General features: G+C 30.5%; 3 protein-coding genes, 1 long non-coding RNA gene and 1 other non-coding gene across 5 annotated transcripts; all 5 read left to right on the top strand.

Moving 5' to 3' along the window:
- The first annotated feature begins 467 nt into the window (after window positions 1-467).
- LOC117932832 lies at window positions 468-600 on the top strand. The gene has a single exon (XR_004654239.1). It is a non-coding gene; the product is annotated as a small nucleolar RNA Z247 (small nucleolar RNA).
- Window positions 601-8981: 8381 nt separating this feature from the next.
- LOC117931837 (hydroquinone glucosyltransferase-like) lies at window positions 8982-10445 on the top strand. The gene has a single exon (XM_034852909.1). It carries the CDS (start codon window positions 9007-9009, stop codon window positions 10411-10413), a length of 1407 nt encoding a protein of 468 aa, XP_034708800.1. The 5' UTR covers window positions 8982-9006; the 3' UTR covers window positions 10414-10445.
- A 28706-nt stretch (window positions 10446-39151) lies between these two features.
- LOC117932644 lies at window positions 39152-40999 on the top strand. The gene is made up of 5 exons (XR_004654197.1): window positions 39152-39428; window positions 39537-39634; window positions 39767-39859; window positions 40256-40358; window positions 40953-40999. It is a non-coding gene; the product is annotated as an uncharacterized LOC117932644 (long non-coding RNA).
- Window positions 41000-44119: 3120 nt separating this feature from the next.
- LOC117932573 (protein BIC1-like) lies at window positions 44120-44931 on the top strand. Its single transcript, XM_034853850.1, has one exon. The coding sequence runs from the start codon at window positions 44184-44186 to the stop codon at window positions 44700-44702; it is 519 nt and encodes a 172-aa protein (XP_034709741.1). The 5' UTR covers window positions 44120-44183; the 3' UTR covers window positions 44703-44931.
- Window positions 44932-59747: 14816 nt separating this feature from the next.
- LOC117932165 (dnaJ protein homolog 2-like) lies at window positions 59748-68156 on the top strand. The gene is made up of 8 exons (XM_034853264.1): window positions 59748-59848; window positions 62036-62266; window positions 63042-63207; window positions 63335-63476; window positions 66530-66663; window positions 66769-66911; window positions 67292-67490; window positions 67589-68156. Exons 2-8 carry the CDS (start codon window positions 62117-62119, stop codon window positions 67912-67914), a joined length of 1260 nt encoding a protein of 419 aa, XP_034709155.1. The 5' UTR covers window positions 59748-59848; window positions 62036-62116; the 3' UTR covers window positions 67915-68156.
- The last annotated feature ends 3933 nt before the right edge of the window (window positions 68157-72089 follow it).

Here is a 72089-nt window from a genome sequence, read left to right as displayed (position 1 = left end):
GAACCCAATAAACCTTTCACCTGGCCCTCATTCATCTCTCTAATCAAAACATTATCAAACTTACCTCCACCAATTACCTTTTATGGAAACTCCAAATTAAAGTACTTCTCATTGGTTATGATCTCCAAAATTTTTTTGATGAATTTCATCCATGCCTACCAGCCACTATCTCCGCCATTAACACTACTGCACCCAATCCAGAATACCACACTTGGACGTTTCAGGATAAATTAATTTTTGGTGCATTAGTTGGTTCTCTCACTCTGTCTATTATTCCACTCATTCAACAAGCTAAAACGTCTTGTGAAGCTTGGACCACTCTTGCCAATACCTATGCACGTCCTCCTTGAGGCCACATTAAACAAATTAAGGGACAACTCAAGCAAGCTACCAAAGGTTCTCAAACGATCACTAAATACATGTGATTTATAAAGACATGTGTCGATAAACTTACTCTTCTAGGCAAACCCATGGATGATGAAGACCTTATCGAAAAGATTCTCGATGGACTTGATGATGAATACAAATTTATTGTTGATGCTATTGAAGGATGTGAGACTCTAATTTCCTTTGATGAACTTCATGAAAAAATGATTAATAAGGAGCTTTTATTATGCGCGAATCAATCCACTTCTTCATCATTGCCTACTTCTGAAAACCCAACACACACCACCCTAATTCTGGAAACAACCAATCAAGTCTCCCTTGGCCATCATGGGTGCCATCCACTTCACTCGCTTTCGTGCCCCATGGCCCCTCGGCCACCCCTCAAGATGATCACCCTCCTCATCGTCCTTATTTGGGTAAATGTCAAAGTTGCAAAGCACAAGGACATACAACTCAACAATATCCTCTTTATTGGTCATTGTCATTAACTCCAAATTGTACTCTGATTTCTCAACCATAACAACAGTGGCAACCTCATTCTTCCCAACAATGGCAACCCCGACCCCCGCAACATTGGCAACCACAGGCACATCTTGTTACTACCATTGCTCCTAAAAACTCTAGTTGGCTTCTCGATAATGGTGTATCACACCATGTCACCACTGACTTTAGCAATCTATCTATTTATACTATGTATAACAATTTTGATGACATTATGATTGGCGATAGCTCAAGCCTTCCTATTACCCACACTGGTTTCACTTCTCTTTTTACTCCTCATACTTTCTCTTTATAAAACGTGCTTTGTATCCTTAACATGCATAAGAATCTTATCAAAAAATCTCTCAGTTTTGTAAATATAATAACACCTCTGTTGAATTCTTGCCTTTTTTTTGTGAAGGATCTACACGGAGGCAATCATTTTGCAGGGGTCGACTAAATATGGTGTGTATGAGTGGGTGGTCTCCTCCAGGTCATTTTCTAGTGTCAAGACCACTTCATTTGAGTGGCATCATAAAGTAGGACATCCATCATCTTCAATACTTCGGCATCTTGTTCCTAGTTTCAATTTAGAATTATCGAGTCCATTATCTTTATCTTTCAATTGTAATGCATGTCAATGCAATAAGAGTCATAAGTACTAGCGGAGCCAGCCAAGGCCGAAGAGGGGCACATACCCCCTAAACAATAAAATCACAATAAGGGTTTTGAACCCATGACCCTTTATTTAAAGGGAAAACATACTTTCCATTACATTATATACCATTGTCTCTCCTTATTTTTGTCATCCCTGAAATAATTCTTTTATTTATGCCCCGTCTAGAGCACATTCCTAGCTCCGCCATTGGTCATAAGTTACCATTTTCAATCTATACTCTTACATCTTCTTTTTTGCTGTAAATTATTTTCTCTGATGTGTGGACCTTGCCAATTTATTCCATTGATAATTTCAAATATTATGTTGTTTTTGTATCCACTTTAATATATATTTGGTTTTATCCTCTTAAACGTAAATCTCATATTCATGATGTTTTCATTTGATTTCAATCAATTGTCAAAAAATTCTTTAATCGGAAAATTATCACATTATATTATGATAATGGAGGGGGAAGAATATCAAGCACTTTCATCCTATCTTGTTTCTCAAGGAATCTCACATCTCACTTCACTTACACATACTTGATAACACAATGGGTATTTTGAATGTCATCATTATCATATCATTGAAATTGGTTTATCTCTTCTCTCCCATTCCTCCATGCCTTTGTTATATTAGTCTAATGTTTTTGCCACTACGGTCTATCTTACCAATCGTATGGCAACTCCCACACCCCAATTTTCCTCTCTTTATCTTAGAATTTTTCCTAATTATTCAAAACTTCATGTTTTTAGATGTCTATGTTATCCTTTGTTACATTCATATTCTTCTCATAAAAATGTTCCTTGCTCTGCTCCATGTGTTTTTCTTGGTTACTCTCTCACTCAAAGTGTTTACTTGTGTCTTGAACCTTCTTCTAAAATCTGTATATCCTGTCATAATAAGTTTGTTGAAAAAATGCTTTATTAAGCATGTGTTGAAGTTATCAAGAAGTTTTGACCTATATATGGGTGAGACCCTAAGGTGGTAACATATTTCCTACAAATTGGTCACTATTGATAAAGGTTGGTGACAATAAATATTCTCAATAAAGATACCATAATATCCCATAAGATAAAGAATTGTTTATTTTATCTTATTAAAATCATACTAATTTGCATTGATCCATGCACAAGGCAACTCAATTTATTGAATTTTATCATTGTAAGGTGTCTTAACAGCTTTATGTGATTTTTGTGAGGAAACAACGTGAAAAACGATACGATTGGAGCAATCCGAATCACTTTGCTACCCCCTTCTTCTGCTGGCTTGCAACCCCTGTTTGCTATTTAAAGGACAGTAAAATAGAGGAGCAAAAATTGTAAAAAAGGAAAAAATAAATAAACCCAACGAGATTTTTTCCATCACCACTTCATAACCTAGGTTCACTAACCTTTGAGTAGTGAACTCTAGCTGCCTGCATTCTTTTGCAAAATCCACCCGCTATTTTCATTTCCTTGTTTCATTGAAGACACCTTGCAGCCCTTTGAGCTTATACTCTCTCTCTCACACACACACACACACACTCATTAAGATCTCCGTTACCCAGCAAAGTTAAAGCCTTGAGAAAGAGCATAATCCAGCTCTTGGGGGCATGCATGAGCACCTAAACTTATGGAAGCATGATGACCAACCATCTCCCTCTAATAGCTATGTACGGTTGGTAAGAAAGGCGACAACACAAATCCCTCTAAAGATGACATCTGTAGCAATAACCCATGGTCCTCCCTATAAAGAACCTTCATGGAGACAAAGAGAAATAAGAATACGAAGGGAAAAGAGAATATATTTTGTTTCATTTTAGTTTTAGTTAGCAATAAGGGAATCATTTCTAGTTACATTTACTTGGGATTACCACTTAGATTTTTAGATGTGAATTTGACTTGCAACATTTCAAAATTCTCATTTCCGCTTTCATTTCAAACTTTTGTTTAAATGCATTTCAGTTGACTTGTCTTCAAGTTCCATTTTCATGAATTAAAATTTTCAAATTTCACATTTCAAAGCATCCACTATTTGTGTGCTTAGATTGAATCACTGGAAAAGGGAATTGTTCAGTTCACTATTACCAATCAATGTTTCTTTCATGACATTAAAACACTTCATTAATTTTTCCTCTTAATTTCCTCAACACACTACACATTTTCCTTTTTAGTAGTAACTACTGGTTGTTCGACACCTTTATGAAAAATTACTACTCGCAGTCCCTCACCGTGTACATGCAAACGTAATTAGGAGCATGAAGGAGTGTTTGATAAAACTTAATACTTGTTATTTAATAATTTAAGCTGATTTTAAATTAAATTATATTTAAGTTATTAAATTAAAATTTATTACTTAATTCTTACTTTAACCATTAAAGTTGTTTGATAAAATTAACTTAAAATTTATCTAAATCATTAAATTGATATATTTATCCCGATGAATTATAATTAATACATAAGATGTCGAATAACAATAGAAGTTGTAGAGTAGGTCGAATAATAATGGAAGTTGTGAAGTAGCAAAAAAAAAATTGATCATGAAGATAATTAGGAAAAAAATTATAAAAAAGTAAAATAAAGATGTGAATTTAAAAATAAGTTAATTATTTTTATTCATTACTAAAAGTTATTTTTAACTTTAAATCATATTATTAAATTATTTTATCGAACATACTTAATTTATTTAACAATTTAAATTAAATTATTAAGTCAATTCAACTATTAAATTAGTTTTCCAAACACCCACCTAGAGTTTCTTGTTTTTTCCTAAAGTGTTTATCTTCTTCCTGTACTCAAAAGAATATTAAATACCATATGATTCTTCTAAATGTTAGCATGCCTTTGGAGAAATGATGATCACGGTATCATTGTTATTCAACTATCGCATTTCTCCTTGACATGATAAAAAGGAATGATATAAGGATCTATAAATCATCCAGAAAGAAAAAAAAAAAAAAACCACCTTTTTTCTAAGCCTAAATCCATATTTTATGAGGAAATCAGCCAAATTAAGAGGAAATTGTCCACATGCATTAACCCCCATTTCACAATAGCTTATCAAATATATATACACAAAACATTGAATTGAAAGTCAAAAACCTTATTCATGTTAAACAACAATTTCACACTACTCCAAATCACCTTTCTCAATAAACCAAACCAGCCAACACAAAAACTCCACATCATATATGTGAAATCAAACCCCCCAACACAGTCCATAAACAACCTAACTTTAAGGTAGTTCATAAACAACCTTCGTTGAGCAAGGATAGCATCAATTCTTTCATCACCTTCGTTGATTCTTCCTTGCTTGGTATTTCTTGCACCACAATGTTCTTCCATTAATAGTAAATTTCGAATCATTTCTACCTCTAAGTATCATACCAGGCATAGCAGATGACTTAAAGACCATTGTACCAAACAATGGAGGCCCCTTATTTAGTGCCTTGGACTGCACAGCTACCCTTTCAATACAATCTCCATATTTCCTGTCATATACCATCATCAAGTTAGCCACTGGAACTACTTGTATTAGTAGAATAATTTGAATTGATGCTATGATTTAATGCCAAAACTAGCTATATTATAACAAATCGGATGTTTTTTTATGAATGAGCACTTCCATAATATGCCTCCTATATACAACTCTTTTTTCTAATAGAACTAAGGATTTGAATACTTAGAAAAAAATTTAGAAATTTGCGGTTTGGAGATCCGAAGCCCATGAGCGAAGGTGAAGAATAGCATATTTTGGTCCTTTGGCACTCGCTTAATCCAATTAGGGTACCGCTCTTCAGCAAAAGGGTTCAACTTTGACTCAACCCTAGGTGCACCTGATGATGAAACTTGAGAAGAAGAATTTTGGGCCATATTTCTTGAGAAGAAGAGTTGATATGTTTGGAAAGAAAGAAAATGTGCCACTCTTCTTAGAGAAAAGAGTGTTTGAAGAGGGAATTTGTTTTTTTTTTTTTGAAGAATGAAAATGTATATATCACTAAAGATAGAAAGTTAATATGTTGAAGAAGAAATTAGGGTTGATAAGATGCTAGTAAACGGTTTTGGAGTCCTTTTCTATCAATACTAAAATATTTTACTGACATTTTAAAAGTTTTGTCTCTACAAATGTGCAATTGTATTCAGTTGGTATAATACCTTAATATGATGAACACAATCCACTATTTTTATAAATATGACTCTATTAATTTTATCATGATGAAATATTCACTGATTTAACGTTCTCTTACCTACTTGATAATATTTGAAAATAACCGATTATACAATTAGATTTACAAAATCTGAAAGGATGCACTCCTACAATCTAATTTATGAATCATCAATGAATAGAGAATAAAACCCAATGATTTTGTATCTCATAATCATGATAGATTGCTCATGATCAAATCGTGCATCCAATATGCTATAAGAGTGGTTTACCATATGAAGTTGCCTACTTTTATATTGGATCAATACCTTTCACACAATTTCCCAACCCCAACACCCCCATCCCTCCCTTTTTCTGGTCTAAGTAGTCATGGTAAGACAATTAATGTTTCACCCCATATGATGCATTGTTATGAAACATTAACACATCAAAAATATTATTCAATTTTCCATTAATTAGCTATCTAATTATTCTATAAGTTATAAGTTTCTGAATTTAAGGTACTAAGGACACATTTGAAAAAAAAAACATTCAACGATACTAAGTAAGAATACATTTGAAGAAATTTGAGTGTAAAATACCAAGGAGAAGTAAGGGGGTTGTAGTAGAAATTCCAACAATTTAATATATATGTTAAAAGGGAATTCCAATTTAATGCGATTGTCAATTATTAATAGTAGAATAAATTACCAAGGATATTTATCTTACTTTTTTTTTCTTAATACATTTTGACAATTTGAACTTCCATATTATGCAATTACCTGAAAATATTGGATAATAAAAAGAGAATTTGTCGTATCGGTTGCATAGTTAACAACATAACACCATCCATATGTCTCCAACATAAACCTAAATAATATTAAGATTACAATCTTGTAGAGTAACAATTTGCTTTTGTTTTATTTCTCACTTGTTATGTTTTATTTTCTTTACAATTCTAAAGGGTAAATCTTTACATATTTTCTTTAAAAAAAAAAAAGAAAGAAAGAAAAAAGCCCAAAATAAATATATCTTTTTCTATATAGGATTTACGAAAATTTACTCAAATGTTTTAGAGGTAAATATTATTATTTTAATAATTAACTTATAACTATTCAAGAATAAAATTGGCAATTAAAAATTAAAAATTTAACAATTAAAAAAATAATTTTAAGTTAATAAATTAGTTTTATATGTTACCTCAATTTCATTTCATTTATTTTTCCTCTTCTACATAAAGGTTAAATAATATAAAATTTTCTAATTTCATATTTTTCACAATTAATGAAACCAAACATAAAAAAATTCATTTTCCTTAATATGTTTTTCTTTTCCTTAGTACTTTAAAGAAACCAAACATAACATAAGGGTTCAATATGAGAAACCTAATATCAAAGTAAGCGCTTGAAACCCCCAAAAGCGATGCTTAAACCTTAATTTTCAAGGGGAAAGACATGGTTTTCTTACCTAAAAATGAGACCCCAAGCTAAAACTTGATCGATGTTTTAAAATCAACCCAACATAGGTACATTCAACGCCCTAGGAGAGTGTCTCATGGTCTCCTCTGCTCATAAAGCTACTCGCATTACTACCATTAATGCAAAAGTCCACAAATACAAAACTAGAACTTAAAATGTCATTAATAACCTTGAAATTGTATTAGATGCATGTGCACAAAATTTATTTACTTAAAAAAGAAAAACTAAACCATGCAAAATACTTAGAGTTAATATAAGCACAAGAAATGAAAGAAAAACTAGACAAAATAGCAAAGAAAATAATGAATTAATGTAGCTAAAAACACAAAACCTAGAGCTTAAAATAGGAAGACACCTCCCCAACACACCAAAACTTCCTCTCTCAACTACAAAATGCACTTATATAGCCCTCAAATGTCGCCTTGAGTGATTTTGGTCATGTGGAAGCATCCTAAAAACAGTTGGAGATGAAAGCATAATGTAAGAAATAGTCAAAACATGTGGGCTTGTAAGATTCAGTTGAATTGTGAAGCTTGAATTAATTTTGTTACGTTTTTGTTCAGGATGCCGAGGGTTGAACTCCCTACTGAGTTTGTCAATTAGGATCAAGTTGCCTAGTTAGCTTATGGGGGTTAAAGGAGGCAATGCCCCTTGGAATTTGTGTTTTATTATTATTTTTATGTGATGAATAGTGAGTTGACTTCCATTCTATATTCAGGCTTGTTGTAATTTAGGGTTTTTTCTTGTTAGAGTGTGTGACCGTAATGGATAGATGTGTGAGAGGTTCATCATTTTAATCTCTTTTTTTCTTTTTTCTTTAATTAGTGAATTCTTAAATATTGATACACTATGTGGACGTAGAAATCACATTGATTAAACTCATATTTTTCCTTATTTTCTACTTGTGTATATCCGTGGTTTTGGTTAACAGATCCATGGTTGCCAAAGGAAATGGCAGCACACTAAGAGTAGCACCATCTGAGGTGGTGTTTCTGGTAGTTACCCTGGAGGGAATGGAGGCAACTGAAGTGGTGCCTTTTGTCCCATCATTTCCGGTAGTGCACTCCCCATGTTGGTGGCAGGAATGGCGGAAGTCTTGAAGTGGCATTATTATGCACTCATCCATCTACTTTAATCTGTACTTTTTGCCTCGGTGCCTTCCAAATTCATGATAGGTATCCCCCTAAGTTTCTATTTTACTCTTAAATTAAACCACAAAAATGTGATGTAATACGTGTGGAACGTGAGATAACAAAGTCTAATAAATAAGTTTATTAAGGGAAGCACAAAATTGACCCTTCACGCAGATCATATCTAATTTACTCTTAAAATGTGATTTCAGCTTAAAGGTCATCAATATATGGGTTTAATTAATCAGTGTCGACTATTAACTAATTGGTTTAGGGCACTATGGTTTAAGAACCCTTTTCGAACCTATACCTAAGTTTCAAGCTAGTATTGGAGATGACAGTAAGTTTTCACACACCTTTCCTCTATATTGATTTTGATTTTTTTCTATACAATGAGGATAATATTGTAAAATTTCTAAATGATCTTTCCTCACAACTCAAAATATGATCTAAATAAACTTCTTCTATTTTATTTTCTGTATTATGAGTCACTTCGCGAGGCTGACATAAGAGCATATGTCACACAACGGAGTGCCACCAATCACTATCTAGGATCTTCTATGTCCCCAATTTTTCCACACTAGCATCTTTCTTGGAGAACAAGATAAACCTAACTCCATAGTGAAGTTTTATTTTGGTAGAAACACAAAGGAAGCCTATATAATACATTGAACCATACTCAAGAATTCATCCATTCGCTTGTCTTCTACCTTCATCACTTCAAACACCACTAGTCGGGCTAGTTACCATGGAAGAAACACCCCATATAGCCATTCTTACAAATCCAGGGATGGGTCACCTCATCCCATTTGTGGAGTTAGCCAAGAGATTAGTTCTTTCTCATAATTTTTCCGTCACTTGTCTTGTTCCTACCATTGGTTCTCCTTCCAAAGCTCAAGAAACAGTCTTGAAATGCCTTCCTCAAGGTATAAGCTATGTATTTCTTCCTGCAGTGAGCTTTGATGACCTCAAAGAGGATGTTAGAGCCGAAATCAAAGTTTCACTCACTATGTCCCGCTCTCTTTCTCCACTTCGAGAAGTACTCAAGTCAATAATGATTAGAACCCGGTTAGTCGCCTTGATTGTTGATCCTTATGGCACCGGTGCCTTCGATCTTGCAGAGGAATTTGGGGTCCCTTGCTACATTTTCTTCATGTCCAATGCTATGGCCTTATCATTTTGTCTTCACTTGCCAAAGTTGGATGAGATGATCTCCTGTGAGTATAGAGACCTACCTGAACCAGTCAACATTCCTGGGTGCATCCCGGTTCAGGGGAGAGATCTCATGGACCCGGTCCGGGACAGAAAGAATGAGGCGTACAAAATGTTTCTTCACCATGTAAAGCGCTTCACCTTAGCTGAAGGTATTATAGTAAATAGCTGCATGGACTTGGAAGCAGGAGCTGTAAGGGCTTTGCAAGATGGAGGATTGGTTAAACCACCAGTCTACCCCGTTGGACCGCTGGTGCGGACCTGGTCAAGGATTGGGGACGATGATGATTCTGAATGCTTAAGATGGTTGGATGGTCAGCCAGATGGGTCTGTTCTATACGTTTCATTTGGAAGTGGTGGAACCCTCTCTTATGATCAGGTCAATGAACTAGCCTTAGGGTTGGAGATGAGTGAACAGAGATTCTTATGGGTGCTAAGAACCCCAAATGATAGATCTTCCAATGCAGCATACTTAACCAACCAAAGCCAAAACGACGCTTTTGATTACTTACCAAAAGGGTTTAGGGATAGGACAAGAGGGCAAGGTCTAATACTGCCCTCTTGGGCACCACAGATCAAGGTCCTGAGCCACAGCTCAGTGAGTGGATTTTTAACACACTGTGGTTGGAATTCAACTCTGGAGAGCATCATGTGTGGTGTGCCTTTGATTGCTTGGCCGCTCTATTCTGAGCAAAAGATGAATGCTGTAATGCTAACTGAGGGTCTGCAAGTGGCATTGAGACCAGAAGTCAACAAAAGTGGCTTAGTTCAGAGGGAGGAAATTGTGAGAGTCGTGAAGGGTTTAATGACAGGAGGACATGGGGTTCGGATAAGAGCGAAAGAATTGAAGGAAGCTGCTACGAAAGCATTATGCGACGATGGGTCTTCTTCTAAGGCACTGTTGGAGTTTGTACTCGCGTGTAAGAATAAAATAGGCAGATAAAATCACTCAAGCATTATCTTCACTTTTCTTTATTGTAGTAGGTGTGGGCCGATGGCTACGTGCATGGCAAGACTTTCCTTTTTTTTTTTTTTTTTTTTTTGAGTCAACACAGCTCCTCTCCGGACCTGTTAAAATAAAAAATTTGTGGAGGTTGGGTTTTAAACCAGAGCACAGGTCGAGATACTCTTGCCTAACCACTAGGCCATCTGTATAATTTGTTGTACGTATTAAGGCACAAACACATATTCATATCCATGAGAAAATCAAAATATTAATTAATAAATAAATAAATTTTAATTTTATTTATTTACTTTTAAAATATAAAAACTATTATGATCATTCTTTATATCTTTTTCATTATTTCTTTTATATCCTTAAATAATTAACATCATTATTTTAGTATTAAATATATTTTAAAACTTAATAATATTTATGTGTTTTGATCATTGATGTTTTTGATAAAATTTTTGTCCATGTTTTTTTATATATTCATAAAATTTAAGTATCAATATATTTGTAAAATCCAATATTTTTATATTTCATCCAAATTAAAATATTTAATTTTATATAAATTATAATTGATTTATGGATTTTTAAATATATATTTTATATGTTATAAAATATAATAATATTTTGATCTTATAAATGATAAATACAATCAAATATTTTCTATTAAATGATAATATTTTGAAAAATAAAATAATTTATTAATAATAATAATTTAAAGTAAGTAATAATATATTAAATCTATAATTTATGCCACAAAAATATTTCTTTTTTATTTTTACTCTCATTACTTATTTAAAATGTAACGTTTTTTTTTTTTTTAGAATTACAATGGAAAGTCTAGGCATAAGGAATATAATTTTAAAAAATATCAATACAATCATAACATAAATTTTATATTATATTAAAATGGACCTTCAATGTGTCAGGGGGTAATTTTGAGCCATTGTTCTTTAAAAAGGGTCCATTGGATGTGTGGGTAATTTGAATCCTTGATCGGTAGGTAATTCTAAGCCATTGGATGCATGTTCATTAATGATGGACCATAATATCATTTTAGTCCTTTTTAACACAATCTTTAATTATTAATATTATTTATTAGTACTATTATTTGACGTATTGTCGAAATTAATTACTTATTATTGAAAACTTATGAATAATATTTATCTTATAAGTATTATTAATATGTATTGCATATTAATATTATTATAATTATTATTGCAACTAATTATTTGTTATTAACTATAAGACAAATAATATTTTTATTAATATTTTAATATTAAAATTATTAAAAAGAAAGTAAATAATAAAAATAATAAAAAGATAAAAGGAAAGATCAGAAAAAGAAAATTACAAAGAGCAAAGGTGAAATTGTAGAAAAAGACAAAAGGGTAATTTTGATATTTTTTGAAAATCAAATATTCAAACATCGTTCAAAACAATTTAAGTAGATCTTAGGGACTTAGGAGTGTTTGGTACATGGAAATAGGGAATGAGAATGGATATTTTGTTTCAATTTTTATTTTTATTTAGTGAAATGAATTTGATAATTTTATTTATAGTATTTAGATAAACTTCGGAATCTAATATTAAAATGATTAATTTTTATTCCAATGCATGTTTGGTATTAATAGAAATAGGAATGAAAAAGAAATAAATTGACAAGAATATCTTTACATACAATTTAAAATAAATTTTTATTATTTTAAAAGAATAAATTTTGAGAGTTTTTTTTGTTAATAAATTAAAGAATATCCCTCAAAATATTAGGCCACAAGAATCTTTCTTAGCCAAAGAAACTGTTAAAATGCAATGACTTAGCTATAAAGAAATGAAATATTCCAATGATAAAATAATAATTTTAGACTTTTTATATTATCACATGAGATGAATAAATTAGAATATCACATACTTGTGATGAATCGAAATCCTAGTTAGAATTAAAATTTGATGGTTGTTCAATCATTTTTTATTTCATTTCTATCTTCATAAAAGTGATCCAAAAATGGAAATAAGTGAGATAATGAATGAGATGTCCATGAAGTTTAAGGCAATAACCATGTAGATCATGGATGAAATGTAATGACAAATGAACCCATTATTTAAAAATGATATTTTTCCATTGATTTCTAAGTGTTTTGGGGATATGATTTACATATAAGAGATAAGAGAAAAAGTAATTACTATCTCAATTATTGAATCTTATTTTTGGAATCTATATTTTAAAAGTACTTTTATTTAAAATTTTAATTAAATAAAAATTTATTTTATGCTTCCTTTTTTAGTAAAAATATGCTTCCCTCCTTAGGATACAAACAAATCATACGTCCTGAAACTTCAAGACAATGTGTAAGAGTTATGGGCTTTATGGCTATCACTGTGTATTTCATGGATGGAATGCTTAAATAGGAAAATTATCCACTGTTTTGCATATCGGATTGCTCCCGCCTTTTAATTTCTAATGACAGATGAGCCTGTTGTTTTCAGATGATCTTTTTCATTTTTTTGATGTGCAAGTATTTTGGGTATAGGATTCAAATATAGTAGATAGTAGTAAAAGTAATTACTACCTCAAATAATCTTAAATTTTTTAAAATATTATTATTTAAAATTTTAAATAAATAAAAATTTATTTATAGGAAAAGTGAAATTTGATTCACTAATATGAAAATATTTATAAAACCTCAAATATTTTAAATTAATATTATTTTCATCTATTTAAAAATAATTTGAAATACAAACACTTTTTAACGAGTCATTCAATTATTTTCAAAAATGTCCCTTTACTTATCATGTCATCCAAATCAATTAACAACTAGATTCCTCCATGTAAATATTTCCCTTTATTTTAGATATTTTATTATTATTATTACTATTATTATTTTATTTTTAGGGATTTTTTTCCTCTAGAAACATTATAAAGTAAGAATTTGAAAAACAAATTAGTTCATTATAGTATTAATAAGTTAAAAATAAATTCATATTCTTGATAATAAATAAACCAATAATAAATTTTTATTTATTTTATAATATTAATAATTATTTAATATAATAGCGAATAAAATTTGTTATAAGAATTTTTCAAATATAAAATGTTTTAAAATATAATTATACTTCCATATATAGTATAAAAATAAATAAATAATAAAATAATTATTTTATATTAAATAAATTAATCATAATTAAAATAATTATATATTATTAAATTTATTAATTATTTATTTAATAAACAATCTTATTAATTTTTGAATTGGTAATTATGATTAAATAGGATTTGTTTGACAATATTTCCACTTAAAATTCTAGGAAATAAAAAAATATTAAACTTATTTAAATAGGATTTTTTTTGCACAATATTTCCTAAACTTTTAAAATATTAAAATAAGAATCCTACCAAGTGTTTGTTTGGAAACATTTATATGGAGAAATTTAGTTATCAATTGATTTAAATGACATAGCAAGTAAAAGGGTATTTTTGGGAAAAATTGGATGACTCATTAAAAATTATATATATTTCAAATTATTTTTAAATAAATGAAGATAATACTAATTTAAAATATTTGGGTTCTTTTTACCATATATTTTCATATCAGGGAATCAAATCCCACTTTTCCCATTTATCAAGCTTGTTTATGTAAAAAATATGTTTACCTCCTAAATACAAATAAATTATTACATAATAACAAGAATAGGCAATAAAAATAATTTAAAAAAAATAAAATAAAGAATACAGAGATTTATATGAAAAACCTTAGGCGTAAAAAACTTTAGAGGAGAAAAACCATGAGTATAAAAGAAGAAAATCCACTATATCAAAATATTGGTACAAAAAGAAAGAGTTATGAGTGGTTACAATAGAAGAATAATCATTATAACCCTAAAATTATACCTCATAATCCTAACAATCTTAAAAATTGTTTTTAATCTTCGAACTGTTCTTTTGTTTTCAAAACAAGGAACTATCTTGGTTTTTTATGTATCTTGATATATGACCGCCCTTGTTTCAATTTCTCTCTAAGCATTTGAATTATAATCCATTGTTTAGTTAGTGGGATTGGTATTTGACTGATAATGTATGAGATAAGAAGAAATATATATGTAAGAACAAGTCTTGAGATCCTTAGGTTTGACACTTAGTGGTGTAGTGCTCCACTTTGTTCTTATTTAAGTTAGGAGAAGCACATAATCCCACATCATAAACTTACACGAAGAAAATGGTGTACTAAACATGTCTATGCCATTATTTAAATGCTTTAAAATTTCTTTGGATAGGAAAAGAGGGGAATAGGCTAGGATTGGAAAAGAGGATGGACAGGATTGACATGGGTCCAAAAACATTGGTTGGTGCACGAATAATCACCAAAATATTGATATATTTGCATTGTGATATCCCATATTAGATGGAAGAAAAATTTTTAGCAATATATATGTTTCAATTCATCTTAATTATGTAGATACATTTTAAAGTTGTGAAAATCTAAATATGCATATGGGTGTATATCAAACCCAACCCTAGTACGAGAGTTTGTTTTACCCCACAAGGGTAGTATATTTGTTTAACCCCACAACCCTATGAGGTCCTCATCCTATTTACATAAAGGTTGATTGTTATATCTCATATTAGATAAGGGAAAAAGTTATTGGCATTATATCCGTATCAACTCTTTTTAACCATATAGATACGTTTTAAAATTGTAAGGGTCTTAATATCTACATGGGAGGTAGTCAAACCACAATGCTGATGTTAGAGTCTGTTTAGCCCCATAGGAGTTGTTGATCCATTTGGCCCCACAATCATGTGGGATCTTTGTCATGCCTACATGGGGTTGATTATCTTATCCTACATTAAATTGGGAAAAAAATTGTAATATATATGTATGAATCTTTTTTAACTATATAGATATGTTTTAAAATTTGAGGTCTCTTGTACTTATAATAAATAATATCTATATGGGAGGGAACGAATTGTTATAAATATTTCAAAGTTGATCCCCAATTCTAATATAGGTCTTTGTTTGTCTGACCTTGTAAGGAGTGTTATCTATTTAACCCTGCAATTATGTGGAACACTCTAAGGACATGATGTTAATGGGAAGAAAGGTGAAGGGAGTGATTATGATATACTACATTGGATATTTGAACTCTTTTTAACTATGCGTTGACATGTTTTAAAACCGAGAGGGATCATTAGACCCAAAATGAATAATATCTATATAAAAATGAGTAAGTTATTACAATCAAGATATCTATACCGTTAATCATATCGAATGTTTGCAACACAATTTTTTCAGCAAAATATCATTGATATTTCTTCGTGTATAAACCTTGCTTAAGGGAACTCTTTCTATGATCTCCAATTGAAGCATATACAAGAAAAAAAGGGTTTTTTGTAAGATAGTTGAAAAAAAATTAGAAAATAAAAACTCACTTATTTAAACCTAATTTATTTTATCAATTTTAAAATATTTAGAAATTTACACATTATTCTAATATTTTTTACCAATACGGCTACCAAATGCCTTTGTCGTTGAGCAGTAATAAGTGTACTGAACATGAATTTTCTTTCTTTGTCTCATTTTTCAAACACACTCCATCGGCAAAATCTTCTGTTTCAACTCTGATTCTAGAGACAGAAACTATAATTCTCAGAAGAATAATGAGTCAGAAAAAGAGATGGAAGGAGAAAGAGCCAGAGGGGGCTGGGATCCTTTCTCATGGGTGGTTGGAGAATTGGAGTTATCCTATTCTTCTTCTAACACTATCGTATGTAATAAATTCATAAATTTATTATTTTAACCAATATTATTCTTTTTTTTTTTCAAAAACATTACGTCATCTTTTACTATTTACAATTCAATTAACAAAGAAAATTTTGAATTTTCGTCTACTTTTTTTTAACTAAATTAGTAAATAAAATGACTAAATTTTAAGAAATAATAGGATTAAATTTTAAGATAAATAACAAACAAGTTTTTTATTTTAAAGTATATTTCTTAAAACAAAAAATTAGATTTCAAAGAAAATTAAAAAATTTGTATATTTAACAAATAATTCTATACATTTATTTTTTTAAAAAAATAGAAGAAATTAATATTTCAGTTTCTTTTCATGCAAGAAAAAAAATTAACTAATTATTTATGGATTACGAAAAAAGAATGAAGATATGTAAATTCAAGTTAATAAAGCTTAATTTTTTTTGCTACATTCAAACAAAGTATCTTCAAAACTTAAATTTAATTAGTATTAAAACATTTAGGATATGTTTAGTTCTCAAAAAATATTAAAGACAAAAAAAGGTTAAGAAGAATAATTTTTTCATATTTTGTTTTAATATAGAAAACAGTAAAGAAAATCAAATATAATTTTAATTAAATAAAAAAATTTTACATCTTTAAATTATTTAATCTTTCCGTATAAGATGGAAAATAAGTGAAATGACTTCGAAATAATATATAAAATAATTTATTAATTTTAAATTTTTATTTTATTTTTTTTTATTTTTTCTTTCCTTTTATTTTTTTTTTTCTATTTTTTTTTCCTCTATTTTCCACCAACAAAGTCCTAAAGTCTCAATTATTCGGACAAAAGGGCCTACGTTAGATAAAAAAATAACATTTGTTTTTTGCTTTCTTCTCTGCCTTTTTTTATATGTCCCAATGCAAAAAAACTACATAAGAAATAAATAAACTAACGTAACGGTTTAGATGTAAGGAATTATGATTGTTTTAATTAATACGACACTAGTTGGATCCTTGACCACGTGGATTTGCAGATTATGATTTTGGCTTTTGATAATTTCTAGAGCTAAAAATAAGTTCTAAATTTTGACACGAAATCATCAATTTTATCAAATTTTGTGAACGGTAGAAGATTTCCTTAAACTAATCAAATCATGCCTAATCTATATTTAACGGTTAACGTCCAACTGCTTTAGTTTTTTTTTTTTTTTTTTTTTTAGGTTTTTTCACGAGCTGATGGAACTTTCGTCATTCTTCTCCTTAAGAGTTATGTCTAACACCGTTCATGACAAAAAGCAAAACAGCCATTGATTCCACTACACAAATACAGGAGACAACCAAACAAACTTCATTCATTTAAAAGAGAAGGAAAAAAAAAAAAAGCAAAGAGAGAGAAAGAAAACCCACAATTAGCAAACCTCCATATCAACTTGATACTAAGCCATACGAAAAAGGGTTCCAAAGTCTATCCCATTATCAAAATATAGATACTCAGTCCTATATATCAGACCACAATTTCATCATACTTCATGTTGTTACTTCTCGTCTACAGAAATAAGCTGGACTGCATCAATGCTGCCCCCCATTTGCATGCCGACTCTTCCTCGGTTGGTACTTTTTGCACCAAAGGGATCTTTCATTGACCAAAAATTTAACCTCATCTTTTCCGTTCAAAATCAAGACCGGAACAGTCGATATCTTGAACACCACCTTTCCAAACAATGGAGTCCCTTTCTGAGCTTTCGATCGCAAAACTATTCTCTCCACACAGTCTCCATATTTCCTGTTCATATATCATCTCAGCTAATTAACACACAGCAAGTAAATGATAAGAGGTAGAAAAAGAAGTGAAAAAAAAAATGAAGAAAAGCTACTTTACTCTGGTTAGATGTTTTTTAGATTCAAGCTTTACTCCAAAGGATAAGAAAAGGGAAGAAAAACCAAGAAGAATGAAGGAGTTTTGCTAACTTTATGCCCATGGATCTTGAAAATTAGAAGGAAATGATTTCAAAGAAAATGAAAAAAAAAAACCCTTCATTTTTCCCTAATCTATTTTTTTGTAAGGGAAAAAAATAGAACCAAGAATTGAAATTTGCGTCAATTTACTTGAAAACAATTTGTTCTTGGGCCCCCAATTTTTGACATCAAAATGAGTGTCTTTTTACTTTCTGAGATCAAAAAAAAAATTAAAACATAGCAAATAGAAAATGAACTGTGCATGCAGTGGCATATATTGTGGGTGCAACATAGCAAAGCCTCTGACTTGAACTGATCTGATGAGATTGCAGGAAACTTTGTGGTGTCCACTCGATCTATGAATGTGCTTGGGTAGCATATCATTCTGTATGTGAACTGATCTCCTTTTGTTCTCTCCTAAAAAGTAGCTTAGGGTTTTGATACTTACTCAGAGAAAAACCTCCAAATTTGGGAACGTCTAAGAGGATGCCCACTGGAGAAGGTAAAGAACAGGCTCCTCTCTTCTTCCGACCCTCGCTCAACCGAGGGATTCCATTCCTTAGCAAAAGGGTTCAGTTTAGATTGAACCCTAGCTTCACTTGACGATGGGACCACGCCACACACTTGAGCAGAAGAAGTTTTTGCCATTTTCTTAGAGAGAAGGGTGAAGTGTTTGGAGAAAAAGAAGATGGACCTGCTCTCTCTAGAGAAAGATGTGTTTGGAGAAAGAGAAAATTTGGAATCTATAGAGGAAGAAAATGTGAGTTTCTGTGTGTACAAAGAAAGCAGATGTATATAGAGAGAAACTAGGGGTTGGTGGGATGCTAAGAGGGGTTTTATGGTCCTTTGCAAAAAGGTTGTGGACCCTTTTAGAATACTCCAAAAATGTTCTGATTGAAAATAATCTACCAATGATGGGTCATTGGATTGTGTATCCTAGATATTAAGAGGGTGGCTTATTGTATGGGACTATTTAGTCCTACACCAAATCAAAACTTTTTCCTAAATATTTTCTTTTAAATTTGATTTGGCTAAAAAAGGAAAATCCAATGTGTATTGTGGGGCCTACAAACACTAATATGAATAATAATCAAATAATTTTCTACTAATATGCATGATTTTAATTATTGGTCTATAAAATATTAATTCTTTAAATTTTAAATTTAAGATGCAAGGTAAGACAGAGGAAAATGATTTGGCATATTACTCAAAAAAAAAAAAAAAATGTGACACAAAGTATATATATAAAGATTAGAATAATTATTTCTATTAATATACACATTTATTCTATAAATATTAATTTTTAAAATTTTTTAATTTAAGATGCAAGGTAAGCATAAAAAATTATTTAATGTATTATTGAAAGTATGAGATATTACATTTGAATGGTTAGAATATTTAATTTTTATTATATGCATTAAATATTTATTTAAAATATCCTGAAAAATATTAGGGAAAGAAAAAAAATGTTAAAACAATAGTTTTCTCATATTTGATTTTATTATAGAAATATAAAAAAAATCAAATATAATTAAAATTAATTTAAATTTTATATATTTTAAAATTATTTAATCTTGTTGTAATAGAGACAAATAAATAAAATGAGTTTGAATAAATATATAAAAATAATATATTAAATTTAAACTTATTCTTTATTTTCCTTCACTTTTTCTTTTCTTCTACTTTTCCTCTTTATAAATTTTCTTTCTTCTCTATTTTCTCTGAAATTGTCCATGAACCAACATATTCTCTTAAAATATCAACTCTTTAAATTTTAAATTCAAGATAAATGTATAGTTAATCTCTCCCGCCTTGAAGAAAGAATAGTATGTAAATACATAAATATCATTGTGGACCTTGCATTTTTGCACGAAGCGTTCTCATTCGATGGCAAAATTCACTTTTTTTATTTATTTGGTGAAAAATATGATTTTTAGAAAAAGACTTAGAATCGTCATTTATTTTAATTTTTTTAAAAGAGAAAACAAAATAAGAAAGAAAACCCTAAATAAAGATTTGAAATGTTTGTGGGTATTTCTAAGCTTTGTCGAGGAATCTGTGGAAAGCCACTAGATTTGGGATTGCACTGTAAAGGGTATACCGATTATCCATGTCCTCCTATTTGTTTTTATTTTATTTTATATTTATTTTTGTATATGATTCATTTCGTTTCATATCCTCGTAAATATTTTAATTCAATTATTGTTGTGTATGCAGTAATTTATTTATTCATTTATTTATTTAGTCATTCATTTATTTTGTATTGTTTCTAATTTTCAAATTATTGTGAAAATCTAATGAAAACTGAATAATGATGTTTCTGCTTGTAGATTTTTTTTTTTATCTATCTATTTATTTATTTGTTCATTTTACAATACTAATAATAACAAAACTAAAGCTCTCTTTCTAGATTTAATCATTTGTAAACAATTTTTTTAGTTCTAATAAACCACAATCCCTTTTCAATTTTTATTTTTATTTTTTTTTTGTCTTAAAAATAAATAAATATGAATGGGATCTAGGTGATTTTATTTTATTTTCAATGGATAAACTCAATTCTACAAAACTAACTTTCTTTCTTTAATAAAAAAAAAATTCATTTTTAATAAAAGACAATTTTCTCCCAAGCAAGTAAAAATTCCTCATAAAATTTTAAATAAATTTGTAGATAAAAAAATTGTAAATAGTTTCTTTTAAATAAAATTGAATTGATTTTTTTTAATACAAAATCTTAAAAATCCTTTTGTTATGATGAAAGTCAAATAAAATTCATCCCTTTTAAATAAAATTGTGAAAATGCAAAATTCTCTTTTTAAACAAAATATAAAATTTTAAAGTTCATTTTTTTTTTAAATAAACAATCAAATTGTATTACTCTTATGAATAAAACTTGAAAAAATCATTTTTTTAATAAAATTAGATAAACTTTCTTTTTAGTTTTTTTTATTTTTATTTATTTACTTTTAGTCCTAATAAAATTGAATAAACCATTTTTTTAATAATTTAATTTTTTTTTTAATGAAATCATACAATAAATAATTTCTAGTAGATAAAAAAAAAGATTGAAACATTTTTGTAATTGATTTTGGAAAAATTTGTGTTTTTTTTCTTTCTTTTATATATATATATTATTTTTAATAAATTCTTTTAATACAATAAGTGCAAATAACTTTTTTTTTAATTTCTTTTTTTTTAATATATACAAAAATAAATATAAAATAAAATAAAAACAAAGAGGAAGACAGGGATAATCGGTGTACCCTTTACACTGCAATCCCAAATCTAGTGGCTTTCCACAGCCTCAACAAAACTTAGAAATACCCACAAACACCTCAATAAAAAACGAGTTTCGCCATCGAGTGAGAATGTACGCATTGAGCAAATTACGGGGTCCACAAGCATATTTTGTCAAAAGAAAGCAACAATGTGAAGGAATTCAAAACAACTGCAAAGCCTTCCTTCTGAGCACTCCTTTGTAAGATGAGTGAATACTCTATAGCATGTTTCAGTTCCCTGAGCTTCCTTTTGATATTGGCCTATATATGAAATGGTGAAATCTATTATGGTTCCCGACGATAATCTTTCTTCCAACAACTTTAGAAATAAACTTGAATGTAGAAATGCAATCCAAACACATCCTTATATTCCTTCACAATGATAGACTTCCCAATTGACATGCTTATTCCTACTGCAAGTGCAACTTCTCCTTCATGCTATTATCTATATCAAGCGGAATAGAATCCAAATGAGGAACATATCCAGCTACCTTGATCTGGTCCACAGACTGTCAAGCTTCTCATAAATTTCTCTTTTTCTTAGGTGAGGCCAATCTGGAGCTCCCACAAACATAGATTTTGCAACCAACATCAACCGAACTATTAGTGCAATTTCTTCACATTTCCATATCTCGCCCTCAATCTTAATCTGACTTAAAGTCAAATTAGAAAAAATTTAGGAATTTAAGAAATAGGAATTGTTATTTATTTCGATTTCTTTTGTTATTTAGATGCTCTTACTCAATTATGAATTAAAGTTATAGTCCAATTATAATTAGCTTATTACAAATATAGGTTTATTAATCTTTGGTTGACGAGTATAAAATATTATTTTAGAAAAAATTGTAATTATCCATAATTGTGGGTTCCAACACATGGTACAAGGGCCAGAAGACTAGAGCTAGGTACCAAGAAATCTATAAGATATATATATATATATATATATATATATATATATATATATATATATATATATATATATAAATAAAAAGTTACAATTTTATTGGTAAAATTATGGTTGTAAATAATAATTCAATTTAACCACAACTCTCAAAATTTACATGTAAGAATTTCAACAATTGGTTCATTTAGATGCATTATTTATTTAAATCTCAAGATATATGGGATCTATTGAATAGCGATTATATTGAAATGGAGAACAAGAGGCCAAACCTTTCACAAAGGAGCAATGGGATTTACTACATCGTGTCATTAACCTATCTAAGAGTCAGTCCAATCCTTCCCCTATTTGTGTTTTTGCTGAGCAAGGTAATTTCAAAACTACTCTCAGTGTTATTCCAAGTAATAAAGTCATAAGTCAGTCCAATCCTTCCCCTATTTGTGTTTTTGCTGAGCAAGGTAATTTCAAAACTACTCTCGGTGTTATTCCAAGTAATAAAGTCTCATGAATCATTGATTCAGGAGCTTCTGACTATATGACTAGTTGTTCTAATTTATTTACTTTATATTTTTCATGTTTTGAGAATCAAAAAGTATGGATTTTGATAGTTCATTATCATCAATTGTTGGAAGAGGGTCTATACCTATTTCAAAAAACTTGATCTTAAATTTTGTTCTTTATGTTCCTAATTTGTTTTCAGTCAGTAAATTTACTAAAAATAGTTACTGTGTTGCTAAATTCTTATCTCGTTATTGTGAATTCTAGGATTTGGATTCAGGGAGGGCGATTGGCAATGCTAGAGAGATAAATGGATTGTACTACTTTGAGGATGAAAATATCTCAAAAAGGCAAGCTCAAGTGGCAAATCAACCTTCAACTAAATAAATTATATTATGGCATTTTAGGTTAGGGCATCCAGGCCTCTCTTATTTGTGACATGTACATTTGTTTCCAAAGTTGTTCAAAAACAAACAAGTTTCAAAACTTCAATATGAATTGTGTGAACTTTCCAAACATCAAAGGGCTCAATTCCTACCACAACCATATGAAAAATCTACTCATTCTGTCCTTGTGCAAATTATAATATAGGGCCCTTGAGAGTGAACAACATCATACAAACATGATGGTTTATCATTTTCATTAATGATCACACATGTTTGTATTGAGTGTATTTGTTAAAGGAAAAATCCGAGGTTGAGAGTGTTCAAAAACTTCCATAAGACAATTCAAAACCAAGTTCAAACAAAAATAAAAGTGCTACAAACTACAAAAGTATTAAGTGAAAAATAATGCTAAAATGCAAAGAAAGACACATGTTGTCATGTTCAAAGTTGTCACACTTAATAGTTGCATGCAAAAAATCACAAATAACCATGCGAACGTTTTTCTAAAATCAAAAATCAAAAACTAGTGGCTGTTAGGAAAAACAAAAAACAAAAAAAAACAAAAAGGAAAAGAAAGAAAAAAAGTTGCCACTTCTCTTCTACAACAATAAGAATGATTGCATCGATGCTCCCCATCTTCACGCCTATTCTTCCTCGATTGATACTTTTTGCACCAAAGGGATTGCTCGTTGACCATAAATTTAACTTCATTTCTTCCATTTAAAATCAAAACTGGCATGGTAGATACCTTGAAAACCACCTTACGAAATAATGGAGTCCCATTTTACCCCCTCTCGATCGCAAAACTATTCTTTCCACACAGTCTCCATATTTCCTGTTCATATATCATCATCAAATTAATGCAGAACAAATAAACAGTAAGAGGTAGGAAAAGAAGTAAAAAAAAATAATAATAAGCAAGAATAATAATGTTTCACAATTGATGGAAGTTTTCAAATGCTTACTCAGGACTAAAAAATCCCTAAAATTGGGGAATGTTTGTCAATAAATCCGTGGGAGATGCTAAAAAGGGAGGTCTTCTCTTCTTCCATTGGAGATGTGAAAAACAATGTCCTCTCTTCACCCATGCCTTGCTAGACTAAAAGGAGATGAAGTTTGAGCCACCATTTCATCATAAGTAATGTCGAAAGAAATGTGATGGTTTGTGTGGATGGTGATGATTAGAGAATATTTGCTCCTTTTTTTATAGAAGAAAAGTAGTACTTTAAGTGAGAGAAAGTTGAAAAGTAGTTTCCAAAAGAGACTAGAGGTTGGTGAAAGGTTGAGAAAACACTTTGGAGAAATTAGGGCCATTGACACTTCAAGACACCCTGTAAGAGTTATGGACCTTATGGTTATCACCCTGTCTTTCATGGATGGAATGTTTAAATAGGAAACTTATCCATTGTTCTGCTTATTGGATAGGTTTTGCCTTTGATTTGTAATCACAAATGAGCCCATTGTTTTAAAATGATATTTTTCCTTTTTTGATTTACAATTGCTTTAAGGATAGTATTCAAATATAAGAGATAGAAGAAAAAATAAATTACTACCTCAACTATTAAATTTTATTTTTGGAATTTGTATTGTAAAAATACTTTTATTTAAAATTTTAATTAAAAAAATTATTTTATGCATCCCTTTTAAGTAAAAAAAATATGTTTTCCTCCTCAAAATACAAATAAAGCATATGTCCCAACACCCTGCAAGAAAAAATAAGTGGTTTTGCCATAAATGGAATGTTTAAATAGGAAACTTATCCATTGTTCTGCTTATTAGATTGGTTTTGCCTTTTTCTTTGTAATAAAAAATAAGCCCTTTGTTTTAAAATGACATTTTTCCTTTTTTGATTTATAAGTGGTTTGGGGATAGGATTCAAATATAAGAGATAGAAAAGCAATTACTGCCTCAACTATTAAATTTTATTTTTGGAATCTGCATTTTAAAAATACTTTTATTTAAAATTTTAATTAAATAAAAATCCATTTTGTGCATCTTTTTTTATGTAAAAATATACTTCACTTCTCGAAATACAAATAAATCGTATTGGAATATGTTGAGCTCGTGATAAAGATTTGTATCCAAATAATCATAAAAATTGTGTTTGATCTTCAAATGGTTATGAACATGTTTAACAATTTTTTAAAATAGTCCTAAAAAATAGCTTTTTGATATTTTATGTAACAAAAGTTTGATTGGAGTCGAAAATGCTTTTGATTTGTTTTTAATATTTTTCAATGTAATTTTTATATCTAGTATTTTATTTTTAATCATTTTATATGTTTATGTAATTATTTTTTAAAGCAATTCTTAGAAAACCAATGAAAACAATATAAAATAACTAAAATATATTATTTGAAAAGATTTAATTTTTTGTTTTTAAAAATAGAAAACAAAAAATAATTTTTGATTGTCAAACATGTATTTTTGGTCTTTTGTTACGAAGAATAGAAAACTATTTTTGAAAATAGTTACCAAACAGCCCTTATATCTTTTTGGATAAAGAATTATCTTGGTTTTTTACATATCTTGATATATAGGTTCCTTGTTTCAATTTCTCTATTACTATTGATTCATGATTTAGTAAGTGGGATTGGTTTTTGATTGATAATCTATGACTTTAAAAAGAAACTTGGCTTTGGGCATGGGCTTGTAACTAATTGAATTTAAAATTATAAAGAGAAGATTGATACATAAAAATTACAATTTAAAATTTAAAAAATATGTCGATCATCATATATATATATATATATATATATATATGAAAAATAAATAAATAGATGGTACATATAGAAAGGGAAATAGATAGATAAGAACAAATGTCTATGTCGAAAATATACTATGCATATTAAGAAACACCAAGATATACTTACACGCAATACTTCTTATACATAAAGATACAAAGCTTATTCTATAATTTCTTTTTTTTTTTTCTTTTTTCTTTTTTCAATTTTTTTTTTTTTTGGTTTTCAGAAAGCTTTTCTAGCTTTATGTTTAACAAATTTTGTTGCACTAAGGTGCATAAAAATTTTCATTTTTAATTTGAAGGAATTTTAAGATTTTGTTAAATTTTCAAATATCAACCAATCTATTATTGTAGTATGTGACTCATATTGAGTGAAAGACATATGGAGAAAAATGAGCAAATGCAGGAGCAGAGTAGAATGGAGCGACGACATTTGTCATTCAAACTTGCATTTTTATTGTTGAGGGTGAACGATAGGTTGAGGGTATTTTTGAAATTTCATTACCTGAGGATTAGTATAAATACTCATTTATGTAACCCTAATTTAAGATATAGTGAAAGTCTTCTTCCATGTTCCTGCAGACGTAAGCAATTTACTGAATCATGTTAAATTTGTGTATTTTTCTTTTTGTTTTCTCTAATTTTCACCATAGATCATTGTACAAAAATCAACAATTATCATTGTAATGTTTCAACTATTTATATAGATCGAACTCTTAGTTTCTAGTAATCAAAGGTGAGTATCTTGTTAAAAACTAACAACTGCCCATGATTTCAATTATAGGAAATAACTATTATTTCAATTATCTGTGATAAAATATATAATATTAATTGGTTTAGTATTATAAATATACTTTAATACACTTTCCCATCCATCATATAATCAAGGATTTTGGTAAAAAGAAAAAAAAAAGACATTTTTAAAAACATCTTTCTCGTACCAATCAAGTACTAGTACACATGACAAACATAAAATTTGAATTTTTAATGGTATAAAAATGTTATTCAAATTTTAATAAATTTTGAATTTTTTATTTTTATATTAAAAAAATATATCTTCAAAATAAGACTTAATTTTAAAAAATTAAAATTAAAACATCTAAATTCTGAATATACTTAACTAAAAACTACCCATCCGCTGTTGTCCCATGCATAATCAACTACATAAGAAGCCAACCACATATGAAGCCCACGTGCATTTATAAATTAAAGTTTTGGATTTTAATAATTTTAAAATTTAAAAATAAATTTAAAATTTTAGCACAAAATCATCAATTTTATCAAATTTTTTGAACGGTTGGAGGTTCCCTTAAACTAATCAAAAATGCCTGGTAAGAAAACAAAACCCTGGAAAAAAAAATAGAGGCAATAATTTATACTCAACGGTCAACTACGAACTGTTTTAGGTTTCTTGCTCCCTTGATTAACTTCCAACTACGTAAGTAACGTAAAAGAGATTCCATCACACAAATACGGGAGAGAACCAAACGAACTTCATTCATTTAAGACTTAAAAGAAAAAGAAAGAAGACCCACATTCCATATCAAATTTATCAAAAAGCCAAAGTTTATCCCATTATCAAATTTCACCCTGCTTCATGTTGTTCATATGAAAGAAGGAAAATGGAAGAACAGGAAGAAGAAGAAGAAGAAGTAGTAGTTCTTACTTCTCTTCTACAGCAATAAGCTGGACTGCATCAATGCTGACTCTTCCTCGGTTGGTACTTCTTGCACCAAGGGGATCTCTCATTGACCATAAATTTAACTTCGTCAGTCAATGTCTTGACTACCACCTTTCCAAATAATGAAGTCCCTTTCTGTGCTTTCAATCGCAAAATTATTCTCTTAACACGGTCTCCATGTTTCTTGTTCGTATATCATCTCATCTAATTAACACATAGCAAACAAATGACAGAAAGTGGGCAAAATGTTGAGATATTAGGAATATTTTCCTTATATCATTCTTTCCTTATATCATTCAGTGTTGAGATATTAGGAATGTTTAGATATTAGGAAAGTTGAGATATTAAGATATTAGTTGTTCTTTCCTTATATCATTCTTTCCTTATATCGTTCTTTCTCATGCTTAGAATGGTTATTACCCTTTATATATACTCTGTACATGAACGAATGAAAGAATAAATGAAAAAACTACAATTTATCAATTTGAAGATGGTATCAGAGCCATGAAACTAAAATCCTGGATATTTTGTCGCTATGGTAGTCCGACAGTGATCAACCATCCTAAAACAAGCCCTAATATTGATAAGTCAACCTTCAAATGCACTCACTGCAATAAGACTAATCCCACCAATCTAGATATCCCACAATTTCAAAGCAATGACTCTTGTTATGACTAGGAAAACAATGAGGAACCGAGGGTTTGAACCATGAACCTTTAGATCATGTTTAGGCTATCACCACTTTGTTATTAATGATAATAATCGTGATCAACGGAAGAAGGATTCCAAGAAAACCTCGACTACAATTGTTGCCGAAATAAAAACAGAGACTAATGTTGCTGAGAAAGCCTCTGCATTGGTAGTCGCTACAGATTATAGTGGTGAGTTTTTAAATACTTTTACACCTGTTATTAATAGTGCATGGATAATTGATTCTGGTGCTACAGATCATATGACTTTTGATTCTAGATAGGTTTCACCCCTTAGACCTTCCTCACAAAAAATTGTTTCCACAACCAATGGTAACACAACCCCAGTCATTGGGGAAGGATCCTTAACTCTCACTGATACTTTGAATTTGGATTATGTTTTAGTTGTTCCATCTTTAGATTACAATCTTTTGTCAGTTTCTCAAATCACTGCAGCCTTATCTTGTATTGTCATTTTTTGGCCGCAATTTTGTGTTATTAAGGACATCCAAACAAGATAAACGATTGGTTATGGTGTTAAGCGGGCAAAACTCTATTACTTGGACTTGCAGTCAAAGGATTCAAATAAGTTGCAACAAGCCTTGATGGCAGATGGATCTGAGAGGGAGAAGAAAAGTATGAAATTTGGTTGTGGCATCGACGTCTGGGACATGCTTCCTTTAGTTATTTAAAAAAATTGTTTCCTAGTTTGTTTGCAAAGAGTGATATTTCTGATTTCCGTTGTGATATTTGTGAATTGACTAAAAGCCATCGTGCTTCGTTTTCGTTAATTTTGAATAAAAGTTCGCTTCCTTTTATGGTTATACATTCTGATATTTGGGGCCCATCCAAAGTCCTAACTTTGAGTGGCTCACACTGGTTTGTTACTTTTATTGATGATTGTACCAGAATGACCTGGTTATACTTGATGAAGACCAAAGATGAAGTGAACTTGTCGTTTCAAAATTTTCATAAAATGATTGAAACTCAGTACAATGCAAAGATTCAGGTTCTGCGTAGCGATAATGGTGAAGAATATCAGAGTTCTGATCTTCAAAAGTATTTGGAAGGACATGTCATCATTCATCAGACTACTTATTCCAATACACCCCAACAAAATGGAGTCGCTAAACGGAAAAATCGGCACTTGTTAAAAGTTGTTTGTGCTTCCTTAATAGCAACAAAAATACCGATATCTTATTGGGGAGAAGCAATCACATCTGCCGCATACTTGATCAATCGAGTACCTTCCAGCTCAATTGACTTCCAAACACCTCTCCAAGCTCTTACTAATGTCATAGTTGCCCCAACCGTCACAAATCTACCTCCTCGTGTTTTTGGTTGTATGGCATTTGTGCATCTACACAAACACCAACGCACCAAGTTAACTTCCCGTGCATTGCAATGTGTGTTTGTTGGATATGCATTACACAAAAAGGGATATCGATGTTACCATCCTCCAACTCGACAAATGTTTATTACAACGGATGTGGTGTTTCATGAAAATTCAATGTATTTTTCATCTGAGTCTGAACTTCAGGGGGGGTACCATAAGGAAATTCAGACTCTCGATTATGATTATCATATCTCTAAGGATGATGAATCTGGACAATCTGAACTAGTGAACCAGGAAGCGGGTGAATTGGATATGAGTGGTACAACTCTAGAACCAAGTAGTAATGACCACCCAAAAGCTGAAGAAGTGATAGAAGATGGGACAGACAGTACAATTGAACCATCTGAACAATTTGGGTCCGAAGATGCCTTCATTGAAATACCAAACCAATTGTCTTCTACTGAGGGTGTTCTTAATTTGGAACCTGATCCATTCATGAAAAGATTACCACACCGTCAAAATAGAGGTATTCCTAAACCCACATATGAACCTGAATTGTCTACCAAAGTCAAATATCCCATGAGCAACTATGCGTCTAACCATCGTTTGTCTGAATCAAATAAGTCATTTATAAATCAATTATCTACTGTAGCTATTCCTAACAGTGTGCAGGAAGCTTTAGCTGATCCAAGGTGGAAATCAGTCATGAATGAAGAGATGAAATCATTATAGAAGAATGAAACATGGGAACTTGTATAATGTCCATTAGGAAAGAAGCCAATTGGGTGTCGTTGGATTTATACTATGAAGTACAAGGCAGATGGTAGTATTAAACAATTTAAAGCAAGATTGGTAGCAAAAGGGTACACTCAAACTTATGGAATTGACTACACAGAGACATTTGTACTTGTGGCTAAGATCAACACAGTTCGAGTATTACTGTCTTTAGTTGCAAACTTGGATTGGCCATTATAACAGTTCGGTGTGAAAAATGTCTTTCTGCATGGCGAGTTATCTGAATACATATGGATCTTCCATCAGGATGCATGGTGTTAGAAAAACAATGTCAGAAGGTGTGCAAATTGAAGAAGTCATTGTATGGGTTGAAGCAATCTCTGAGAGCATGGTTTGGAAGGTTCACAAAGTCAATGAGAGCTTTTGGCTATCATCAAAGTAACTCAGATCACACTTTGTTCCTAAAAAAACAACATGGTAAGATTATGGCACTCATCATATATGTGGATGACATGGTAGTTACAGGAAATGATCCTGAAGAAAGAAAAGCTCTGCAGAATTATCTACGTAGAGAATTCGAAATGAAAGATCTAGGTCCTCTAAAATACTTTCTTAGGATTGAAGTTTCTCGATCAAGTAAAGGAATTTTTCTATCTCAAAGAAATTATGCCTTAGATCTTTTATAGGAGACTGGAATGTCGGGATGTCAACCTGTTAATACACCAATAGAAGAAGGTCTGAAATTGTGTATTGAGCCTAATCAAGTATCAACCGATAAGGAAAGATACCAAAGACTTGTAGAGAGATTAATGTACTTAGCTCATACAAGACTAGATCTTGCTTATGTATTGAGTGTAGTGAGTTAATACATGCATAATCCTGGAGAGCAACATATGAATACAATCATGCGTATTTTGAGGTATTTGAAGAATGCTTCTGGGAAGGGAATTTTGTTCACTAAAAATGTTGATCATCAGAGTATAGAAGTATATACTGATGCTGATTGGGCTGGTGTAGTGGATGATAGGTGATCTACATCTGGTTACTTTACCTTTATAGGTGGTAATCTTGTGACATGGAAAAGTAAGAAGCAGACTGTCGTCGCTCGTTCAAGTGCAGAAGCGGAATTTAGAGGTATGGCTCTAGGACCTTGTGAGGCATTATGGCTAAGACTCCTCTTACAGGATTTAGGTTACCTATCTAGGCAACCAATCCGATTGTTTTGTGACAATAAAGCCGCATGTGACATTGCTCATAATCCAGTACAATATGATCGTACAAAGCATGTCGAGGTGGATAGATTCTTCATTAAGGAAAAGTTGGATGATAAGATTGTGGAATTGCCTAAGATTCGATCAGAAGATCAATTGGCTTATATCCTCACCAAAGCTATCTCAAGTTAAGTGTTCTCAAAATTTTTAGACAAGTTGGGCATGTGTGACATCTATGCACCAACTTGAGGGGGAGTGTTGAGATATTAGGAATGCTTTCCTTATATCATTCTTTCCTTACATCATTCAGTGTTGAGATATTAGGAATGTTTAGATATTAGGAAAGTTGAGATATTAGGATATTAGTTGTTCTTTCCTTGCATCATTCTTTCCTTGTATCATTCTTTCCCATTCTTAGAATGGTGATTACCCTCTATATAAACTCTGTACATGAACGAATGAAAGAATGAATGAAAAAACTATCATTTATCAATTTGAAGACAAAAGAAGTGATAAAAGGGGAGAATCACAAGTTGGATCTCAAATACTCAGGTTAGATATTTTGAGATTCAAATTTCACTCAGAAAAGATAAGAAAAATGAAAGAGAGAAAAAAAAAACAAGAAAAATGAAGGAGGAATTTTGTTAACTTTTACTCCCTTGGATCTCAAAAATTATGAGGAAAATGATCGATGTCAAAGAAAATGAAAAACTCCACTTTTCCCACTCTCTCATCTCCTTCATTTTTTTTTTTTTTTTTGGTCTTTTTTTGGGAGGACAAAAAGAAAAGGAAGAACCAAGAATTGAAAATTGTGTCAAGAATTGACAAATACTTAGCAGTTCTGAGATTCAAATGCAGGCAAGATGCAAATAGGAAATGAACCCTACATGCAAATGGCATATATTATGGGTGCAACATAGCAAGGCCTCTAACTTTGAACTGATCTGATGAGATTGTAGAAAACTTTGTGATGTTCACTCTATGAATGTGCTTTAGTAGAATATCCTTCTATATGCGAACTGGTCTCCTTTTGTTCTCCTAAAAAAGTAGTTTAGGGTTTTGATACTCACTCAAAGAAAAACTATTAGAGAATTCATTACAATAGATTTTCTTTTTATTTTTAAATTCTTGTAATTAGTTGTAATTTCCTATTTTTGTTGTAATGCCCTAATTCTAGGATTGTTTTCTATTTTTGTGTTTTGGGCTAATTCTAGGATTGTTTCCTATTTTTTGTGTTTTCGGTAGATTGTTTCCTATTTTTGTGTTTTGGGCTAATTCTAGGATTGTTTCCTATTTTTTGTGTTTTGGGTAGATTGTTTCCTATTTTTGTGTTTTAGGTTTTGTGTATATATATTCATTCTTAATCAATGGAAAAGTCAAGTCATTGTTTCTCAATAATCCTCTCTCTAATTCAACATGGTATCAAGAGCCTAATTTTTTTGGGCGTATTTTCCTCTTCTTTTTTTCCCAGAAAAACCAGAAGAACTCTACAACCACTCTCCTCAATGGCTTCCAGTGCAACCCTCTCTTCCACCAACGATCCTATCACCATCCAAAACTCCCAAGATCCTCAACATCCCCTCCTTACAATCAATCTCTCCAATATCACCAAATTGTCATCCACCAATTATCTCACATGGAGCCTTCAAATCCAATCTCTTCTTGAAGGTTATGATCTTCATCACTTCATTGATGGCACTCATACTCCACCACCACCCACTGTCACCGTCACTGGTGTTGCATCCCCAAATCCGGCATATACAACCTGGAAGTGTCAAGATCGTCTCATCTTTAACGCTTCCTTGGTGCTATCTCTGTTTCACTACAACCGCTTATTGCCCGTACCACCATTTCCCTTGATGCATGGTAAACCTTAGCCAATACTTATGTCAAACATCTCGTGGTCATATTAAAAAATTGAATGAACAATTAAAGCGGTGTACCAAGGGCTCAAAATCAATTAGTGAATATATGCAGGTGATAAAGACTCATGCCGATGAACTTTCCCTTGGGGAAGCCAGTTGATGATGAGGTTCTTACTGATTAGGTTCTTGAAGGACTCAGTGATGAGTACAAATCCGTCATTGATGCAATTAATGCTTGTGACACGTCAATTTCTTTTGTTGAGCTCCATGAGAAACTTTTCAACAAAAAAGCATCTCTTCAGACCGCTCAAACCATCTCCTCTGTCACTACCTTCAACAGCAAATCCCACAACCTTCCAAACTCGTCCAAATTGGCATCCACCAGCCACCAATCCACAACAACCAGGCCCTACCCTTGCATTTTCTCCTCATGATCAACGCCAACCTAAACCTTATTTGTGTCGTTGTCAAGCATGCAGTATTCAATGACACACTGCCAAACAATGTCCGATGTTTCAACTTGTTACTAATCAACAATCCCCGACACCTCGTCCTCAAGGCACTCAGGGATATCGTCCCTCCACACCCTGGCAACCACGAGCCAATCATGTTGTTCTCGGCAACAACACTACTCTTACTTGGCTACTAGATAGTGGAGCATCTCACCACGTTATGTCTGACTTGAGTAATCTCTCTTTTCATAGCTCGTGTCAAGGATCTGATGATGTCATGATTGGTGATAGATCAGTCTTTCCCATCACACATACCGGTTCTACCACCATACCTACTTTTTCTCGCACTTTTACTTTACAAAACGTCTTTTGTGTCCCTTCCATGCAAAAGAACTTAATTTCAATTTATCAATTTTGCACTAATAACCATGTTTCTATTGAATTCTCACCCTCTGTTTTTCAGGTGAAGGATCTAAACACGAGAGCAATCATTTTGATGGGTGAACCTAAGGATGGCGTATATGAGTGGCCGACTACATTCCCTTCTGTTACCTTTTCACTGTTGCTTGCATTTTCCAGTGTCAATACCACTTCGTCCGAGTGGCACTTTAGACTAGGTCATCCATCATTTACTATTATGAAAAATATTGTCTCCAAGTTTTCTTTACCATTGTCTAGTCTGTTATCCTCTACCACACATTATAATGCCTATTCATGTAATAAAAGTCATAAAATTCCATTTTCTTCTTCTACCTTAACCTCATCCCATCCGCTTGAACTTTTCCTTTCTAATGTATGGACCTCTCATGTTTCTTATGTTGATGGTTTTTAGTACTATGTTATTTTTGTTGATCATTATACATGGCATATTTGGTATTATCCACTTAAAAGGAAATCCCATGTGTATGATGTCTTTGTGCGCTTCAAGGCATTGGTCAAAAACAAATTTAAATGCCGAATATCAAGCCCTTGATAATTTTCTCTCCACCAATGATATATCCCATCTTACTACACCAGCACATACACCTTAACACAATGGTATTTCTGAACGACGTTATCGTCATATTATTGAAACTAATCTATCTCTTCTCACTCATGCATCAATGCCTCTAACTTATTGGACTTACACTTTTGCCACTGTTGTATATCTCATCAACCATATGCTTACACCCACACTACATCTTTCATCTCCTTTTGACAAACTCTTTGAGTCTCCACCCAACTACACTAAACTTCGGTTGTTTGGTTGCTTATGTTATATGTGGCTTCATCATTATTCTCAACATAAACTTGACTCACGTTCCACTCCTTGTGTTTTTCTTGGTTACTCTTCAACACAAAGTGCCTATATCTGTCTTGATCTGTCCACTTCTAAAACATATATTTCTCGTCATGTCAAATTTCTTGAAAACTCTTTTCCTTTTACCACTCACCAATCCCATCTAGCTCGTCCCACCCTAGAGATCATTTCCAATTGGCTCCCCCCGGTCCAAACTCTACCCATTTCAAATGGCTCACTCAATACGCCTCCACAAAGGGATTCCTCATGTCAACATTCATCCCAAAATGCCCAATGGATCGACCACTCCTCCTCAGCAATCGAACGTTTACCACCAGAACCACACAATTCTAAGACCTCTTCTGCTTCAACCACAGCTCCACCCACCCATCAAAATACCCATCCCATGACCACTAGAGCCAAAAACAACATCCATAAACCCATAACCAAGATGAATCTCACTGCTGTCATTTCTCAACCATTAGAAATTGAGCCTCATACTATTAACCAAGCCCTAACCGATCCCAAATGGAGACAAACTATGAATGATGAATTTGATGCTCTTGTTCGGAATTGAACTTAGGAGCTTGTTCCATCTACTTCTATGCAGAATCTTGTTGGATGTAAGTGGGTTTTTCGTATTAAACTGCTTCCTAATGGTTCTGTTGATAGGTACAAAGCCAGATTAGTTGCCAAAGGTTTTCATTAGTGACCTGGAGTGGATTATCATGAAACCTTTAGTCTGGTTGTCAAGTCGACAACAATACGACTTGTTTAAAGCCTGACAGTCAGTAAAGGTTGGCAGTTGCGACAATTAGATGTTAATAATGCCTTTCTTCAAGGCCATCTTTCCGAAGAGGTCTACATGGCTCAGTCTCCGGGATTTGTTGATAGAGACAATCCAGCACATGTATGCAAATTAAAGAAGGCTATATATGGACTCAAGCAGGCCCCATGGGTTTGGTATCTTGAACTTCGCCAGTTCCTCATTGTCTGGGTTCACAAAATCCCATGCAGACACTTTTATATTCATTCTCTACTCAGGTGACATTACTATATATCTACTTGTTTATGTGGATGACATTATTATCACAGGTACCAACACCAACATTATTCAACGCTACATTGACCTCCTGGCACAAAGATTTTCAATCAAGGATCTTGACGCCTTGTCCTACTTTCTTGGCATTGAGGTTCTTACCACTCCATCTAGTCTGTTGCTTACTCAAAGGTGCTACATCTCTGATCTTCTTGCCCGGACAAAAATGTCTGGTGCAAAACCTCTTACTATACCACTTGTTACAAATGGAAATCTCACACTTCATTTAGGTACAACTCTGACTAACTGTACAGAATAGAACCATTGTTGGCAGTCTACAGTATCTTTGCCTTACTCGCCCAGACCTATCATATGTTGTTAATAAGCTATCCCAATTCATGCATTGCCCAACGTCTGAACATTGGAATGCTGCAAAACGACTGCTTCAATATCTGTGTGGCACATTGACTCATGGATTATTTCTTCATAAGGCAAATACATTTTCTCTTCATGTCTTCTCAAATGCAGATTGGGTTGGCAACAAAGACGATTATACCTCTACAAGTGCCTATATTGTCTATCTTGGTTGTCATCCAATTTCTTGGTCATCCAAGAAATAGCGTATAGTTGCTCAATCATCCACAGAGGCTGAGTATCGATCAGTTGCCACTACTACTTCAGAAATCAATTGGATTTGTTCCCTTCTCACAAAACTTGGCATCACTCTTCCTACACCACCTATTATCTATTGTGACAATGTTGGTGCCACCTATCTCTATATATTCTAATCCAGTCTTTCATTCGCGCATGAAACATGTGGCAATTGACTATCACTTTATTCGGGATCAAGTTCAATCAAGTGCTCTTCATGTTACTCATGTTTCCTCAGCAGATCAACTTGTCAATGCTCTAACTAAACCGCTTCCACGAAGTCGCTTCCAAGAATTACGGGTCAAGATTGGTGGAATCTATAAAGGAAGAAAAAGTGGGTTTCTCTGTACATGTACAAAGAAAGTTGATGTATTTAGATAGAAACTGTGGGTTAGTGAGATGCAAAGAAAGGTTAATTTTGTGGTCCTTTACAATAACTTTTGGACCTTTCTATAAAACTTCAAAAATAATATGATTGAAAATAATCTACAAGGATGGATTCTTGGATTGTGGATCCAAGATATTAAGAGGGTGGCTTACTGTATGGGACTATATAGTCCTACATTGAATCAAAGCTCTTTCCTAAATATTTTCTTTTAAATTTGATTTGGCTAAAAAGGAAAATATAATATGTAATATGGAGACAATAAACATCAATACAAATCATATTTAAATAATTTTCTAATAATATGCATGATTTTAATTATTGGTCTATAGAATATAAATTCTTTAAATTTTAAATTTAATTAAGATGCAAGATAAGACCAAGGAAAATGATTTAGCATATTACTAAAAATCTTGTATGAAATATTGGAAGAAACATTTTTATTAACATACACATGTATTTATTCTATAAATATTAACTTTTAAAATTTTTTAAATTAAGATGCAAGGTAAGCATTTATTATTGAAAGTATGAGACATTACTCAAGGATTATGACAATTAATTTTTTTTATTACATATATTTAATTAATTAATGATTTTTTAAAAATATTAGATTTTTAAATTTGGATTTAAGATGCATCATCAATCAAACTTTTGTTTATACATACATACATACATATATATATATATATATATATATATATATATACACTACTACAAAAAAAATGTAATTTATGACGCTTTTTTTCTTGACGCTTATATAAAGTGCCATTATTTATTCTCAAAAATGGGTATTAATGACGCTTGCATTATCTTGGCGCTTTAATGGGAGAAATAATGACGTTTTTAAATAATGGTGCTTTTTTAAGCGTCATTATACAATGAATTTCAAATAATGACACTTTTTTAAGTGCCATTGTAGGAGAACCTCAACCTTGGCGCTTTTAAAAGCGTCATTTTCTGTTCATTTTATAATTACTCACATTTTTCAATTTAAAAAAAAATAAATGTAATAAAGCCTTTTCCATACCCGATGCCCACACTCAAGTTTCATTACCAAATATGTCTCTAACTGAACCAGCAAGCTCCAGCCAATTTCGATTGAGAAAATGAAGTTCTTACTCCAAATCAAGAAGATAGCATTCATGGATGTTCCACCGATTTGACTATTTGGGTGCTGGATTGAGAGAAAGGAAATGAATGGAGATATGAGAGAAAGCTAGGGTTTTTTTAGATTCGTAGGTTGGGAGAGGCAAGAGGCAGCAAAGGCAGGTGCCTTCGGTTGAAGAGATAAGCAAGGAGGAAAGGTCGAAGAACCAGAGGAACAGAGGAAAGAAAAGAAGGAAGAAGAAAAAACCCAAAAGAGAGAGTTGTTGGGTACGAGCCCATATGTTCTCGTTTTCCCATGGATTCACATTCTTCACTATTGATTTCTGGGATTTGAGTGTGAATGCTTGTAAATCTGTTGTGGTTTTTGTTTATTATCAGTTATTTTCTTGGTTTGCATCTCCGATAAAAAGATATTATACCTTTGTTTTTAGGCTCAGTTGTGTCTCTCCTCTGTTTTTGTTCTCTGTTTCTTATGTTCTCTGGAAGATTTGGAAATGGTTCTATGGTGTTTGTAAGTTAGTTTGTGATGTTTGAATTTGTGGATACTATATTACAATTTTCATTTCTTTTCTTTAGTTTCCATTGGGTGTTAGTGGCATTGGAGATGAAGAAAATGATTGCATATTACCTTGATCCAATGGCCTGTCAACCATGTGATGATCTAAAGGACATAGTTAACATGTAAGTATATATTTTCTCCTATTTTAATACAATTGATAGTGTCTAAATAACATTTTTTTAATTCTTTTTGTAGGGCAATGAGAATCAACCCACCGGAAAAACAGAAAACATCAAAGAGAGCGCCAACTTGGGTGAAAGTGGTTGTAAGTACTTATTTGTTTAGATTAAAATATATTGCTTCACCACTTAATTTATGACAAAATTAGAAAATGGATGGTTATTAATATGATCATCAATAAGATGCTAAAGAAGTAAGAACATCATTCTAGTGTTTATTGCAATTGTTGATACTTTTCCCATAGTGCCCAAGACAACCAGGTAGTGTGGAATGTGGGTATTACGTGATGAGATATATGAAGGAAATCATTGCTAATCCAAACCAACTAACATCAAAGGTTTGCACTCAATTCAATTCATATGGTTGGTCATTTTACTATAGCATTTTTTTTTTTTTTTTTTTTGTCAATTGAACTTAGTGAATTGTATATGTCACTCCAATTCAGTTTTGCGGGAAGAAATCATATAGTGAAATGGAAATTAATGAAGTTCGATCATATTGGGTTATGTTAGTGACTCAGTTAATCATTACTCATGTTTGAAGGTACCTCTATAACTTATAGTCTAATACAACTTCATATTCTTTTAAAGATGTAGTCAATATTTTGTTAATGTTAATTTTATAATGGATTTATTCACAATGATAATTTGTTAATGTATATCTTTGTACTCCTAGTTGGCAGTGTTTTCAATATGGATCATTTTGGGGGTTGCTCTATTATGATTGATGTATAGTTGGCATATTGAGAGGTGAAGCCAAGTAGACATGGTAGGTGTAACAACTTTTGTATATTTCCTCTACAAATTATTATCAGTTAGATTTGGAGAAATCCTACAATAGCATAGCTACAAAAATTCCTGCATGTCCAAGCTCATTTTCGTAGAACCTTTAGTTTCATTACATGTGCATGAATTAGGAATTTGTCTATTCTCTACAAAAGCATTTTTGGTCTTTAAGATTACTAGCTTTGTAAACTTCTTTAATCTAAATTTATAAAGGTCTCCTACTATACTAATGGGCTTAAAGTCTATAATATCTTGTACTTCCATTTTCTTTTACATAAAAAATAGGAAGTTAGTTTAAAACTTCTTACAAATAAGCCTATGGAAGGAAATAGCACCTCTTACTAATTGGTTGTTAAATTGTTTATTATATATTCTTTAGGTTGTACAAAAAGGCATAGGTCATTCTATTAACAACGTCACTACTGCTCTTGATGAAGGACACCCACAAACAATTCAAAATATATCATCAAAAGAATTTTGAGGTAACATGTTGTGGTTATTGTAAGTTTTATGAATCAATTCCATGTTTAGAGATCATTTCATGCAAGTTCCATATTTAGATAATAGATATCCTCATATTATTAAATGTTGATATACTAATACAATAAGAAGAACATAGATATTTTAACACAATTTTATAATTTTACATAAATATGTTAATTTACAATTTTATAATTTTTTGGACTTCTAGTTTTTTTTGTTTTTTTTTTCATTCCTTAGTTCCTTCTCATGCAAAACATCTAATGTCTTGTACAACCTATAAGAAGAATGAGAAGATGTTAATGATTGAAGTTTCATAAATAAGATAAAAATCATACCAAAATAGTCAATGAGATAAAAACTTTTTTTTCTGTTTTTTAAAAAAAAATAGAATAAGAGTTCTAAAATATTTAGAAATTTGGTGAAATAAAATTATTGGAGTTTGTTAAGTTCTTTTGATATTTTGAAATTTATTGCAATGGAAGAAAGATATTTTGGAAATTTAGAAATTGGCATATACACATTTCATTTACAAAGTTGTTTCTTAACTATTTGTTAATACTAATAAATATGTAACCCTCTCAATTATTTTGCAGATTGAGCATCTAGAAAGTGAGTTACAACCATCCTTTTGCACTTGGAAGAAAAATGATGTAAAACTAGATGTAGTGAAGGTTATGAACAATTCAAAGTTGAAGAAGTTGTAAAATTGTTGGTTTTAGTTGTTGATTATGTATGATGTTTATGGATAAATTGTAATAGTGAAAAAGGAAGACCATATTTGATACTTTTTGTTAATGGAGATTCTTAAATTAAGTTTTCATTATTAATTTAATTGTTGATAGAAAATTATAAAACAGGGCATAATTATGACATTTTAATTTCTGGGCTATTAAAATTTTATATGAGATAAGATGATGCTTTTTTAAAGCGTCATGCTTTACTTGAATAACAGAAGATGACACTTCTCAAAAGCGTCAAGGTTGATGTTAAAAAAACATGGCATTTTTTTTTAGTGTCAAGGTATAAAATGTTATACAATGACACTTATTATGAGTGTCAATGTTGCTCCTACAAATAAAAAGCTATAAGATGACACTTATATTGAGTGTCAATGTTGCTTCTACTTATACAATGATGCTTTATTAAGTGTCAACATTGCTCCTACAAATAAAAAGTTATAAGATGACACTTATATTGAGTGTCAATGTTGCTTCTACCTATACAATGACGCTTCATTGAGTATCAATATTGACATGAATGAAATTATTAACATATGATGACACTTATAAAGCGTCAATGTTTCAAATAATGACACTTACTATGAGCGTCATGGTTGACGTGCAAAGAAGATGATGCTTCTAAAAAGTGTCAACGTATGCGATTTAAAAAATGACGGTCTAATATATGACGCTTTTAAAAAAGCGTCATCTTATATCTATCTTGACACTTAAAAAGCGTCATCTTTTGACATTTTCCTTGTATATATATATATATATATATATAAATTTTGAATTTGAGATGTATTATTAATCCCTTCTCCATTGTAAAGAATCAATTTCTTTTCATAAAGAAATCTATAGTATTTATACTATTTTAGAAAATCTAAAAACATAATAAAATTCCCAAAATGTCCAAAAATATGCAAAAGAGTCAAATGGGGAAGTCCTTGAGCGAAATTTTGGAAATCCTAACTCGTATCGAAAATTTCAATACCTCTACAAAGGTGTTGAAATAAACTTTATCAAATGTCCAACCCTTCTAGACCTACGACACACTTTCAATGATGTATCAAATTGATTTCAACATGTATCGAAGTGTATCTTTATGTATTGAGATCTATCAAAATTGTATCTTAATGTTTTGAAATTCATTTTGATAAACCCTCAAACTTTATGTATGTTTGAAATGTTTTTATAGGAAAATTTTGATACCTACACTATATCAAAGTGAGTATTAAAATTTATCTCTTGTATCGAAATGGCATCAAAATTCATTTTGATAAACACCTGAACTCAATTACCTCACTACGGAATTGAAATGGGTATTGAAATGCATTTCTCGTATCAAATTGTGTATCATTTCATATCAAAATTCATTTCAATAATACCCCAAACTCACTACATCCAAATTGACTCTACTCCCTTGTATTGAAGTTGTGTTGAAATCCATTCTTATATATCGAAATTCCTCTTTTTCCTTACATTCTTCATTGGATGAGTTTTGGTGAAGGATCTTATATATATGTCATAGAAAATTAATGTATGATGAGTGGTCAAAGCACACAACACCCAAAAGATCAAATAGTATCCCTCACATAAATATAACAAAGTGAAGAGGGTGGCCATAATGTAAGAGTGTTGGTAATGGATTTTAATTCTTTCAAAAGATTTTGTTTAGGATAGGCAATAAAAAAATAATAAATAAATAAAAACATAGATATATGTGGAAAATCCTAAATTGAAAAAATCACAAGTAGAGGAAAAGAAAATCTATTATATCAAAAAATTAATACAAAATGAGAGAGTTGTAAGTGGCTATAGCTATAATCATCATAACCCTAAAACTATACATCATTAGAGTTTTAAGAAAGCTATATATATATATAAAGAGAGAGAGAGAGAGAGAGAGAGAGAGAGAGAGAGAGAGAGAGAGAGAGAGAGAGAGAGAGAGTATAATTAACAAAGCGGGTCCATGAGTTCCCACACCCCCAATAGGTTCAATGGTGGGCTATAGGATTGAGCCTATCAACTCAATCTCTCCGTTATCACCACAAAGCCCCCAAAAAATTGTAATTACACCACATGTCGCACTACGAACTTTTCAGGTTGAACCAAATAAAATTTAGATCACCAAACTCTAATAGATTCAAATATGGCACGTCTCAAGAAATCCATGCATAAGCCAAATACAATATTTAAATAAATAAAAAATCATCACATTGTTAAAAACTTATTCTCACATTTATGTTAATTTTGTGAGATGTTAGGTTGAAAGCATCCTTTGAATAGAGGACTTCAATTTAAATGCAAAAGTTTGAAATTGTATCTTGAAGAATTTATTTCAAATAATTTGTATTAAAATTATTTCTTCAAGAAACACCTTCCTATGCTATAAATTTGAAAATAAAAATTCCAATTATCATACATAACAAAATATTTTTACAACAGGGTTTTTTTTAATAAATATTTTATTTAAAAAAATGTAAATGGATTAAAAAATGAAAATCCAAGAGAAGGATGGGGGTGTTACAGGAGATTTAATTCAAATCTAAGAGAGGTGGTGTGGTTTTGATTTTGCTTTCCCCCCAGATTATCAAGTGAGGACCAAAATAAAGAGTGGCTGTCAAGATTTACATCAGAAAATATCTCTTTGAGCCATCCCACACCGCCCAGTCTCCATCCCTATAAATGTAAGATACAACGTATATGGCCAGCAATGTTCCGTAAATATCCTTCCTCCCAAGCTCAAAAATCCTACAAGACATGAAAAGCTCTTACACTTAAAATCAAAATCAACCTCACAATCCTCCAAATATCCTTTAAAGGAAACACATCCATTGACTAGCTACCTATCTTTTGTAATTTTGTTTTCGTCTTTTTTCATTTTTTGTAATATCCAACTTGAAGTAAGCCACACAATATGGAATCTAGTTTCTAATAAGACACGTACACCTGTCATTCACCATACAAAAGCACTCTACAGTGACATGGGAGCTGAAGGCCCACCCATTCTCCTTTCCTTTATTCCCACACATCAAGCTTCAAGTAATCTTCAATAGGAGAAACCAAGGAAGAAGATAAAAGAAGCAGCCCTTTTCTCCTTTCATGGCTGAAGGAGAAACCACCAAAATGGATCCACAGAATTCCATAGAAGAGCCCAACCATCCAGTTGGTGAGTCAGTTGCACCAGAGCACAAGAAGCCCAAACACCACCAGCCCTGCGAGGATCGAGCTGAACCACACAACCCCTTTGATGCCAGTCATGCCGAATCACAAAGCCAGTCTCCAGTCACCCCTGATGAGTCCAACCACGATGAAACTGAATCACAAACTCAGTCTCCTCCTACAGTAGTGGATGTTACAAAAGAACCCATCAAAACGGAGGCCTTGGCGTCATCGGAGGACAATGGACGAGACCGGCTGAAGAGGCACCGAGTTGAGGTGGCCGGCAGGGTGTGGATTCCAGATATATGGGGACAGGAGGAGCTGATGAAGGATTGGACTGACTGCTCCGTCTTCGACGCTTCATTGGTGAGTAGTAGAATAATGTCAGCTCGAGCGGCATTGATGGCTGAGGGAAGAAGACCTAATTCAAGCAGATTAAGGATAGAGAATAGATGTTGAAGTTATTCTCAGTCAAGCATAAGTTTTGCTTCCTTCATTTTTTTTCTTTCATCACGATAGCCTGCCTATATCTGTTCTTCATCCTTATCTCCCTGTTTGTTTAGTATAGGTATAAATATATGTTATCTATATGAACTTCTTTTTTTCCAGTTATCTAGGCTGGTATATTGCAGAATGATATTTCTCTTGTTGATAAGTTATAATCAATCTCATGAGCCCTTTTCTGATCTGAGAATTGAGTTGTGCGATTGGTGTGTGGACTCGCTGTTGGTGATTTAATTGCTCAATCAGTGAAACGTTTTACCCTTTGTATATATAGACCTATTTTTCCGTGTAAATAAATTAATTTTAGATGGCAACAAGACTGGTCACCCTCATCTCGACCCGTCTGGAAAACGACACTAGGATATATACATCCTGAGCTGCACACCACACAAGAAAGTAGTGACAAAGAGAAAACAATGGCCAAGGCGAGAGATGGACCAATGAGTACTGCCCACTATTCAAGCATACAGTTGCTAAAAACGCCCTTCTCGATTATTAATTTTGAATGAATCATAACATTTTGTTATGATTGACTTTACGGAGTCTCTCACTCAGTTAGATAAGATAGTTCCACCCCATATCTAAAACAAATATATAATCTTTCTTCTTTCAGAGGGTGTTGCATTTGAAATGATATCTTGAGTTTGAATTATACTTTCTATTCAATATGGAGGTTAAGGTAAAGTGAAGCTTCTTTTTTATTGATATTGATTGTATGGCTGCATTCTTTCTGGGCTTCCGACTTTTCATTACCATAGATAAAATTCACTTTATGGTGAAAATAGGAGTAAAATAAGAATACACAGGTTCACGTGGAAAACCATGCCTTAAATGAAAGAATCACGGGGGTAGAGGAGAAAAAAAATCCACTATATCAAAAATTAGTACAAAAGGGGAACAAAAATATAATCATTATCATAACCCTAAAACTATACAACACACTATATATATATAGTTTATACGGCAAGGGTAAGCCCCAATACCCACAACGCATCAATGCTATCACCCTAATAGGACCAATCCCCTCAAAAAATCTCATAATTTTAACTTCATTACATACGTGACATCTTAAACTTTTCAGATCAAACCAAATAAAATTCAAAACACCAAACTCTAATATAAATATTATCTCAAATCAATTACATCACCATCCACCAAATAAAAGTTTCCCTATTGGTTGAGTAGGACATATATATATATATATATATATATATATATATATATATATATATAGCATGATTGGTTGTCTAGTGCACCCAATAAAAGTTGACACCATCTTTCCCTATCGGCTGAGTAGGCAAGCATTTTTTTTTCCTCAAAAAAAAATGTATTTAGTAATTTTTTTAAAAAGAGAGATCTTCCATCTTTTATTCAAAGAAAAATATTTGTGTATTTTTTTAAAGAGAGATTTTTTTTGTTACTACAGTATATTTCTAAAGGCATGCAGTTTTTGAATAGTTATAAAACTCCAAGAAATTGTTCCTTATTATTGGATTCCCATTTAAACACCCAAACCTATTTCCAACAACTAAAGTATTATAATTAATGGTGGGCATCATGCAATTAAGATCAAGCATCACTGCTCGCCTAAAAGTCTCACATTAAAGCAATTTTCTAGAATAAAATAAGATGATCATACTGCATTTTTTTTTTCTTGTTTCATTTTCTAGTAACCAATAAAATAGGGTGACCATATATAGAAAGTGCTTTTGTTTTCCTCTTTCATTTTCTGGTAAGCAACAGAGCAAGTGCTTATACGAGTTTTTTTTTTTCCAGGACTCCAGAAAGGAAGTACAACAAATCAAGTGGGTTAGGAAATTGACGTTCACTAAGAGGAAATTCCTAACTGTTGTTACTGTTCACAAGTTTTGCATGCACCAATACCACAATTGCTTATATGGGAACAAATAAGCACAGATATGCCCTTCGAGTACCCTAAATTTTGACCAATGGGCACATAATACGATGGATATGCAACTTCAAGTGAGAGAACTTGTATGCATTTTGGAGCTCATGAATGCTACTTTTTGGAGCTCGATGAGATCGAATTGGTGTCAAGATAGACAATGCATGCATTTTGGAGCTTCGATCATCAAGATAATTACTTGTCCGATCAGTGTCAAAGAAGGCATGCAATTGAATTGTTTAACTACCATTGAGGAAGGGTGATGTAGGACAACCCTAGGATGGTTGCCTACACTTAAGGGTAGGTGGACTAGGGTTTTATTTTTAGGGTGTAAGGAGAGGAATAAGGAATAAATTTTATGGTAGAGAAAATTATAAGATAAGAAATAGAGAGAAAGAAGAAACAATGAAGAAAAGATGGAAAACCTTAGAGTCTCACTAAAGTTTTTTAGGAGTCTCACCTAGAAGAAAATCAATGAAATCTCATTATTGAGGGTTGCAACCTTGCAATGAAAAAAAGTATAATAATATTCATCAAATTCATTCCTTTTATTTACATTGATTAGTCTATTTATAGGCTTCTCTAATAAATTCAAAGTTTACTAGAACTCTAATAACCTATTATGATTCTAATTCTAATTATAACATCCAAAGTCTACTAGGTCGACTCTAATAACCTATCATGACTCAAATTTTAATTATATTATAACTCAACTAACTAATCCTAATTAAACTCCAACAAATATTAATCCTAATTTAATTCCAAGTAATATTAATCTTACTTTAATTACAACTAATACTAATTCCCTTTCTTAATATATATCTTGAAGATTCATCCTCATCAAAGGACCTTAATTTTGCACTTTAAGAAGCAAAGCACTTTTTTAGCTACCGTCCAACGAGTTTGAGAAGGGAAGTGCATGAATTGATAGAGTTTGTTGATAGAAAATGAATATTATGGCTGAGTTATTGATAAGTATTAGACAGCCCTAATTATGACTTGCCAATATTTAGTGGTATTGGCATGTAGTGATCCATCGTGAACGAGCAAGAGCGTTGAAGTGGACAAAGGAGTGGTCATTTTTTTGGCTCCAACTTGGACCATTGTAGGAGATCTCATAAATACTTATGTTGAGAGAGAATATTAAAGATACCATTTACATAAATAAGCTTGCAATAAGCTTTGAAATGAAGGAGTTGTTGCGTGATGATAAGATCATGCACATAAATAAGTAGATGATGATGTTGTGCATGGATTGGATGAATAGTAAGGCGCCGAATTTGAAGCTCTGAGAGCCAGAGGATATAATAAACTTGCTAAGTTTCTTATCCAAAACTCAATGAGTCTATTTGAGGCTATAGATAATCGTATGAAGCCTACAAACATGTTTGAAATGATTAGCATCCTCAGATTCGGATGGTCAAGACACGAATATCTTTGCATGAAGTGACCCATGTAGAAAAACATTATCCATGTCGGGTTGACATATTAGCCAACCATGACGAAGGGCATTGCAAAATACTACACGAATTATGGTAGACTTCACAATATGATTAAAAGTTTCATGATAATCAATTTGGATGTTTGATAAAAAATGAAAAAAAAGAAAAAGAAAAAACCCTTTGTTTAATAGTGTGTTTTGTAACCCTCAATAACCAAATGGAAGAGATGTTGAATGGATTGGTTTTTTCTCTTTTTCTTCCACACAGTCCGACCCACTCAAAACAAAGACATATAATGGGCTCTACTTTGGGCCGATGCACTCATTATCTTATGCTGTGAATGAACATTATAAATGTCCTGTTGTCCTCATCTCCTTCCTATGTGAGACGGATATTGAGCCTTTTTCTGAAAAAGAGAAAAACACACATGTAAAGGGTACAAGGAATGGGATTGCGAACATTGTGTTCCTCATGCTTGTTATTGATAAAAAGCAAATTAAAAATAAAATAACATGATTGCTTTCAAAAAATTTTAAATAATAAATATATATATATATATATATGAGTATTATAAGTAAAGAATTTTTTTCTATTTCAAATTTAAATTCAATTTAAAATATTTGTACATTTATATTTATCCTCAATTTAATTTGATAATATCAAATATGAAAAATAAAAATATATTATTATTTAATTCATATTAAATTTTGTAGTTATTTTTTATTTTAATAACATATAAATTATAAATTTATAATGTCACAACTGTGGTTCAATCATTGAATCGTAAACTGATAACTTTTTCGATTTAATAACCGGTCGTATTCTAAAAACTGATCAAGTAGCCTCCAATACCTTGATTAGGGTGTCTTTTGATGCGAAACACTCACTTGCAACCAAGTTTTTAGCCGATGCACACCAAGGCACCTTTTGAAGCACACCCCATGCTTTTTTTCTTTTTTTTAATTTATACCTCTTCTAGATTTTATTGCCGTATGTATTTGACTGCAGAAAGAAGGTATAACATTTAGACTAACATGCACCAGTCAAATTCTCTGCTCCTACTTTCAATGCAAAGTTGCAAACTGAGAGGACCAGCTGCTGAATCATTCTTATGCTTGTTCCTGTAAAATGGGCGTTGTGAAGCTTTGCATATGGCTGCAACTAATTGATTGTTAGGCCCCAATGAACACTGAGCTTCGTGTAGGAATGGTGCCTCATTATGATGGAATTGAAGAAACGAGTACCCATTTGGCATGCCAACCTATTTGTTCAAACTGTTCAGACATTGCTTTTTGATGTCAGATTCCAATGCCATATGCTGGTGGGGTTTCAATAATGTCTGATTTTGAAAGGATAAAAGTAGCAGGCAGTGGCGGTACGTGTCCATGTTAGTGTGGGCAGTGCTCTACTTATCTTTGGAGGTAACTTTAGGAGGCTTTTTTAAAAAATAATTATTTAAAAAAAAATTAATTCTTATCTTGGTTCACAAAAGCTTACTTTCAGTGTCGGTAAGAGAAGATTCAGTTGCATTCGCTGGACTTCCCCGGCCCCCTCTTTTCTTTTTTTCTTTTTTTCTTTTTTATTTTTTCAAATTTCATTGTATTTATTGTCATCAAAATTAGACCCACGGCCACAGGTGAGCTTGTTTGGTGGATTTGGATCGACAGGTGTATCGAGTTAAATGGGCCTCACCCTGTACAAGTAAAAAGGAAAGAAAGCATAATTTAAAAATAGACAAGTTTATAACCAATTTTAATCATATTTGATATCTTTATTTCTTTTATTTACATTTTTTTCTCAATTTTTTCGGAATTAAACAAAACGCAATAGATTTTTTAAGCTTAGAGCTCTCATATTTGATTTTGATGATTTCTTTGTATCACACTTCATAGGTTAGAGTCATGCTCGTATCTTTTTCCTTGGGTTATTTTCATTAGTAATATAATTTTTTTTAAATACTTTCACACTTTTTAAATTCATTTAAAAAAAAAAACAAGTTTAGTGTAAAAGTGAATTGTCTTTCAAAAAGAAAAGTTCAATATATAAAAAAAAAAAGTTTAATCCATTATAAAAACTTTTAAGATAAAAAGTAAAAAATAAATAAATATTTTGAAAAGATAAATTCAATATAAAAGGTGTGTTTTCATCTTTTGAAAGGATAAATTTAGTGTAAAATAAAAGTACTAATGCAATTTATTTATTTTTTAATAATATTTTTTAAAAATAAATTTTTCAAAAAAAAAAAATCTCCCTTTCCTCAAAGTTAGGTTTACTAACATATTTTAAGTTATTTTGGCTCTTCTTTGAGTAATCTGAATTTTTAATATCAAACACCAAATATTTTCAAGTCGTTTACATCGTTGCCTTATTTTTCCTGTTGTCATTTTTCTCGTGTCTAGAACTTTCGATAGCAACGTCTCTTTTGCCTTAACAGCTAAGACATTCAAAGCGATTGCTTTTAGCTTTTTAACTTTTGTGACATTTTCTCTTCCTTTTCTTTAGAACCTTACCTCAAGAGTAAGGCATATTTACTATTGTGGCAGTCATGAAAATTTTTCCTAAGAAAACAACTCTACCTTGGTGGGAAAGTTTCTCTTCATTTCAAAGTATCAATCACATCTTCTTGTCATTTTTATTGAAGAGTCAAAAAACTTGTACAAATTTCTTGCTTTTTAAGTGTTTTTTTCTCTTTCCTTTTATTTTCTTTCCAACATCTTCCCCAATCAAGGTAAAGTTGATTGAAAGACTTTTCCTTTAGCATATGGAAAAATTGGGAATTAGAAACAAAAAAAAAAAAGGTGTAGATTTTTAACTTGTTTTCATAATTGAGATGCCCAAAATCATAGTAAGAAATGGAAGATTTTATTTCACAATGTTTTGAATATAAAGATATATTTTTTGTAGTTTTTTGAGAGGTAGAGTTTGGTGATGCAGAGTGTGATCTTCCTTCCTTCGTTCATTGAGGACGAAGAATTCTCCTTTTGTGTTTGTTATAACCATTCTTTACGTGAAATAGTATGTCATTCTTGTAAAAAGGTTAATTTTTCTATGGATTTTACTTGCAGACTTTTTGCTAAATACCAAAATGACAAGGTGGTTTGTCAAGGCGATACTATTGGTAGTCAACTCATATACTTGGCTTGACTTGAAGGTAATGAATCATAGAGTATCCCCTTATCAGCATATCTGATGATGAACTAACTCTTTTTTTTTTTTAATTTCATGACAGACTAACCCTTTTTAGGGATATTTTATTTTGACAGCACTATATAAATAGAAAGTCAATCATCGATACAAAAAGCTATCTAAAGAAGGTAAATATGTAAATTAAATAAAGTTATATTAGATTTTAAATTTATCAACTAAATTAAGAGTTTGTTTTATAATGCTTTTAAAAAAACACTTCTAATATTGAAAAAACATTTTTGAAGAAAAATCAAATATTTAAAAGATAGAAAATAATTTTAAAAAGTTAAAAAATTACTTATAATACTTTCTAAAAAATGCATTTGAGAGATCATTCTTTTAGAAAAACACTTTCACAAGAAATATTTTACATAAAAATATTAAACCCTAAATTACTTTTCGAATTGAATCAAATATCATCAAAAACGTAAATGACAAGGGTAACAACATGTGTCTCATGAATCATGGGTCTAGTTTTACTAAATCTAAAAAATTTACATAATTTCTCCTAGAGGAACACAACTTTTCTCCAAGGGATTATTTTAATGGGCACCAATATTGTTCTTCTTCATGTATTTGATGTAATACCATCATACTCCCTAATGATTATTTACAATTTAGCATTTTACCATTACACCAAAAGAACTTTTATAGGTTATGTTTGGTTCTGAAAAAGTATTAAGAAAAAAATTAATAAAGAAAATAATTTTCTCATGTTTGTTTCAACAAGAAAAATAGGAAAGAAAATTAAATATAATTAAAATTAGATAGAAATTTATACATTCTAAAATTATTTAACCTTATAGAAGAGGAAAAATAAGTTAAATGAGTTTTAAAGTAACATATAAAATAATTTATTGATTTTAAATCTATTTTTTATTTTCTTTCATTCTATTTTTCCTTAACATTTTTCGAAAACCAAACATAGCTTAAGGAAAATGATTTTCTCATGTTTTGGTTTTACCATAGAAAATACAATAAAAAAAAAGTCAAATATAATTAAAATTAGTAAAAAAAAAAACTTATATATTTTTAAATTATTTAATCTTTATATTGAAAAGTTAAATAAGTGGAATGAATTTGAAGAAGAATATAAAAATAATTTATTGATTTTAAATCTATTTTTTATTTTCCTTCATCTTTACTTTCCTTTTACTTTTCCTCTCTATTTTAGTTCTCTACAATTTTCACTTATGCTATGTTTAGTTCTCAAAAAATTTGAGGAAAAAATATAAATAAAAGGAAAGAAAAGTGAAGAAAAAAAATATTTAAACTCAACAAATTATTTCTATATGTTTTTTTAAACTTATTTTATTATTTCCCTCTATTATATAAAGATTAAAATAATTTAAATATATATAAATTTTGGACAAATTTTAATCATATTTGATTTTCTTTTGTACTTTTATAGTGAAACCAAATATAAAAAAATTATTTTTTTAACACTTTTTTTTTCTTTCCTCGATACTTTTCAGGAACCAAACATAGTTTTCAAATTTTCGGGAATCAGATATAGCCTTAAGATTTAACTTGAAAAGTTTTGAAAGTTTCAAAGTATAGGCATAATAATGACAAATATTTCCTCTTTTATTTGCACACAAATCCGTAAGCAAATAATGCATTATAAATAAAGTAGGACATTAAATTTGGCCATAGATATATCCCTATACATGGACCCATAACCCTCATTTTACATGTGGGTATTTTTGGTGTACTGATAAAGTTGGAAAATATTCCATCATAATACTAAGCTTCTATTCATTGTGATAGATAGATCCATGATGATGGTATGGAAAGATCACCTTATGCCAATTGATTTAAAAGTGAATTACAAAAAAAGTAATAAAGTACTAGATAGTGAGGATGGGGGTATAAAAATAATCCTCTATTTTGCAAACATGGTTACTTTCAAGTTTTATTATAGATGATTAAAAAATAATAATTTGTAAAAAAATTAAAAGGGCATCTAAAAATCGCCTCTTTAAGAGAAGATTGCTAAAAATTCTTCAAATAAAAAAAAAAAGGGTCCAAAAATTGAACAAAAGATTTCTAAAAAAAAAAAGTTTTAAAGAGATGATCTCTTTTTTTTAAAAAAATCTTAAAATTAAAATCATCGAAGAGACAATTTTAATTTTCTCTAAAAATATATATATAATTTCTAAATAATAATATATTGAATTTAATATACAAAATTAATTATATATTTGTAATAATTTATAATTAGTTTTATATCTTGAATTTAGTACATAAAATTAATTAATTTTATAAAACATATATTTTAAATATTTTATTATTCTAAAAATATATTATTGTTTAAAATATTATTAATAATAAAAAAACGTCAATTGAAGAGGTAGAATTGTTTTCTCTTTTTAATTTTTGGGAGAAAACTAAAATCCTCTCTTTAAGAATAATTTTAGGTCATTTCTTTGGGGAATGACATTGCTTTAATAGTTAACAGCTTCTAAAAATAGCCTCTAGACAGTTTTTGTTTTTGAGAATTTCTTTTTCTTTATTTATTTATTTTTTTTAAAGAAAACATCTCTTGAAAAGATGATTTCGCTTGATTTTTTTTTTTTCAAGAATTTTTAGAAATTGTATCCTAAAGAGATATGACTTTTTATTAATTCAAAGATTATATCCCGACTCTTATAGTAGTTTTGAAAGTATTTTCTTTCACTATTGTATTTTACAAATTACTTTTTTAATATGCCATATAATTAAAAAAAAAACCAAGTTTTAACCATGATTTGTCATGGTAGATGGGTTATTATGTTTTACCAATTTGAAAAACTTAATTTATACCATTGATTTATGGTTTAGACATATTTCCTATTTTTTGTTTCTATTTTTTTTTTTAAAAAAAAAAGGCAATAACTTTTATATAAGATACAATAATTATTAGAAGCTTTTTATTGAAAAAAAATGATAATAAAAACTATTTTTAAAAAATAAGGTATCAAAAAATTTTACCATCTCAAATTTTAAAATTTTTAAAAATGATTTTTAAATATATAAGGTTAAATTTATATTTTTTGCACAAGATGTTCTACTTTTATATAAAAGATTATTATTTTAAAAACAAAAAACAAAAAGTATATCTAAATACTAAATTGATTCTAGTATTTGATTTATGATATTATTAACAGTGCTATCATTTTTAAATTCTTTTCATTTTTTAATTGAAATAACCAAATCATATTACTCGATAATTCTCTTAGGATGCTAGTTAAAATTATCAAATCACTTTAATTGATTTACAATTAATAATAAAGTACCATAGGTTTGATTTGTCAAAAATCATAATAGACAACTTACAAATGGTTGAATCGTTCAACTTTGAAGTTTCATCCATCAATTATGTCCTATCGTATTAACAAATTATATCATGTCATACCTCTAAACCATGTAACACCTTGTGCATTAATTTTGTCATATTACATCATTCAACCACGTGAACAACATTAAGATTTTAAAGGTTTGATTCTTTATCTAAATTTTTTGTTAAATGGATCCTTGGCACATTAATTTTGTCATCTTATGTAACTTAACCACATAAAACAATATTAAGATTCTAAAAAGATTGATTCTTTATCTAAATTTTTTGTTAAATAGATTTTAGGCATTACATAGAAATGCTAAATTGAAAAGTGAATACTAACAAAAGGAAAAAGTTGTCCACATTTTTGTAATGGTTTATACTAAAACATATATAAAGAAAAATTTAATGGGGATCTAAAGTTGAATCATCAATCTCTACTTGGAGGAGAGTTTTTGTACATTATAACTAATTATTGAGCATTTTTTTTCTTTTATTTTATCATTAAATATGTATAATTCCATATTTCTAAATTATTTTCCGTCACTCACACTCTACCAATAGAAAAAAAAAAACATATTATAACAAGTAGTAAAGTAGAAGATTAAATGATTTTAGGTTTCATTCACATGGTAGGGTGTTACGTTATGTTTGATTCCAAAAAAGTACCTAATACAAATAAAAATTTAAAAATCATTTTAGCCTTTGGCAATATTGCATTTGAAATGGTTGAAACATACCAGTTACAAATTTTATTTTAAATTTTGTACAACCATTTGATGGCATAAAGAATATCATCCTATACAAATTAATTTAAGAATTATTGGATAATAAAGTCTAAATCAATCTTGATATGATTTATAGGAGATGCCAAAGGTTAAACTCTTAATGTATGATGAGTTTGCCCATGTTATATTTTTAACCCTTTTATGATTTAGGCATCATTTTAGAGAGAGAAAATATGAGTGCAATAGTAATTGAGAGAGGAGAGAGAGAGAGTTTTCATCATTATACCTCTTCTCTTTCGTTTGATTAGTGGAGTCTTGAGTGTTGATGCATTTTGTGAATATAGGGATTGCCTTGATCGCTAAACTATGTTAAAAATCTCTTATATTTTCTTTATTTATGTTTGTGTGTGGGGTTTGGTTAACAACTGGTATCAAAGTAACCAGGTCCACAAATCCTAGGTTTCACATATTCAACCAATCATTATTTGAGTGAAAATAATAGAATCAAATAAGGATTCATACAAAATCAAGAAATTCGATGGTGCAAATTTTGGATTCTAAAATATGCAAATGAAAGATTATCTATGCAAAAAGATTTGTATCTCCAGTAGAGAGAGAAGCCAAAATTGATGGATAAAAAGAAATGAAATTTGATGGATCACAAAACCCTTAGTGCGATTAGGTTAACCTTATTGAAATCAAATGGAAGATTATTTATACAAAAAGATTTGTATCTCTAGTAAGGGGAGAAGTTAAAGTTGATGGATAAAAAGAAATGGAATTTGCTGGATCGCAAAACCCTTGGTGCGATTAGGTTAAACCTACCGAAATCAGGTGCCTTCAACAAAATAATAATAATAATAATAAAGGACACAATAGTGTCTCCCATGGTTTTCTAACTAGTATGTATGAACAACCCTTTAGAGCAAATAAGGTATACCTATTAAGAAGTTGTTTAATTTGAAAATGTGTGAGAATAAGAATTTCAAGTAATACTTGAATGAATTTGATGAGATCATGAATCTATTAGAAAAAAAACTCAATCATCTACCTTCACATAAAAAGTAAAATAAAAATCTACCTTCACATAAAAAGTAAAATAAAATCAAAATTAAGTAAAAAAAAAATTAAATTTATAATATCTCACTCAAAATTCTTCATCATTGGCCCAAATTTTCTTAATTTATTTCTTATATATGTGTAAGTGAAGTTATAAATACAAATTATCAAGAACTTAGATTTAAATAGGAAAAAAATAAAATGCCAAAACATTTTATTCTACAAATAAACAAGAAAAATGTATAATAAAAAAAGAATTAAAGTACTTTTATTATTTGAAAATTAGTACTAATTTTGCTCATTAAGCTAGTTAATCAAGAATTAATATTTATTAACTATAAATTATGGGTGTGATAAAAAAGTGTCCACTAAAAATTTGTTCACCCAATTACCAATTATGGCATGAAAAATGATAAAATAATGTAAGAGTGATAAAACAACTTTCACCAAAGTTTGAGAATAAAAGAAAGACATAAGATACCATTGATATCAATGGGAACGTTCTATTTTTATTTATTTATTTATTTATTTTACTCGTATTTTATTTTATTTTACTTAAAATTGTTAATCAATGAAGGAAGGTTTTCTTTTTTCATGATAATAACTTCTAAAAAAAAGACAAAATTTGGCTTATTTTTTATTTTTATTTGAATTTGGTAGCTTATTTGTCCTTTGATCACAAAATTCTATTATATTTTCAAGTTCGAAAAGCTTCAAGGACGAGTTGAAGATTCATAATTCATTATTTTAGAAGTTAAATTAATTATATTGCATTTAACTCTTTTAAAAATTGAACTTAAATATAAAATTATTGCCAATTTTATTTCATTTAATTTTTAACATCTTCATTGGTATTCATAATTTTAAAAAATGATGAAATATAAATAATAAAAAAAATGAAGTGGTAATTTCTTTGATTATTTTTTTAAAATTGTCTATGCTTTCTTTGAATGTTTTAAAATTTTTAAAAATAAACTTTAAAGTAAAAAAAAAAAAATCCATTCTTTGTCTCAAATTTTAGGGTTAATTTTAGTTATCGCACCTAATATTTTAACTAAATACATGTAACTCCATAAGTTGAAAAAGATAAGGAAGGTATTTAGTTAAAACCCCATAAGTTAATGAAATTAATCCAAAATTTTAATCATTTAATTTATTAAATAATTTTTTTTCTTAATAAAAAGAAATACATAGAAAAATAAATTAATTTCTTATTTTAAAAAGTATCAATATAAATTAATTTTCAAAAAATTAAAATTAAGTGAAATAATTTTTTTAATGCTTATTCAATTTGTATAAAATAATATTTATTGGTATACTAAAATTTGTGTTTTTATTTTTTTAATTGAATTATAAATAATTAAAGATACTTGAATCTTTTCGCAAAAAAAAAAAAAAAAACAGAATAGTATTCTTTTAAATAATAAAATTAATAATTTAATAGTCTTATAAGAGAATAGAAGATCCTCAATCTTCCAACCCCTTCCATTCTCATTTTAAAAACTTGTTGAACTTAAAGTCTTATACCATTTAAGTTAAAAAGAATACAGAGAAAAATAAGTAATAAAAAAAAGATAGTAAGAGGAAATAATTTTTTGGAAAGGATCCAAATAACTTTTGTTATAGAATTATTTACTATGTTCATGCAATGTAATATTTTTCAATTAAATCATGAATGGAGTGAATTAAAAAATATATAGAAAGTGATATAATAATGAACGTGGAGAACCAATATCTGTGTTTTTTTTTATCATCATAGTTTATTTGGATAATTTTTTTTCTTTCTATTTTTACATTTTTCTATTGATATAATCATGAATTCTAAGTATAAATCAATATTTTTTTGTCTACCATTTTGTGTTTATTTTTATTTTTGGTTTATATTTATTTTACTATTTTCATGTTTTATTACTAAAAGAGCCATTTAGAAATCAATATCTTCTATCATTCTAATTTAAGTTTTAGTATCATTCTTAATTTTCTATTTCCTCATAATGATTTATTTTATTATTATGAATTCGTTGTATCATATTTTTTAAAACAAGTTTTAGAAAACCTGGTTAAACAGGTTTATATTTTCCTTTTATTTTTAAAGATCGATGCAAACAACTTCTACTTATTATTTAAAAATTATTTTCTATTTAACTTTTTTTTTTTTAAAAAAAATTGTTTTCAAAGAACAACAACTAAATAGTGTTAGAAAAATTTTAAAATAGTTTTTATTTTTATTTTTTTTAAATCAGACAACCAAAAAAAGTCTTACTTTTTTTAGTTTTTATTAAATTTAAATATGAAGAGATAAATAATAACTTATTTTAATAACAAATGTTAGATTATTAGAGTGATGGATGTCAAATTTATTGTTGACATAAAAAAATTCATGGAACATATTTTGTCAAAAGAAATTCAATCTTCTTATTTTAAAAAAGGGAAATTAATTATTTCCAAAATAGGGTTTACCATTGACAATGTAAAAATGGTAAAAAATTTCCTATAATATTATGTCTAAATATATTTATTTAATAAGTATAAAAAAGTTACTATTAGTCAAATAGATCAATCAAATTGTAACGATGCCGGTAGAGAAAAGTGTTATTTATATTTTGATTTTATTTATTTGTATCCTCGATTCATTGATTTAGATCTCATCCGATTTAATCTTATACGATCTTAAGTTTAATATTTCACCCGATATATTAAATAAGGAGTAAATATATATATATATATATTTAAATTTCACCTTATTTCATCTCATATGATCTTAAATTTAATATTTCACCTGATATATCAATAGGAGTTTTAAAAAAAAATGATTTAGATTTCACTGGATTTCATCTCGTATGATCTTAAGTTTAATATTTCACCCCGTATAACCAATAGGAAATAAAAAAAATATTGTGGAAAAGCAACCTTAAAGCTTATTTATGTAATTTAATTTAATAATTAAATATAGTAAAATAAATAAATAAATAGAGCCGTCAAATGCGATCACCGATGTTTCAACCTCCAACTCCACTACCTCACACCAACAGCTGCCTTAAAAGTTAAAATCACTATAGGTTATGGTTGCCGTCAGATCTCTCACAACGGACGGTTCAGATTTTGACTCAGCGCTGCCCGACCAGGCCCCTAGAATCTAACTATTTTAATAAAATATATTACTTTTAGAAAGCTGATATCCTCACGGACTGGTGAGATAGGAAGGTTCCACCGCCAATGAGAATTAGTCTTTCAAGGACAAAACCAAGTCAACATTTCTTTCTCCTTCCAACCAGCAACCAATCTAGACTAGGTGTTCCTCACCCTCTCGTAACTTTACCTCCCTACTATTCCTCCTGTTCTATAAAAAGAGGTGGTCAACCTTGTAGCCAAACAACCCGCTTTGTATGAGGAGAGACCCTGAGAGAGTTCTCTTTCTCTCTCTACACGCTCTCTCTAGTTTCTCTCTCTGGAAATAGCTGGTACGTATGTGTATCTTTCTCTCTTCTTTCAATCGATTTAATGATAACTATGAAACTGTACTCTGATTGTGTGTCGATTTTTAGGTTTTTTCTTTTTCTTTTTTCTTTCTGTGTTTAATTCGATCGATTTTGCTTAGATCCCTCTTTTTTCTCAGGCTCAGATTCATATAAAATGCTGTTTGTTTTTTTCATTTTTTTTTGGTTGTTTTATTGTTGTTTGGGTCAGATTATGATCGGTTGTGGCTTTCAGGTGTATAAATTGTTTGGTAAGTTTTGAATCTACCAAACCCTAATTGGATGTTAGGGGTTGGGTTTATTAATTGGAGATTTAATAATCTGTATGTTTATAAGTTAGATCTTGATGGGTTTAGATTATAGTTTTGTTTCAGAATCTGCAGATCGATTCTTCTATGGTCTTTAATTTGGGTCTTATATGTTTCTTTAGAAAATTATTCAGATTTTTTTGTGTATGTTCAAATTTCGATTTTTATTTGCATCATTAATTATAATTGAAATTCAGGGTCTTCATCTAAACTCCTTAATAAATGTTATTTATTAACTAGGGTCTTCACCTAAACTCCTTAATAAATTATTTATTTGTGAATTATTTATTTATTTTTGCAAAATCAATTCTTTTGTTTTTTTTTCCAATCTCTGGCTATTTTTAATTGCCTAGAGGAAACTGTCTGTACAACATATTGTGTCAATTGCGATTTTATTGATATAATATTATTGGAAGAATGTTTAAAGAATATCATAATGTGAGTGTGAGGTAACAATAGTTGTAATCTTCAGCACTTATACTATATGTGGAGGGTGGTGACACATGTTTATTTTTATTGGATCTTTGTGTTGTATGTTTATGAGGAAAGCTAACAACTAATGTTCAACACTGACAGATGCTATCTCTTTTGGTACATACTGTATATCTGTTGTCATTTAAATTGGGCTTGCTCGTTCCTTTTTGATTAATAAAAATTGTTTAATTGTCACAAAGAGAAGCATACCATGTATGGAGACATGGCATTCTCCTCTTTAGTTTCATGCTGTGATATATAATTTACTGAAGGGACACTAAGTGTAATTTACTAATTTCCTATGAACAAAGCTTGCTGGTAATTCCTTGTTCCCATCATAGTTGTTAAAAGTGCACTCAAGCCCAAGGCACAACCAGCTATAGCGCCTGACCTGCCAAGGCTTATGTCTTGTTGGAGAGGCGTGCCTTGTCTGTTTTCTTTTTCTCTCACAAAACTCTTATTCTTGAAATTTCTATGTGAATATTAAAACTTTGTATATTTTCTTTATTTTTTTTGGGTGATCCTTTTAAATGCCTAAAATCTTGAATTTTGTTGTTTTGATTGAATTTTGGATCATATTTTATAAATTTGGCATGCACCGTCGGTTGCGTTTCATTTCAATCAAGCGCATGATTTGTGTTGCGCCTAAGCCTTATAAGACTTTTGTGCCTTAGGTGCGCATTGTGCTTTTTAAAACTACGGTTCCCATCTGGTTGCACTTGCTTGTTGACTGTGGGATTTCATTTGTTAAGAAAAATAACTTTAGACATAAATACTTAATAGTGTTGAGAGATGAAGTTATTAGCAGTTCAATTTGAAAGTGCAGTCCCGGCAGCCTGTTATTTCCATTTTTGAAAGGAATGAGGGGCAAAAAAATGGTCCCACTCAAATAACCCCACCACCGAAATAATCCCTTCATGGTTAGCCATCCAAGCCTAATGTCCAAATTTTCTCTTCCATGTTTCCTTTTTCGATGGTTCTGTATGCTAGGCCCTCACGCACATGTGATTCACCCCCTCATTTGCATCATTATGAGGTTTGCATCTTATAAAAAAATAATTGTAATAAGTGTAACTCCACCTTCCTAGATTTCCTCTAATGGTAGAGAAGTCTTTTGAGTTTTGACAATTTTTTCACAATGTGTGAAAACATGCCTTAAATGAGATAATCATTCTTTATTCACTTAAAGTAATGGACTGATAGTATAGATTGATGGGTGTTTCTTTAGGCTCATGGAATGTCTTCATGCCATGTTGTTTCTCTTCTCCTGCTGTTTTTCTCATTTTGCCATTTTTATATATTGATTATATTGGGTTTATTTCTAAGCTATATTTTACATTTTTGATATCTTTCATATAGATATTCTTACTCTATTTTTTCATCTTTTTAGATCTGTATTACATTGTTGGAGTCTAGTTCGTGGATTTGCCCCTCTATTGCATAAGTGGCAGGTTATTGAAGTGCTTCAATCATGTTCGGGCGTCCCCCAAGGAGGAGTGATAGCACCAAGTACTATGATGTTCTTGGAGTTTCAAAAAATGCCAATCAAGATGAACTGAAGAAGGCATATAAAAAGGCTGCCATAAAGAACCACCCAGACAAGGGTGGAGACCCGGAGAAGGTAAATCCTTATAAACCTAGACCACCAAAGCCACCATAACCACCACAATTACAGTTACAAATTCTTTTTAAAGATCTCCTATGTGCATGAACTACCCGAGTTCAATAACATTTTCTCTGATGTCTTTTATCTCTATGAACATCAACATTATACAATACCATTGGCAAACTTGCCTTTAAGTTGGCCTCCCAATTCTCCAAGTCCCATGAGAAACTATGAGATCAGATGACACTAGGATTACAGGTTGACAGGTTCTTGGGAATCTATTAATGTCCATCACTTATGTCCATTATTTCTTACCATTCTCTATTATATCCCTTCCCTTCAGAAAAAAAGGGGTTTATAACTTCGGATGAACATTTAATGAATGCAACATACTGAGACTGGAGGGATATCTGTTGACTATTGAGCTAAAAGCTCCCCATCAGTGTTCAGTTGGGAAATGTGAATTTTTTCATTACCAATGAAATCCTTTTTAACAAGCAAGCCTAAAAAGGAGGTTTCCTTATTAGCATCCTTCTAGACCTTTCTATTTGTTGGTTCAAAGTGATACTGGAGACTGAACCAAGAAATTTTAGTCAAAAAGGAGATCTGAATGGTCGCTTTTAGAAAGTTCTGTGCTTCTCATGTAAATGGTGAGTCACACAAACCAAATAATGCAACTAAACATGGGATCTTATGCCTGTGCAAGGCAATTCAAAACTTTCTTAGCAAAAGAGTTTCTCTAATCTATTCCTATTTTTTAACTTGTATAGTTGTTATATTTTTGTATCAGTTCAAGGAGTTGTCTCAAGCTTATGATGTTCTTAGCGATCCAGATAAAAGAGAAATCTATGACCAATATGGTGAAGATGGGCTTAAAGAGGGAATGGGAGGAGGTGGCGGCTTTCATAATCCAGTTGATATATTTGAATCATTTTTTGGTGGAGGAGCTTTTGGTGGTAAGAGGATGCTTACTTAAATTTCTTGATCTTTATTTATTTTTTCAAATGTGTACTTATTTCCTGTCTACCTTTAAAGAAATTTTCAATTATATATTTACTGATTCCCAAGTATCTAATTTTGTAGGTGGTGGTAGCTCAAGAGGAAGAAGGCAGAAACGAGGTGAAGATGTTGTGCATACTTTGAAGGTTTCTTTGGAGGACTTGTATAATGGCACATCAAAGAAATTATCTCTATCAAGGAATGTTATGTGCCCAAAATGTAAAGGGTATGTCCTCTATGTTAGCTTTTCATAGTATTGACTCGTATTATCCTTGGCTAGTCATGTGATCAATTGATTGATAGAACCAAGGTTTGAAATATCGGTAAACACAGATATATTGGTATTTGGATTTTACGGATATATTAAAAATATCAGTTGGACAAAAATTATTAGAAATTCATGAAAATGCTTAGAAAAACTTCAAAAAATGATAAAATAAACAAGAATACACGTATTAAAGTTATTTTGTAAGTATAATTGACATAGGTACGATCAAAGATGATGTTTATCAATTTTTTTAAGAAAATATTAACTTAAATTTCTTTAATATATTTATATTCATTTATTTTAAAAATTAAAAACCACTTTTATTAAAACATGTTTTATTATGTTTTAAATAAAAAATTAAATCAATTTACATAAAATGTTTTATTTGAGATTTAATTTCTAAAATTTTGTTACAAATTTGTGGTGACAATTTTTGCTATTAACATTAATTTATTTAAATAATTAAAAATTATATTAAAAATTTATTTTATCAAATTAATTTTAATTTATAAAATTTTTGAATTTCATTATTATTTTTTTATATTTTAACAATTTTTGAATAAATTATATTTTTAATATTTTAAAATAAAAACATTTAAAATTAAATAAAATTAGAAGAATATATATAAAAAAAAGTAAAGTGAAGTGATAGTAATTTTAAAAATAGGATTAATGAGATAAATATAAAAAATAATTAAAAATAAAAGGATAATATAAAATAAAGAGTTATATAAATTTAAAATAAAAGATAAATTGGAAAAAAACACAGATAATTTTTTTTTTTAAAAAAGGGTTTTTTTTTTTTAAAAAAAAATCGTCGGAGATATATAGTCAATAAATTGGCGAATTTTTTTATGGTGCTATTCCCCCACACGCATGTGCTCCCTAGTTGCGATATTTTTGACGACATATCGGGAATTCACCGAAATATTGTTGAAATCTCCGATTTTTGGGTGATTTTTCACCCAACTTATTATTGGTGGCCGATTTTATTTTGGCTACCATCGATAACCGATTCTTCGCCGAAATTTTGGCGATATTTTCTGATTCTTTAAACCTTGGACAGAACTGATTAATTGAACTTTTATCTAGGATGATAATGCTTCCCAACACTTTGGGACCAAAATTTTGTTATATATATAAATAGTTATATCTTTTGGGATCATACATGTTGTATGCTCTATTTTTTTAGATGAGAAACAACAATGTAATATATTAAATTAGGATTATATGTTGTCTGCTCAATAAGAAATGCATAGACATGGAAACTGGTTTATTGATGTTTATTGGGCACCGATTCTCATTGAGCACACTAGGGAGGCCCTAAAAGGAAAACATGAAGATAAAAGTTCTTGTTTCATTGATTTCATAGTAGAAAATATGAATCAACGTCCCCATTTGAACACCACACAACATAGATGTTGGTGTGGGATCCTTGTCAGATACTCTTAATTTGCTTTGGATATGACTATTTGATTTTGGGATTTTTTTTTTTTTTTAATTTTCAACTTCTTTAACAAATAATTACATAAAAGACGGTTTACTAAGAAATATTTATGGGTGAGAGATGAGGGGACAAAAAAGAAAAAAGATAGGGATAAAAGAGAGAGGGTGAGTCCTTATTAAAGATATTTTTCCTGTTCATTGAGTTCTATTTCATTTGTCTTAATTCTTCTCCTTTTATTATGTCGAATCTAGGTTTACATGCATGTTATCCGTTTTAGCCAAGTTCCCATGTTCTAAAATTTGTACATGTGAAGAATCAGACACCTAGACATTTTGACACACACCTAACACCCAAACCCATGCAACATAGATTATTAATTATATATGGTCATAGGTAAATTAGAAGTATGGTGTGCTGATGCCCTGACCTTTACTTCACCTGGCTTATCAATACAACATCCTTAGTGAAGTGGTTTGCACCCTTTGTGTTACATCTGACTTCCCCACAAATCGTAACCATGATTTTAACCTCAGGGATTCAATCATATCCTGGAGATGCTCTATCTTGTACCTTTGTGTTGTTTGAATCACTCCTTAGATTTCCTGATGGATTACTATCAGATTTTCAAGCTTTATTGCAAGTTTTATTTCCATCCTTTATTCCAGATTATATATTCAGCATGTAAGGGAAATATGCGGACATTACTGCCAACTAATGAACCATTGGGTGATGAAGTAACTTCATTTATAGTCCTGCACCTAAAGCAGAAAACTTGAGGACATTTCTATGTCCATTGCAGACTTAAAATTCTTGTTTGTGAAGATACTAGTATCTTCTGTTATGATATAAATATTTGGTTTTCTTGAAAAGATGATATCTGGCATGCATTTATGTAATTATTTTCAATATTGTTCCATTATTAGTTGCCTTGTAGCTGCATAACAAGGAAGAACTGTTGTTTTATCATCCTTTGCTTAATTTTTATGTAGTGGAAGCTGGCACACTCCCAGCCTTTTGGATGATTATGTCAGAGTTCCAGATGCTTCATATCTGCAGTTTCAACATCTGAAAAAGCAAATTAGAAATTTGGACATTCATTATCAATTTTTCGTTTCGTAATTAGTCTATGAAAAAAAAAAAACCAATTTTAAGTTGGGTTGGTGTTATGTTATCCAATCCAAGCGACACCCCCTAGTAAGCTAAGGTGATTGTGGAAGGTAGTTGGTTGACTGATAAATCTCTACTCTAAAGAACTGTTGCAATTGCCTGCTTAGAATACAGTTTGAAAGAATTTGGTCCTTGAGCCATCTCGAGGGGAAAAGTTTCTAAGGCTGGAGAAATTGCTCCTGTTCATAAATCTGCTATTTAGTTTTATTCTCTCAGTCTTTTTCCCCAAGATTTTTGTTCCGTGCATTGCCAAATAAAAAAGTTTTGTGGTCAAGCGACACATTGAGTTTGTACCTGCCTGACTGATTTAGAATTATGAATGGTGCTTGGTCTTGCCAAGAAACGCTGGAATGATCATATTTACCAATTGATTTTGAGGCATCCTTAAATATTTCAGGAAAGGTTCAAAGAGTGGGGCATCTGGGAGATGTTATGGCTGCCAAGGTTCAGGAATGAAGATTACAACCCGACAGATTGCACCAGGCATGATTCAACAAATGCAACATGTCTGTCATGAATGCAGAGGGTCAGGTAATTAACTGAAACCTATTTTTGTTTCACGTTTTTTGTTTTTCAAATTTTTTTTCCTTAATTTTTTCAAAACTTTTATGCCTGTATCCTATTTGGTTGATTCAGGTGAGGTTATTAGTGAGAGAGATAGGTGCCCCCAGTGCAAAGGAAACAAGGTTGCTACGGAAAAGAAGGTACTGGAGGTGCATGTTGAGAAGGGAATGCAGCATGGTGAGAGGATTGTGTTTCAAGGAGAAGCTGATCAAGCGGTAAGTGATTTTAAGATTTTTGTTTTGAATGCTTCAAGCTGGGGGTCTTTTGTTCAACCTTACCCACCTGGCAAGACGGCGTAAACATTGTTGTGAATGAATTCAGAAATTTAATATGCTGGTCTTTAAAATTAACTGATATATGGGATTCCATGAGGACAATCAGAATGGAAAAGGTGTATCAAGGAGTTAAGATTTTGATCATGTCTAGTTTGTCATTAAAGAATGCCAGAACAGGCAATTTGTTGGTACAGATGTATTCAATTTTGTGAATGTAGGCCTGGGTCAATTTCTATTTCATCATGTTTTTCATCTTGTTGGACAGACACTCTTAATATTTTTAGGGATGACAATAGTAACCCTGTTCATGTCATTTGCAGCCTGATACGATTACAGGAGACATTGTTTTTGTGTTGCAACTGAAGGACCATGCCAAGTTCAAGCGGAAATATGACGATCTCTACGTAGAGCATACCCTCAGTTTAACAGAGGCCCTCTGTGGGTTTCAGTTTGCTCTGACTCATCTTGATGGCAGACAGCTTCTGATTAAATCAAACCCTGGCGAGATCATCAAACCAGGTAAAAATCACTAAAAGCAATTTCCCTTGTACTTGCTCTTGGATGAAAACGTTATTCCTCGATATGTTCATCATCCCTTGGTACTTTCATGGATGCAGATCAATACAAAGCAATCAATGATGAGGGAATGCCGCACCACCAAAGACCCTTCATGAAGGGTAAGCTTTACATCCATTTTGATGTGGAGTTCCCGGAGTCTGGAATTCTATCCCCTGATCAATGCAAGGCTTTGGAGTCGATCCTACCTCAAAAGCGGAGCAAGCAAATATCAGCAATGGAGGTAGACGAGGCTGAGGAGACAACATTGTATGATGTGAACATCGAGGAAGAGATGAGGCGGAAGCAGCAGCAACAGCAACACGAGGCGTATGATGAGGACGATGATGATTTTGGAGCACCTCGGGTGCAGTGCGCCCAGCAATGAAAAGGTCATAAGAGGACATCCTCTATGTTTGGATTTAGGAATCTGTACGCAGTTCTGCATCTTATTATTTGTCTTGTTTAAACCATAATATAGGGCAATTTTTTTGTTCCTGAATCTCATGTTATTGGGTTACAGTTGTCACAAACTTCCTACAGTAGAATTAAGGTCCAACCTTATCATATACAAATCATTAATTTGCTTAAAAACCTAATGGCTTGGGGATGAAGGTGATTGTTGTTTTATTCGGAAAGACTCTGTAGATAACAATTTCCAGAAAGTCTCTCCTCATGGGTGGGAAGTTGATATTTGCATGGATGGCTCCCATCGCCCGATCTGAATGTTCATTAGGGGTGGTGCCAATTTCAGGCCTGCCAAACACATGAAAATCCTGAACTTGCCAATTATAAGAAGGGGTGGTTCATGAATTGGATCTCAATTTGCTACAAAGCAAAGTTGAACTTCCCACAAAAAGGCTTTGTTTGTTTGAGCAACCAAACACTCCCCAGAATAACCTATTTTCATACCATCTAATATTGTGAAGTATGTATCAGGCACTAACATATATCGGTATAAACAATTTATTAAATTGAGTCATTTTCAAAGAGAATGTTCAATCAAATACAAATATATTAATTTTATAGAAAAAAAACTATTTTATCTTTTACTTAAAATGTATTATAATTAAAAAATAAGTAATTAAATTAATTATGTTAAAATTTATATGTTCCAAAAATTATGGACACTAAATATATATATATATATATATATATATATATATATATATATATATATTATAATTAAATAGTTGAATCATTAAATTGATTAAGATTTATATAAAAATTAAAATTAAAATTAAGGTTTTTAAAAAATAGTATTTTTATTTATTTACAATTGACTAGAAGATTAAACAGATTTAAATCATGTTCATAAGTTTAGCAGTTACAATCTTATTATCTATTAATTATGAATTCAATTTATACAATATGATCAATTAAACCTAATTCAAGTCTTATTAATATGATTATTTTCACTATATTTCAGTTTAGTTAGTGAAGAGAAAATGATTTGGGGTATTAATTAGTGAAGAGAAAATGATTGATTTTTTTTTTGTTATTATTAAAAAAACCATATCTATATTTATCTATATTCTTCTTTTGTTTTTTTAAAATGAATGAGGATATTTTTTATTATAACTTTTTTATATTTTACTTTATTTTTTAAAATTATTTTCAAAAAATAACAATCAATCAATACTATAAATTTTAATAATAATTTGTTATTTCAAAAAAATAAAAAAATAATGTCGCCAAGCTCACTCTAATAAGCTTAATTAGGTTATGCTTAGTTCTTGAAAAAGTTACAAGGAAAGAAAAAAATGTTAAGAAAAATGATTTTCTCATAGTTAATTGTATTATAAAAAATATAAAATATATATATATAATTAAAATAAATTAAAATTTTATATTTTTTAAAATCACTTAATTTTTATATCTACCAGTTAAAATAAGTTAAATAAATTTAAAATAATATATAAAAATAATTTATTATTTTTAAATTTATTTATTATTTTTCTTTCATTCTATTTTTCGGCTTCCCTATTCATTCCCTTTTCCTTCAAAATTCAAAAAACCCAACATAACCTTTAAAAGTCAAATCCCAAATTATTTTCTCCCTAGAAATGAATTTTATACTGTATCCCTCAAGGAGCACACAGCATGTTCCTCTTCCATACATGTATAAACATCATCAGTCCTGTGCTGAAAACAGAAAAACCCCACTCCTTTAAGTGCATTTCACCATCTCCAAAAAGCATTTCTTCTTCTTCCTCCTCCTCTTCTTCTTTCTGCTGGACCTGCAAGTCTTCCTCTCAATCATCACCCACTCGAAAGTCTGCTAAGTCCAAACTTTCACGTCGACAATATTGACTTCACCCAAACACATCTTGTCGCATTTGGATAAGCAGTAATTAATGAACGTACATTTGAGCATTACTATAATAATCGTCCTTTGACGACCATTATAATTATAATCATGTTTTTTTTTTTTTTTTTTTTCTTTAAACTTTTTGTTTGGTTGGAAGTATCATCATTCTGATACATATGATCTTGATTTGGTAAGAAAGAAGAGATGATTTTTTTTCCTACTTATGGTTAGCAAGTGATGAATGATGTGAAAATTAAAACAGTAGTCATGGGTCCCCTCCCCACCCCCCATCATCTTCCATATTTTAATGTTAGTGGCTTTATTATATAGAATTTCAACAACCGTGAAGAGAAAGTAGGGAGGACACAGGCCCTGGTCATCATCTTTGAAGAATCTACATGCAGGACAGCTAGGTTTGATGAGGTTTGATGATTGAAATTCAATGCATTAGACAGCCTTGAATATTAGAGAGAGAGAGAGATGAATTTGGCTATATATTATAGATCATGGCCTATTTTGAAAAAGCATATATAGCCCTACATATCAAAGCTTGATCCTGAGAAAATTAAAAGCCATGAAGTGTGTGGGACTAGCTTGTCACCTTTCTCCTATTGATGATGATAAAATAAGTTTCAGATTTCCACGTCCTATTATAAGTTTCTTGAGTGAGTGAGAGAGAGAGAGAGAGAATTAAATGTTTAATTTCTGAAATGTTGTCTTTTATTTTCTTTTAAAAGAAGATTCTGTTAATTATTTAATTGTGCAACTTGTGCTTATGCCCAAAAGAAATGAATATATATATATATATATATATATATATATATATATATATATATATATGCTTCCGCGTTGAACAATTAAAGGAGACAAGCTTTTTGCGGGGGCTTAATTAACAATAATTAAAATCAAATGAGACATTAATTGATGTTTTTCAATGCAAATTAGCACCATGCATGTTTTCAATTAATTATTTTTCTCCACCAACCCATTATAACCTTTTATCACCAAACACTTGAAGGATTTTATTTCTTAAATCCTTAAAATGTGCTTGGTAAAGTAGAAAAATTCATCCAACATAGGATCCGATAAAATCGAAATGTCTTTTTCTTCCTTCAAATTCAAATTAAAAAATGATGGTCATATGCCCCTTATGGATAAAAACTTCTCATAGGAATGGCGACTTGCCATATATTGACGAACAAGAGAATCCCGCTCTATTTTGTCTTTCATGTTATTTCACATCTTTATTTATCACATTTTCATAAAAATTTTATCTTATAATATTTTCTCCTCATGATTGACAATATTTATTGAGGTATTTCTTACAAAAACAAATATAAAATAAGGATTTATGTAGATGTTTGATAAACCAACTTAATAACTTAAAGTAACTTAATAACTTAATTTAAGTTATTAAGTAAATTAAGTATACTATTTAATGGTGCGACTTAAAATGAAAAATAATTAACTTATTTTTTAAGTCTACATCTTCATTTTACTTTTTTATCTCATTTGTCCTAATTACTTTACGATCTCTTTTACTATTTTATAACCTTCATTGTTACTCGACTTTCTTTACTCTAGTTATAATTTATAAGGATAAATATGTTAATTTGAAGATTTATGATAAATTTTAAATTAATTTTATCAAATAACCTTAATACTTAAAATAAAAATTAAATAATAAGTTTTATATAAATAATTTAAGTATAGTTTAACTTAAAATTAATTTAAATTATTAAATAATAAATATTAAGTTTTATCAAATACCCTCGAAGACTCTTTCTTATCATCTTCACCAAATTCCATTATATATATATATATATTATAACTTTTCTTCACATTTCCTAATAAAAAAATAAAAAAATAAAAAAGAAAAAGAAAATAAACGTTAATGACATGCACCAAAGGTTCATGCATTCATGGACAAGAAAGCCCCCATCTCAGATTGATTAATATATGTTCCACTTGAGGGACATTTCACCTGGCCCTGGGATGATTCTGAATGTGAAAGCGACGCCACATGATTCTCAATTTTGAAATGCATCATTCCATGCAAAAAATGAGGAAGGTTTTGATATACACATGTGTGGCCCTTCTTATACCAACAATAATGCCCACAAATCACTGCTTTTCTTTTTGGCCTAATGCATTTTTCTGTTGTGAATCATTGAAATGGGCTACATTTAATGTTCATGGCCTAATCTTCACCAACCCCTATTTATGTCCGCTAGATAAAAATTCAACTGCCT

The sequence above is a fragment of the Vitis riparia genome, chromosome 15 (assembly GCF_004353265.1).
Source record: "Vitis riparia cultivar Riparia Gloire de Montpellier isolate 1030 chromosome 15, EGFV_Vit.rip_1.0, whole genome shotgun sequence".
Lineage (NCBI taxonomy): Eukaryota > Viridiplantae > Streptophyta > Magnoliopsida > Vitales > Vitaceae > Vitis > Vitis riparia.
This window is presented reverse-complemented; position numbering and strand designations above follow the sequence as displayed.

Bases quoted from the DNA above. Each gene is read 5' to 3' on its own strand.
- LOC117932165 (XM_034853264.1), top strand. From the start codon at position 62,117: ATGTTCGGGCGTCCCCCAAGGAGGAGTGATAGCACCAAGTACTATGAT. The intron at 62,267-63,041 runs GTAAATCCTTAT...TTTTTGTATCAG, and splicing joins AGGGTGGAGACCCGGAGAAG to TTCAAGGAGTTGTCTCAAGC. The intron at 63,477-66,529 runs GTATGTCCTCTA...TAAATATTTCAG, and splicing joins ATGTGCCCAAAATGTAAAGG to GAAAGGTTCAAAGAGTGGGG.
- LOC117931837 (XM_034852909.1), top strand. From the start codon at position 9,007: ATGGAAGAAACACCCCATATAGCCATTCTTACAAATCCAGGGATGGGT.
- LOC117932573 (XM_034853850.1), top strand. From the start codon at position 44,184: ATGGCTGAAGGAGAAACCACCAAAATGGATCCACAGAATTCCATAGAA.